The 72,089-nt window shown below is 39.1% G+C and overlaps 1 protein-coding gene and 1 long non-coding RNA gene across 2 annotated transcripts; one reads left to right on the top strand and one right to left on the bottom strand.

Annotated features, from left to right (window-relative positions):
* Positions 1-15,017: 15,017 nt before the first annotated feature.
* Positions 15,018-18,453, top strand: LOC130906614 (uncharacterized). The gene is made up of 3 exons (XR_009061348.1): positions 15,018-15,266; positions 18,017-18,093; positions 18,205-18,453. It is a non-coding gene; the product is annotated as an uncharacterized LOC130906614 (long non-coding RNA).
* A 19,390-nt stretch (positions 18,454-37,843) lies between these two features.
* Positions 37,844-64,683, bottom strand: LOC130906735 (myb/SANT-like DNA-binding domain-containing protein 2). Its single transcript, XM_057821318.1, has 4 exons — positions 64,134-64,683; positions 55,463-55,718; positions 55,318-55,378; positions 37,844-42,728 (listed from the first exon to the last, which is right to left on the bottom strand). Exons 1-4 carry the CDS (start codon positions 64,560-64,562, stop codon positions 41,822-41,824), a joined length of 1,653 nt encoding a protein of 550 aa, XP_057677301.1. The 5' UTR covers positions 64,563-64,683; the 3' UTR covers positions 37,844-41,821.
* Between the last annotated feature and the right edge of the window lie 7,406 nt (positions 64,684-72,089).

Raw genomic sequence — 72,089 nt, 5'->3', positions numbered from 1 at the left:
AAGTAACAGTCAATTGCCAATCTTTACAAGCGCTACAGTATTATTTAATTTGTAATTTTAGAACTGATATAATCTAGTTGATTCGACCAACAAATTGGTTTTCTGTACTATTTTGCAGCGTAACTCAAGGAACGACAGGTGTCTAGCCAATAATGCGATACAATTCACTTCACTTACGCTGCGCAGCCAATCATAGCATTACCAGTGTTGTGCATGTGTCCTGCCCGTATGCATCGTGCAAGTTAGCTAGCAAACAACAGTGCAGCAGAGGCAAGAGACGCAAATGCTAACCCCTTATCATGGCGAAAGGAACGGTTCTTTTAAGATGGAATGGCTGTCAGAGTATGTGCAAATAGAAGAACAAGCGGTGAAACAGTTTTTTTTTTCCTTATCAAATTTATAACGTCTTAACTTTTCTTAAATCTAGTAAAATACTTTTCTCAATCGAGTGTGAAAGACTAGTTAACAGATGAATGTGTCAGATTATTCCAATTCAAGTTAATATGACTTTTTATTAAGCCCATACATCTAAAAGTTGGTCATTTTTCACCTAAATCCAGAAAAAAATGCTTTGAAACAATGTTTTGAAAAATATCTATTCTTGATTTAATTACATTTCTGACAAGCAAGCTTTTTTTAAGTCCTTAAACTTATTTTCAGCAAGCTATTTTTCCTATTTAAAGAAATCTTAAGTGAAATTTACTTGAAGCACTGGCAGATAATTTCACATATTTCTAGTAGATTTAGACTGAAAACAAGGGAATTTAGCTTGTTTCAAGGAGATGTGTTTTTGCAGTGCAGCTGCTCAGACACAGAGAATAGGAATCTCGAGTGTCCTTATTGTCTGAACAGTTTTAATGTGGTAAACTGCACTCCCATAGTGGTTGTTCATTATGTCAACTCAAGCTTACTACAACTGGACCTTAACCAGGCCAAAGCAGGACTTTTCCTCTGGTTAAAGCGGGACTTTCACATAGAATATCTCATGAACAAGATTTTTGTCTTTTTTATTTTAAGTTGGCCAAGTCAATTATATTAAAAGTAAACTAATGAAAATTGTTACTGTAATTTCATTCTTTTAATAGGCCATGTAACTTGCTATGATCCAAGGTTTTGAACAGGCATAATACTGGTGTGTGGCCACAGTGTACACATCTGATGTTGCTCACCGTGTTCCGCAGTATGCTCAAGGAGCTTGTGTGTCTTCTTAAAAGTTAAGAGGGAACATTGATGGTGAACCACTATTCCATACTTGATGTGAAAGGCCATACTATCATTTTACTATAATTTCAGAGGAACATTACAGTCCATCAAAAAATTTCACTCACACAAAAGAGCATGGCACGTTGTCGCAGCTGCATGAATTCAGGGTCGTCGGGATCAGTCGGAAAATCATTGGGAGATGCCATTTCTGAAACACACAAAAGTACACGTTACTGCATAGTCCCGTCCTGTAGTTTCCATATACCTTGTTGTGCTTGAACAGTTAAGTCACGGTTCGGTACGATTTTCGATACGGAAGACACTGTTTTCGATTCGATTCAACACATTTAATTCTCTGAAACAGTAACAAAAATTGTGTGTTTTTTTATTTTGCCAACAAGCAAAAATAACAATGCCATCATATAAACATGCATTATTAGGGGTGTAAGGGTACACAAAAATCTCGGTTCGGTACGTACCTCAGTTTTGAGGTCACGGTTCGGTTCATTTTCGGTACAGTTAGAAAACAAAATGCAAAATATAAATGTGCGAGTTGTTTATTACACACTTTTGTGCTTTCAACAATAGGAACATTAGCCTATACAAAGCTAGAATTCTGCTCAAAAGGTAGTGGCTATTTAAAGATAATCCAACAACAATTTGCCTTTCAGACACCGCGTATTGGTCAGCTTTCTTTCTGAAAGAAAGAAAAAAAGAAGTCCTGTGCTAAAGAGAAAAGCAATCCCAATGACAAAGATTTTAACATGTATTTTACAAATGAAATGCGTCAATGAGTCATTTTTTTCCTTATGAACAGTTTTCAAAAGCTTTATTGGTGGATTTTCTCAAGTTAAAGCGCCACACAGAAATTAACCCTTGAGAGTCGAAGGACGCGCCGGCGCGTCCTCAGCGCACGTCGTCTTTGAAGCACCCTCGCGTTTTAATTACGTCACCCACATGCCGTTGGTTGGTCTCGTTTTAAAGTGCGGAAGTTGCGGTTTACTCTCGTTGTTATTTGAAGTCAATCGACCAACTAAAACGTGAGATATTGTCATTTAAGTTTTATAGTTTTATTGTCCTCTCAAAAAAACATTAAAACGCTGCATGGATCATTTGTTTATGTCTATATTTCCATCATTTCTTGTCCTTTTTCAAAACGGAAGCTCCATGAAAAAAACACAAATCAAACGAACCCTTTCGAAGTCACAGTGGAAGCACAAAATGCGTTTGTTTTTTTTTATAAATATAACTGCCGTGCGAGGTTCCACCGAACGAGAGGCAGGAGTGTTCTGAAGCAGCAAGGGGGTGAGCGACGGCCGTTTGAATCAAGCAAGCGAGCGAGCGACTTTGTGTGACTTTGAGGATGAACGGAAAACTAAATTTAGCGCAAGCAATTGTGCTTTTTGATCAACTTGAGGAAGAGGGTGGTCCAAATTCGTCATCATCGTCTTCTTCGGAAGAGTCCTCGAGTGAAGATAGTGACGGATTTGAACACGTGGGTGACGCCATCGACGAGCAGAGGTAAGCCAACTCACTTTTTTTTTTTTTTTTTATGCTGTAAAAGTTTCTTTTGATATTACAAGACAAAGTTAATTTTGATGCATTATAAGTGCGTGTTTGTGTATGTAATAATAAAATGTGCATATCAGATCAAAGTATAATTTGTGGTCTTCTTTCTATATGAAGATTAGGGATGTAGCACATATTCAGCTACGGTATTCTTTCTATTGTCATACATATAGATTTCCATTATTATTTATTGCTGTATATATTTTTATTTTATACTTTATTCTTTTCATAAATACTGACTTTTGTTTCATGTACATTTATAGTGACAATGAAAGTAAAGTGAAATGAAAATGGAAGGGTGGAAAGAGGACTGACACCCCATGGAAGTGTGGGCTGTGATGTAGCCCTGTGTCTAATTCCAGGACGAAACTGCTTGTCGGAGTGGCATGCCTGAAAAAAATTTAACTTGTTTATTGTAAATATTTTTGAAAATACTTTTTTCCCCAATGTTATATATATATTTTTTTTTCCCACAATCAGTCTTCTCAATTTGTGTATATAAATGTGTGTTCAAGAAGCTTGCTTGTGTGTACATAGTTTTCATCAGGTGATGGGCCGCAATACCTAAACTCATAAAGAGATGGCCTCTAAACACTTTTTGTGTTAGATGGTATATTTTTTCACTGTTCTTCACTGTTTGGTCTGCTGTATATAACCTGTTTTGACTAGAGCATGTATAAATGCAAAAAACGCCTATGGCTATACCTGTTGTTTATGTTGAATTGTCAAATAAAAGACTATTTATTCTAAATTTTTTTGGTTGAATGTTCATCCTAACATGTTGAATAAATATTACAAAGTTTCAAAACGGTTCGTTACGCATGTTTGGTTGTCAATTGGACATCAATATTAAAAATTTTGACAAAACGATTTTGGAATTTTTGGTCTTTTTGGGCCCAAAATTATGATTTATAATTGGTCAGTGAAGGAAACAACAGTTTGGACATGAAGTTCAAGGTGTCACAAAAAAAGGGACCAAACCAGGCCATCGTAAACAATTCTGTCTTTGAAATATAAAGGCAACTTCAAAGGCATGCAAAATCAGACAAAATAGGCCCAGACCTTAAGGGTTAATAAATGTAATTGTGTAAGCAGGAAGTGTGTATTGTTCTTATTTAATTACAGGTGTTTTAGCTCATTTCATTTCATTTAAATGGGCTATTATTTATTTTATTATTTGTTTATGTTAGGGCTGTCAAAATTATCGGGCGTTAAAAATTAAACTTAACGGGCGTTAATTAATTTTTTTGATAATAATCACGTTAAAACATTTGATGCAATTAACGCACATGCCCCGCTCTAACAGATTAAAATGACGGCACAGTGCAATGCCAACTCGTTACTTGTGTTTTTTTGGAGTTTTGTCGCCCTCTGCTGGCGCTTGGGTGCAACTGATTTTATGGGCTTAAGCACCCATGAGCATTGTGTATTTATACTATACTATACTACTATTTTATTTTTTGATTGAAAATTTTACAAATTTTATTAAAACGAAAACATTAAGAGGGGTTTTAATACAAAATTTCTATAACTTGCACTAACATTTATCTTTTAAGGACTACAAGTCTTTCTATCCATGGATCGCTTTAACAGAATGTTAATTATGTTAATGCCATCTTGTTGATTTATTGTTATAATAAAAAAATACAGTACTCATGTACTGTATGTTGAATGTATATATCCATCTTGTGTCTTATCTTTCCATTCCAACAATAATTTACAGAAAAATATGGCATATTTTATAGATGGTTTGAATTGCAATTAATTAATTTTTAAGCTGTAATTAACTCGATTAAAAATTTTAATCGTTTGACAGCCCAAGTTTATATTTTACAAATGTGATGTAGTATCCATTTATGTTGTATGACTTTAGTTCCTATGTGAATATTAGTTCCTACTTGTTTTGTTGTGGTAGGAGGGCTTTGTATTGAACACGGGGTCGTGTTGGTTATTATTATAGCAGAGAAGACAGCAGTAAATCAACAAAGACAACTCAACTGTGCCCCGATCTACCACTCAAGAGATCTGATGGACTCAAAAAGTAGGTTACGATTGCATATTAGTTTGAAAATCGACCGGATCCACCGTATTTTTACACGAGTGACTTCGGGTCTGCCCGATCCTAGCTACTGGTAGTAGTATTGACGCAGCAGGGCCGCGTCTCGCGTCAAAAAATAAACTCTGCCGTTCTTTTCGCGTGCGTCGCCTTGAGCTGCATCTTACACGCGGCCGCACTGCGACTGGTGTGCATTGGCTGATTGACTCCAACGCCTGCGTTTCACTGCGTTCTCGCGGCGACCACATTGTCGCGCCGCTGACGTTTATGGGTTATACTGTCCTACCGTGTTGGTCCTCATAGTAAAGACGGAGTAAATATAATCTACACATAGAAACTAACCCGATCGACTCACAGGCTCGAAAAGTAAGGGTTATATTACGTCAGAAACTCGTTCGGTACACGTCCGTTCCTAACCGAGCACCACGTACCGAAACGGTTCAATATGTACAGTTACACCTTTATGCATTATAGTACATAATATTACATCGTACATAATATTTATGCGCTTCTTACTAATATGAAGAAATTTTGTGTCAAAGTACTGAGAACAATCTTTACTGTTTGTAAAGTGAGGCGGGAACACTTGATTGCCATTACTCTCTTAGCCACATGAGAAAAACATCCTATTTGTGGTCCATCTGTGTTACGTACTGAATTAACAATATTTGCAGCATTATCTATAGTCACTGGTATGGATTGATTTGGCCTGCTTGACTTCCATTTATTCACGGCGGTTTTTAATTCATCAATGTTGTATATGGACTACGCGTCCCATGATCACTCTGGGCTCACGCAGCCAATGGCATGGAACTTGGGTGGTTGCTATTTGATAATATCTAGTGTGTGCGCGCGCGCGCGAGTGTTGTCGGGCATTAAAAAAAGCTAACAAATGCCACAGAAGTCACATCTGCTCATTACGGCACAACACCAGCATTTGACAATCGACTTTCATAAACAGGACGAGTTTGAAGTACAGCGTTCTAAATTTGCCACTCATTGTTCATCATGTAACCGTGAGTTAGCTCTGTGTGACCCACGGTCTTAATCAGTCTTTTGTCAAAGTGTGGTTCTTCATACCAGCCAAGTCGGCAACAATTGGTTGGCGGACTTTGTTGTACGTAACCATAAAGGCAGTCTTTGTTTAAAATGTATGATTGGGGAAAGCATATCAGCTAGAGCTGAAACGAATACTCGAGCAGCTCGATTAACTCGAGTTTAAAAACCGACCCGAGTAATTTTATTCACCTCAAGGAATCGTTTAATTTTGCCAGCTCTAAGCATCACATTTTGCCCGGACTACTTTTAATGCGGGACAACGCAATGACGTCACGTGCGTAGAGGAAGCAGCAATGAAATTTAAAAGAAAAAAAAAAAACTTGCTGCAGCCGACAGCCGCTACAAACTACACCGACGTTGCTAAAAACTACGCCCACGTGATGCTAGTATGGTAGCAGGTCGTGTCCGATGCGTCTCATAGATATCGCATTCATTTAGGACTAGATGCGAAATGACAGACTCGGCCACATCTGGGCAGCCTTAGTAAACAGCCGCCATCTTTAATCAGCAGACTTCTCATCGCTAATAAATATACCGTTACTGTCACTCGCTCACTTAGCGTTAGCCCTTCGGAGGGCTAGGTTTCGATTGATTCTGACCACTGTCGATGCGTGGCTAACATGTCTTACATACAGGCTTTATTTTATCTGTAAAAACACAGCACTGCAGAGTGATGAGGGTGTCAAATTAAAACATAATAAAGCTAACTGTCAGTTTTAGCTCAGTAGTCATTGCTGAATAAAACACTAAGTAGCACTGGTCCCTAATGTGTTCCAATACAGCAGGTATCATACATTTATTTTGAGCACTGCAAAAACTCAAAATCCTATCAGTACTTACAGTTTAGACTAACTTAAAACTTAACTAGAACTTAAAAATAGCTTGACACAAATGGAAATTAAATTGAGTTATCAAGCATAATTACATTTTTAGGTAAGATTTTTTTTTTTATAAGATCTAGAGGTTTTTTGGGTGAAAGCAGTGAAATTTTTTTCTAGCCACATCTGAGATGCAATTGTTGGCTGTTTTCAACAATGTACATCGAAAACAAAGACATTGATTGACTGAAAATGGTTCAATATTTTTTCTCATGTATATTTATAATTGCTCTTTACCTAAAATAAAAATGTTTTATCCGATTACTCGATAGAATTTTCAGTCGATTACTCGATTACTAAAATATTCGATAGCTGCAGCCCTAAAGCAGCTCACCCAAAATGCTGCCAAACAACGGATACGTATGTTTTGAAGCCGGCAAGCAGCCTCCTTAAGTTGCGCCACACCTCCCACCTTTCATGCAGTTAGGGGTAGGCGTGGAGGAGGGGGGCAGCTAACGGCAGAGTTTTGTTTTTTCAAGGCAAAGCTGCGCCAGACATTATAGCGAGAGAGACGACAAAAATAAATTCGGAAAATACATTTTTGGGATCTTTCCATTTGGATCAAATGTTTTTACGTATTGAATTGAAGAGGGCGTATCGAACAGTTCAATATAAAACCGAGTATTGGTGCATCCTTCACGCTAGTGTTGTATCGGTCGCGAACGATTCGTTCTTTTTGAACGAATTGTTTGGGTGAACGAGACCGAACTAATCACCATCTGCACTGATTCGTTCTATGAAGTTGGTGGCGCTTGTTCGCTGCGTGGGAGGGCGTTGAGCAAGCGGCAGCGTCTTCTGACATCGCACACGACCAATCAGACGCCAGCCTCATTGCGTGCAGGGGAGGGAGCGGAAACAGAATCAAGGCGTCTGTCACTCATTCCCACGTGTGGCCAAATAAGCAGCAAGCGTGCAGGCAGGGGGGAAAGACTGAGTTTTGTCACTTCCCGTTCAGTGATTCGGTCCTCCGGTTCCTGACCTAGCTTGCTGCTAACTTGACTTTCCAGTAATGACTATGCGGTGAACGAGTCATAAAATGAAAAGAAATGACTTTGTCACATATTTGTTAACGTGGAGCCTATCAAATGCTGCTCAAACAGACAAAAACACCGCACAAATCTAGCGAGCATGGTTTAGTGTTCTACTTTTCTCAACAGACTCGGGACTGTACCTATGACGATATACTATCAAATTTACAGTAATTTAAAACACGCGTAGCTACGAGGCAAGCAAAAGCTGAGCTGCGGTCGCGTGACGGCAGTGAAGCGGGCAGAGAACTGTCACTATATGGAGGCTTCATGGCAGCGATATTGACCTCATATGTGCACAGAAAAAAAAGAATATTTAGTATGATCACCATAATACTGATTTGCAATGAAACTGTATATACATGTCAATTTTTTCCGAGTGTTTTTTTTTTTTTTTTTTTCCGTGTCAGAGGGTGTCGGTTGGTTTGACAAATTATGTCAATCCGTCCATCATGTGCTACTCAAGCGCCCAACACAAAGCGCGCGGACACGGGAGATGTCGCAATATGTCTACATTTTTCTTAACAGACTAATGAGAGTAGAAAGGCGACATCATAAAGAGCAAACAATTATTTCTCGGATTATTTTATTTATTAATACCAGTGCAAAAATTCAATACGATCGTCTTAATAATAAAAAACAAAAATACAACAGAGCGAGAGGTAAATATGATGTGTTGGTCGTTCCATATTTAGGAATTAAACTTTTGATTTATTTTTATTTTCGTGACAGCAAGCATGCCGCGTTGGCTGGTAGAAGCAGCAGCATTGTATATGTGAGCAAGATCATGCTAAAGAAAGTCCGTGCGCCCCCAACCCCAAACCCCCACTTCCCCCTCAAAAGGAAAATGTTTAACCGTGTCCTAAATCGAAATGCAAGCACGAGCCATGACTTTGAGCCCATAGAACTAGGACAGACGACGCGGAAGTTCTCCCTCGCTTTTGGAGCAGCGGGAGGGAGACGAGGCTGTCTGTGAAAGCAGAATGATATCGCCTGTCACTCATTTCTGAAACTACGACGAGTGGTCAATGTGCAAGAGAGGGAGGGACCAAGCAATGTCACTTCCCGTTCAGTTATACTGCGAAGCGGTCTTTGGTGATTCGTTCGGCAACGTCACTTCCCGTTCACTAACCGAACGATTCATTTGGGCGGGGACGCCGGGGAGGGAGATGAGGGGGGCGAACGATTCGCTGAACGATTCGTTTGAACGAATCTTTTTACTGAACGAACCGGAATGGATTCGTTTACTCAAGTGAACGAGAGATCCCGTCACTACTTCACGCACCCTCGCGCTCTGCAGAGTTCCTTTCTTATGTAGAATTACCAGTCAACATTGTAATTTTAAACCTTATTTAAAGGATCTAAATAGTTTATATGGATTAAAGTTAAAACAATTAAAGTGGACTATTTTAGCTGTTTTTTCACCAATTAATGACATTCAATGTTAAAAATTAAAATAAAATACACATTTCCTGTAAATTCTATGTTGATACCTTTTCCCAAAAAGCTTTACTATAGCGTCATCTGACCAGAAAACATTCTTCCAAAATGTTTTTGGCTTTCTCATTTAAGTTTTGCTAAACTTCAGCCTGGCATTTTTATGTCTCTGGATAAGAAGTAGGGTCTTCCTGGGTATCCTACCATCGAGTCCCTTTTCATTCAGAAAATGAAATGTGCAAGGGCCGACTGAGCATGCGCCAGATTTAACTATGTGCACACAACATTTGCTGCCTAACTGTCTTGCGGTAACAGAAACGTGGTTACTGGACTTTCCAGCATCTGAGATCATAAAGATTGATGGCTATAGTTTTCCCAGCTGTCAACAAAGTTTATCATATTCTGGCAATAATTCTCTTTTAAAAAAATTGCAATCCAACAACATGGCATATTTAGTGCTAATAATGCCACCTTTGACATAATTCAAGTACCACATTTCAATTTGGAGTGTGCAGTTAGCAAATACGTTCATCATGATATATTAGTTGCTGTCATTTATCGACCTCCATCTTATCCCATGTCTTCAAATGTATTCAAATTTACGTGAAGCCGCGTGTATGTGAACATTTTGGTGAGTTTTCGAGCATGTTCAGGCCTCCAAAATGGCCACTTTCTATTGCCCTGAAAAAAAAGAAAAAGAAGAAAAAAAAAGAAGAAAAAAAAATCCTTTGCAATACAATAGGGCTCTAGCGCCAGGTGGTGCTCTGGCCGTAAAAATTGTGAAAAAAAACCCCCAATCCATTGCGCTTAAAGTCATTACAACAAAGAAATAAAACAGCCTCAAGTGCAAATATGAAATTGTATTCGGTCACAAGCAGTATTTTGAGAACACAAGTATATTTAACATTGAAGTAGTTTGACACAAATTGTCAGAAAATATTTTACTAGAAGTGGCAAAGTCACTGAACGTTTATTTAGTTAGAACACTTCCATTAAAAAAATATATATTCCTAAAATGTAATTCAAGGTACCACGGCAAAAGCACTACAACTTTGAAAACAGCCTGCCATCTATAATGTTGAGGTTTTATCGAAAGAGCCTACCCCAAAAAGTTTGTGTGCATATTTAAGGACTTGTTTTAGATACCAATATATCCATAAGTAATGTTTATCATCAATCAATTTTGCGACAAAATCAGACGGCATTGGCATAAAGTTTTGATTGGTTTGTGTCTTACAGTTAAAGTACATCTATAATGTCTTACCTTATCAGGGCAAGGATTTCAATCGTCCTTCTGGGGAGAGTGTACTTATCAAGCTTATGGAAGAACTGTAAAAATGGTTTGCTTGCTTGTGTGACTTTGATGGCTTTGAGTGATGTCAAGACTTTGATGGCTTTGATTTGAGTGATGCTCCATCCTTTCTTAGGAACTGATTTCTACAACAGATGATTCCCTCTAATGAGTCAGTCAGAACAGTATTTGCTAGAAACCGTGTTCACAGCTGAAGTGAGCTGTTAGCTAAAAACCCACTCAGGGTTGCCGGATGGGAAAGACAGTTCAATTTCAATAAAAGCAAGCTTAAATTACAACCTCCAATTCAGTGGCTTTCCTAGCATACATGGTGCCTTGGCGACAAGATGCTTTGACATGAAAACAAAAGTAACAACAGTTGACCCACAAAATACAGCGCGTGAAGTGTACTTAGCACAAGCCAACAACCAAAACCTAGTACAGTGGTACCTCGGCATACGATCGCATCGACACACGAACTTTTCAACATCCGACGTAAAATTTGGCACGCCGTTTGTTTCTACATCTAAAAACATGCTCGAACTACAACGATTTATGACAGCGCTGCAGTTTCTTTGTTTTGCCGCAAGACAGACGCATGGTGGATTTTCTTGTGAGAAAAATCAACATGGGTCCCAAGAAGGTGAAGGAATCTGACCTTTTAGCCAGATTGTCAGAATCACACCAGTCGAACCCGCGCTGGCCCAGCTCCAACAACCCAGGCCGGCAAGAACCCGACAACCCGGCCAAAAGGCCAAACTCTGCACGTTAACCTTTGTCTTAACCGCTTGTACTAACTCCATTTTGAAAACTGGAAAAAGGCTTCGAAACACAAGTTGACAATTTATTCATGTCGACAGTGATCAAACAGCAAGGTGAAACAGCAACAGACCCAGGCGAGGAGGAATACTGGTTACGGGGTTGCCATATTGCAAGTCAACAAAAGATTCCCGAGAAAAAATGACAATGATTACTTAAACATTCAGTCTTTTTGAAAGCTCACACGGGCCGGCCGTAGGCAGGAAGAGGGGTGTGTTTGGGTCTTCTTCTGTTGCAGATTTTGGCGGTTAAGTTTGTGTGTCACCGTTGCTGGGTCATGGTTAATGAGGCAACTGAGGTGGGAGGGTAGGCGCACCTCACCGTCTGAAAGGCGCTGAGCTGTCAAACTTAAAAGAGTTGTTTTTATTGTTGTCTTTTTGTTATCGGGTGTTGTGGTAGTACTGGTTGTTCTGGACTGTCCTGAAGAGTTGATTATGGGATTTGGTGTTGCAGACGTAGAAGCGCGCTCGCATAGAACCCATGCTAGTACTGCTTGTTTTCTGCTGGTAATCTTCAAAGAACATGCCGAGTAAACACTGCTGCTATGGAACTTGTAGAACCGACTCTAGACATTACAACCGTCCACATACACTGCTGGCCAAAAGTATTGGCCCGCCTGCAATTCTGTCAGATAATGCTCAATTTCTTCCAGAAAATGATTGCAATTACAAAAACAATTGATTTGGTAGTAATATTTTCATTTATTTTGTTTGCAATGAAAACACACAAAACAGAATGGGAAAAAAATTAAATCATCATTTTATACAAAACTCCAAAAACGGGCCGGATAAAAGTATTGGCACCCTTTTAAAAATCATGTGATGCTTCTCTAATTTGTGTAATTAACAGCACCTGTTACTTACCTGTGGCACATAAGAGGTGGTGGCAATAGCTAAATAACACTTGCAACCAGTAAGAATGGATTAAAGTTGACTCAACCTCTGTCGTGTGTCCTTGTGTGTACCACATTGAGCATGGAGAAAAGAAAGAACACCAAAGAACTGTCTGAAGACCTGAGAAGCAAAATTGTGAGGAAGCATGGGCAATCTCAAGGCTACAAAGTGTAAAGCCCACGGCACTGTGACTAACCTCCCTAGATGTGGACGGAAAAGAAAAACCGACGAGAGATTTCAACGAAAGATTGTGCGGATGGTGGATAAAGAACCTCGACTAACATGCAAACAATTTCAAGCTGTCCTGCAGTCCGAGGGTACAACAGTGTCAACCCGTACTATCCGTTGGCGTCTGAATGAAAAGGGACTCCATGATAGAATACCCAGGAAGATCCCACTTCTGACCCAGAGACCTAAATAAGCCAGGTTGGAGTTTGCCAAAACTTACCTGAGAAAGCCCAAAATGTGTTGGAAGAATGTGCTCTGGTCAGATGAGAAAAAAGTAGAGCTTTTTGGGAAAATTACCGTAATTTCCGGACTATTGAGCACCCCTGATTACAAGCCTCACCCAGTACATTTTTAAAGGAAAAACCATTTGTACATACAAAAGCCTCTCCTGTCTATAAGCCGCGTGTGCCCACATAATAAACTGAGATATTCATAAAGAAATACACAGTTTTCTAAAATTTAATACCATACTTTGACGAATCGAGTTATGATATAGCGCGTGACTTACGGGGGTAAGGGAGGTGCGGAAGAGCGAGAGACGTGCTGGAGTTGTTGCGGGTGTGTCTGTGTGTGTGCGTCGGCTGCTGCAGGCAGCAGTCGTGTGTTGTTCCACGAGTTTCCAAAATAAAGAATTGCAACCTAACTAAGCGGGTTACTCTTTGTCAACGTTACAATACCTTAACTTTTCTTTCCAAACAGCGCCAGCAACACGGCATTTAGCTGACTCCTCAAGCTCACTCCTGAGCGTGTGTCGTCCTCTTCGTTACGCAGCAGACCGGCTTTTCGAAACCCGTTGGTGATGGTGGATTTTTTTCAAGCTGCTCCATGCTGTCAGACTTTTGCGCATACGGCCACTTTTGTAAACGATCTGACGCCGCTGTTCATCCAAGCCTTCAATTCAACTCGGCACATCATATCCATTTCTTCTAGCATTTTCCAAGATAAGGGTATGCTAATTTTACTAATGCACAAAGATGAGGGTCTGCTACTTTTATTCATGCACAAAGCACAAAGTTAAAATACGGGTAAGAGTGCAAACTAGCGTCTCCCTCGACACACATATTCCACGTGTCTTACGCTTACGTTTTATGGTCGAGCGCTCCTGGCGGTCGATTGAAAAATTGATAAATTGGCCGCATCATTGCATACGCCGCAGGATTCAAAATGAGGGAAAAAAGTAGCGGCTTATAGTCTGGAAATTACGGTAGTTAACATAGAGTTTACAGGGGGGGGGGGGGGGGGGGAACAGGCATTCAAATAAAACACGCTCCCCACAGTCAAACATGGCGGAGGTTCCCTGATGTTTTGAGGTTGCTTTGATGCCTCTGGCACTGGACTGCTTGAGAGAAAGCTGGGTCGCCCTCAGAGGCCATGGGTCTTCCAGCAGGAAAATGACCCAAAACACACTTCAAAAAGCACTAGAAAATGGTTTGAGAGAAAGCACTTGAGACTTCTAAAGTGGTCAGCAATGAGTCTAGACCTGAATCCCATAGAACACTTGTACAGATGGCAGTTTGGAGAAGGCACGCTTCAAATCTCAGAGACCTGAAGCAGTTGGCCAAAGAAGAATAATCTAAAACTCCAGCAGAGCATTATAAGAAACTCATTGATGGTTACCCCAAGCGGTTGTTTGCAGTTATTTTGTCTAAAGGTTGTGCTACCAAGTATTAGGCTGAGGGTGCCAATACTTTTGTGGGGCCCATTTTGGAGCTTTGAGTAAAATGATGATTTTTTTTTCATTGCAATCAAAATAAATGAAGATATTACTACAAAAGCATTTGTAATTGCAATCAGTTTCTAGGTGAAATTGAGCATTATCTGACAGAATTGCTGGGGTGCCAATACTTTTGGGCAGCACTGTAGCTGAAGCAATGTTTCCTTCTGCGCCTTGTTTGCGCCCACATGAGAGTGAGCCAATTCTTTTGCAAGACCCACCAAGGAGTGGTCTATAGTTTGACAAAGCCAAGGTAGCCCTGGATTTGCAAATATTCAAGATGCTAATTGCAGCTATCCAGAGTGAAACCCCCACTCCACACCGAGGCAGCGACGACAGAGGTGTGTGTGTGTGTGTGGGGGGGGGGGGGGGGGGGTCTGCTTGATTGCTTGTTTGAGTGGTCTATTGTTTGACAAAGCTCAGTAGTCAGTTTGGTATCGGGATCATTTTGAAGCCTTTCTGGCATTTCTATTTAGCATTAAAAAAAAAAAAAAAACTGCAGTTCCTGTGTTAACAGAGTTTTTGTAAAGTTTTGTAAAGAAGCGCCACGGCTATTCGCAAGCACTTCAAAAAGACGTCAAAAAGAAGGAAAGTGGTGGACTCTGCAAATACTGTTCTCGACGCAGCAAACATCTTGTGAGATCTCTATATGATGTCACCTTTCGATTTTACTGACACAGAAGAAAATCAAAGTTCAAAGATATTGTTTGATCAAGTAGTGTAAATGTGATTGTCGTATATATTATAGCAAGTGACGTTACACTATTTTGATGTTTGAATATTTGTTCTATCAAAAAACAAATCAGGAGTATTAATTAATTGGCCCTTTTAATATACACTTTTACAACAACCTCATGTTAAATGACTTAAGAATAAGGTATCGTCATAGACTTCATAATGTATTGACATGACACATTCCCCATTCACTGCATCATGGATTCCAGAAGGGGGCCGTCCCACACTCTGTTCATTTATTAGAAATTAGCCACATGCAGCGATCCAACGCTAGGTTTAGGTTGAAAAAGTACCAAAGCTGTACCGCATACAAACAGGAAGGATTGTCTCAGGAGTGATTTGTTCCAGGATTCAAGGTAATTATTATATTTTTCGAACCATGCATGCATTTTTGAAGAATCGAGACTGATTTACATCCATTTCTATAAAGAATTCAGGGATATAAGCATTTATTCACAAGAATTTTCATCGGAAAAAGCTCTTTGTGATCTGGTGTCGGCTAATTTGCTTACTGACTAGCAGCATAGTTCGCAATATTTACGTAAAATAAATGCTAACTGCACAGGTTTTTTGCCTATAACCAAGAATCGAGACCGTTTTACGTCCATATCTATAGAGAATTCAGGAATATAAGCATTTATTCACGAGAACTTTCAACGGACAAAGCTCTTTGTGTTTCCACTCGGTCACTTGTGACGGAGATAAGCCCCGTCATTACGTTATGAAGTCTGTGGTATTGTGTAGCAGTGTACATTTCAGTAATCACGAATCTGATGGCCACTGAAGACATACATAAAACTTGAGTGAATAAAGCATATTTAATTCGCATTTAAGTGGACCAGATAAAGAATGTGCTTGAAATATGCTGTTGTAATAACATAGCATATTTCAAGCTCATTCCTTGTCTAGTCCACTTAATTTCAAATTTATCAAGTACAATACATTTGTAGGGTATATGGTCGTAAAGGAGGCCTTGGGAGGCTTTTTAAAATCTCGGCTAAAGACACACCTTTTTAGACTCTCCTTTTCCCCAGACTAGAGTAACCTGGTTTTATTTCTTAAGGGTTTTTAATGTTTTCGGATTTAATCTGTTTTCTTGTTTAATTTGCTGTTTTGACTTTTATCGTAATGCGTCGTGTTACATTTTGTATATCTTAATGTCATTGTATGATACTTTCCTGCCTTTTATTCATCATGAACCATGATTGACTTTGTTCTAAGGCTTTTTTGTAAAGGGCTATATCAAAAAAAATTTGATTGATTGAAGCTCATCAAGAGAATGGGAAGAGTGCGCAAAAAAGTAATCAGAGCAAAGGGTGGCTAATTTAACGATACTAGCGTATTAAGGTAGTAGGAGTAATATAAATTATATTTTGTAGTTATTTCACTGTTTTTTGCTATGTTTGTAATTCCACACATTCATTCAAAGTTTTATTACATTCAGTGAGAATTTACAATGGAAATAACCATGGAAATAAAGAAAACGCACGAATGAGAAGTTGTGTCCAAACTTTTGACCTGTATTGCGTACGTGTGTGTAGGGGTGTGTGTGTGTGTGTGTTTGGGCTATTATCTTCTTGGCTTTCTCCAATTTCTAATAATTACTCTCCTACTCACATTTCCAGTAGAGGTCTATGTAGCTGTCCCTTGGTCCAAGACGACGTAGTATCGACTGATGATTTTCTCTCCACGCTCTCGCGAAAGCACCGTGAAAACTAGACAAACATTTTTACATTGCATCAGCATTTTCTGTGATTACATTCACACAATATCATGGAGATTTTCATACAAAAATACTGTGAGCAAACAATATATGTAAACATATATTCAGAACAAAAACAACAACAATTATGAAGTATAATTCGCTATCTAGTCACCTTATTCCACCGACCAAGGGTGCTAAAAACAACGTTGAACTTAGTCGGCAGCCTTAAAGTACACTCTGAGAAAGTATAATGGGCGCCATTAGACACATAGAAAGTAGGCAAACTGTGCTTAAGCAAATGAATAGAGCACCTAACGTGGCACTATTCCAACAAAATATGTTATATTGATTAAATAAGGATACCTTGAACGTTTGTAGATTGAGTATTTATCTCTTCACTTTCCTATTTGCCGCCTTTAGACAAACGTACAACTGCAACGTGTTGTGTAGTGATGGGTCCAGTGATACTAATGCGCCGGTGTTCTGTCAAAATTTGCTCCCTTATAAAATTTTGCTCCCAAAGCTTTGGTGGCGCTGAAAAAGCCCTCTTTTACATTCAGTTGGACTCTTAATGTTATCCAAAGGTGCTAACTAAACTCGATACATCATAAACATACATGTGCAACACGAAAATGGCGTAAATTAATACTTAACGACACGGCAAAGTCGTTAACGGTGAGAGCACGGAGTGCAGTTGCTGTATGCAGCTAACATGGTAGGATGTGTCTGAGAACTTTTGTACATGTCTTCACATGATCAAACTTAAGTAAATATTCCTTTCTTTAAAGAAAGTTTGTAGTGTTTACTTTGGAATCGCTGCATTCGCGGCCATTTTTAACGTTACGCGCATGCGCAAAACCGCAAGGTAGCAATTTTTGATGGGTTGCAAGTTTTGTCAGAACACCGGCGCGCGCGCCGAGCTCATGGAGCAACCCCTGCGTCGGTGCGCGTATCGCTACAAGAAAATCACGTGACCGATGCATGAACTCATTGAACTGTGTCAACACAGTCATGACGCGGCAAACTGGTTCAAAAGGACGCGCGTCTGTCAATGCAATGGAGTTGCTGAAACAATCCACATCTCACGGTTACTTCCTCGTCGTCTACCTGCTGTGGAAATGGACGTAAGACAGGGAAAACGCACTTGTCATCATTCATTCAAAATACAATTAATTTTAAGGTAAAGCTTAGTTTATGAGTGTGACGGGTGCACGCGGGTCCGTCGATTGCCGTCCCTTGTCTTTACACTACGCAACAACGTTGATCCGCTAGTATAGTGGTCAGAGCAAACGCGGCTTGTCCCCGACACGTTGTGCGCGCGGGTTCGAATCCAGTTATTTTTTTGCAGGTGAAATGTCGCATTTGTACTTTGTATATGACTAACCTGTCATATAAAAACAGTTGCCACCTCCTCAATGCTGAAGCATTACTGGCCAAGCATGAGAATGAAGTTTCTGATCATCCCCAAATAAACACAGGTATAGAACCATTCCTTTACTTTCACACAGTCACTTTTTTTGGTAATTTATTAGAAATCTGTAATCAAGCTATAATTTATTTTTTTGTCCACTTCAATTTCTTTCTGATAGGCTATGGTAGCACTTACATGACAAAGTGGGGAGTCAAGGAGGCAATGCAACTGTAGATGAAATTGCAAAAGTGCAACGATGCATGGCTGAGCCGAACATGGCACGCAATGCCGATTTTCTTCGATACTGGAGGAGCCAATGGATATCTTATCCAAACCTCTTTCAACTGGAAATTCTTGTGCATGCTGGCATTGTTGGTTCCATGCGAGTGTGTTGTCCACAGCAGGCTTGTAAAAAAAACAAAAAAAACCCCAACAACAACTAAATAAAAAAAAAAAAAAAAAAAAAACTGTTTTTGAATAAAATTTTATCAGAACAAAAAGTCCACAGGCATTCCTTATTCACCCATTCATTATTACTTACATTTTCACATTATAATATATGTTCACATAATGTAAAGATATGGACTAATGCAATATGAATGCAAAGACTTAAATGATTTGATTTTACATGCTGTCATCAATTCAGTGTCAGTCTGTCAAGTGGGTTGCCTGTAGGGATTTTTTATGTCCAGCAGGTGTCAGTATTAAATGACACAGTATCCACACTGTGTCAACACAATGTGTCACTGTGTCGACACGCTTCATGAGGTTTCACGGACCCATCACTAGTGTTGTGTCTCCCCCTTCTCAAGCTCTGCCCTTCCTCCTTTCTTCTTCTACTACTACTACGTGCAGATAAACTAAGTAAGCTTGCGCAACATCGCTACCCTATGGCACTCTTGGGAACTGCACAAAATAGTGACGGAGAATGAACAAGCAGACATATATTTGAATAATTAAATACAAAACAAATGAAACATTTGTATGGAGTCACAGGAGTGCCAAAATTAAAAATAAATAAATAAATGAATCAATCAATAAATGAATGAATAAATAAATATAAAGAGAAATAAATATATATATGAAGCGGTATGCTTGTTAAGAGTAGTGGCGGGAAAAGTCGTTCACCTGAGGAAACGAATCAATTCCGGTTCGTTCAGTAAAAAGATTCGTTCAAACAAATCGTTCAACGAATCGTTCGCCCTCCTCATCCCCCCCACCCACAACCGCCCAAATGAATCGTTCGGTCAGTGAACGGGAAGTGACGTTGCCAAACGAATCACCAAAAGACTGCTTAGCATATATAACTGAACAGGAAGGCTTGGTCCCTCCCCCTCTTGCACAGTACACAGGCTTTTCATTGGCCGCTTCCTTCGTAGATTCAGAAGTGAGTGACAGACTGTGTTTTTCTGTCTTTTTTTTTTCACTGCCTCGTCTCTGCAGCCCAGCCGCTGCAGCAATGAGAATTTCCGCGTCTATCATATTTCTATTGGATCAAAGCCATGGCTTGTGCTTGCTTCACTTTGATATAGGAAACGGTTAAACGTTTCCCCTTTTTTTAAGCACAAACTTTTTCAATCACGCTAAATTACGTGTACGCTCCCTTCCGATTCGTAGTTTAAATGCGTGTTTACGTGAGCTGGCTGCTCGTGAAAGCCATTTGATATACCACCAAATCATTTCGGCTGAAGAACAAATAAATGTGGAATTTAATTAAACTGTCTTCGGCTATTTTTTCCGGTTGAGTGAGATTTATTGCACAAAAATAAGAAAATATAAAAAATATTAATAAATAATCAATTTATTATGTATATTAATAAATATTAAATCGGCGTTATAAATAAAATGTATTATTATTATTATTTGGCTTCTCTGACACGAAAATAAATAAATAAAACAACACTCGAAAAAATATTACCTAAAAATCGTGTTGAAATGTCATTTTTGCACTGGTATTAAGATATAAATAATCCCATCAACTCCACGCAGTCATCCCCTCCCGATCTCAGATCGCCAAATGCTGACGAAAAGAGAATCGTTTGCTCTTTACAATGTAACCATTCCACTCTCATTGGTATGTTAAGAAAATGGAGACATACATGTATATATACATCCTACGTCCCCGCGTTTAATTTTTGGACGCTTTAGTCGCACAGGATGGACTGATGGACTCAACGTTAATTTGCGCCCCAACCCGACAAGCTGTGACAAGGGAAAAAAAAAAAAAACTCGGAAAAATATGTCATGAAACTACCGTTTCATAGCAAATCAGTATTATGGTGATCATACTAAATAGTCATTTTCCATGGGCACAGATTAGATAAATTTCGCTGCCAATGAAGTCCAGCTAGTCTCTTGACAGCTTTCTCGCCCGCCCCCGCAACGTATCCATAGCTCAGCCTTATCGCCTTGTAGCTACTGGCGAATGTTTTAACGTACTGTAAAGTGGATACAATGACGTCATATGTAGTCTCGAGTCTGTTGAGAAAAGCACAGTAAACTTTGCTCACTGTGTTTATGTGGTGATTTTTGTGCATTTGAGTAGCATATGATAGGCTCAACATGAAAGAATATGTGATAAAGCCCTTTCCTTTCAGTCCTTAGCTCGTTCACTGCCGCAGCACTGCTGCGTGACTGCCGGTGTAGACTGACTATAAATTAGCGTAGCAGTCTAGCAGAACGAATCATCTAAGCATTCTCGGTAGGACGGAGAGTCAGTGAACGGGAAGTGACATAACTCAGTCTTGCCCCCTGCCTGCATGCTGGCTGCTTATTGGCCAAACGTGGAAGTGAGTGACAGACGCCCTGATTCTGTTTCCGCTCCCTCCCCTGCCCGCGATGAGGCTGGCGTCTGATTGGTCGTGTGCGATGTCAAAAGGCGCTGCCGCTTGCTCAACGCCCTCCCACGCAGCGAACAAGCAGCAACTTCATAGAACGAATCAGTGCAGAAGATGATTAGTTCGGTCTTGTTCACCCAAACAATTCGTTCAAAAAGAACGAATCGTTCACGACCGATACAACACTAGTTAAGAGTCTTTATTGCTCAATTGCTGTGTCCAGCTCTGTAACTCTCTGCACTCTGTGAAATCTCGTGCACTTTCTCTCTTGAACCGGAACGCGCGCGGCTCTTTATAGTGTCTAGTCACGTGACTGTGAAGCAGCCGGTAACGCGCTCGGCCAAATGGACACTCAAGTACGGTGGGTGAATTATAACAAACAAAGGGTCACCACACATGTATATATATAAATAAATGAATGAATAGGTAAATAAATGAACGAATAAATAAATATAAAGAGAAATAAATATATAAATAAATGAAAATATAACGGTATACTTTGTCATTGACATTTACTTTCTGTCATTGAACACCACAAACGGAAAAAACAATGGCAATTGTATTTTTTGCCTTTGCCTTTTCTGTTTGGCTTTCACATTGTCATTGTCATTTGTCGATCGCCTTTCCTCTTTTGGAATGTAAATGGCAAATGCGCAGAGAAACGGTCTGTCAATCAAATTACGTTGGGAGGGGCTTTCCAACCAGGAATAGTAGTCGATAACTGATTATTCCTGGTTTAACTTTCCGCACATGCGCCGTACGGCTACCCAAGCGCAACCGCGGCTGTTTTGTGTGACTGCACTACGCCACTTCCTCCATTGTCGTCATGATTATAAACGCGAAGATTCGGACATAGAAAATAATTATTTTTTGAATGGTCTGGAATGTGTGTCGAATAATATATTTTATAATATATTTTTTTACCGGTCTAGAAAAATGTATTTCTATCGTTGAATCTATCACGTAAAAAGTCTATCCATATCCATATCTATCCAGTTTATCCTATCCATAAAAACCGCACGTGCAACTCGATAACCGACGTCACTTTCCTTCAGATAAACTAGGAATAATCAGTTATCGACTACCATTCCTGGTTGGAAAGCCCCGCCCAACGTCATTTGATTGACAGACCGTTTCTCTGCGCATTTGCCATTTACATTCGATCGGCGAAAGGCGATCGACAAATGACAATGACAATGTAAAAGCCAAACAGAAAAGGCAAAGGCAAAAAATACAATTGTCATTGTTTTTTCCGTTTGTGGTGTTCAATGACAGAAAGTAAAAGTCAATGAAAAATATTGTCATTGTTTTTTTCGTTTGTGGTTGTTAATGACCAAAAGTAAATGTCAATGACAAAGTATACCGTTATATTTTTATTTATTTATATATGTATTTTTTATATTTATTTATTTGTTAATTTATTTACCTATTCATTTATTTATTTATATATATTTTATTTCTCTTTGTATTTATATTTATTTATTTATTTTTAATTTTGGCACTCCTGTGACTCCATAGATTTGAACTTTTAAACATTAAATGACACTACATTGGAAGGCAGATTAGCTGCATTTAGTCTCTACCCTGCCACCCTCGCTGCTCCTCTGCTCTGACTCCTAGAGCTACAGGTCAATAAAGTTGGTGGAGTGATTATTATTATTCGTGTATTATAATGACCATTTTTGTTATTCTTCCTTTAAAAAACGAATTAATTACAGTTAAAAATTACTTCTCCCAAAAATTAATTGAGTTTTGATTTTTTTTCATTCCAAAAAAAAAAAAAAAACAACAAAAAATAAACATAGGTCACACTGTGTGAAGTTCAAAGGGTTTTTGGGAAAATTGGCCGTAGCCCAATTCTTTACCCTAAACTTAACTAGACACAGGGATATTGCAGATATTGCGATAACTAGATAGTAACCTTTGCTATGTTTGGAAGTCATTTAGTGTTGTGAATCAACCATTAAAGTTGCTAAAATTGCTCCCGTCATTGCATTAGTTCCCTTCTGTCTACTTTCGACATGGGAAAGTTTTAAAACAGTTTCACAATTTCGAGATGGATTCAAGTCGAGATTTTGCCGATTTAGAAGTAGTTTGGATAAAAAGTTACTTAGGTTCGCTAGGAAGGTTCTCTACAACAGAGCCTTCCTGAGAAGTCTACTGCTTTAAAGGGTATTACAACACCTGGGGAAATGCGAATATTTCATCATTAATCCATAAACGCATGTCTTTTGGATTCATATCATGCCACTTCGTGAATTACACACATTGCAACACCAAGAAAATGATAGAAATTTGGATCAATTGTCAAGCTAAAACGACTGGCGCCCGAGATCCCGGAAATCTAGCATATTGTGTGCGTGGCGTCACAACAAGGAAACAACCGGCTCAGTGCTTAGTACTGAATGGCGGCAATGATGGCGGACAATTTTGTTTCTAGTTGCAGCGACGAATCTGACGTAACGAACGTTCTTCTAATGGTGACGAGGAGAGTTATGATCCTTTCTTTGGTGTTTTGTGTTATCAATTTGAGCCCAAACGACAGCCAATGCAGCCTAATGAAAGGATCATTGAGGGGAACAATCACACTGATGAAACACCGGCAACAGATCGTGTTGGAAACACCGAATGGTTTGTTTTGCATTTCTTTTTGTGAAGCTGATACACCGTGACCGCAAAATAAAGTAATGTATAGAATAATTATCATTTATTGTGCTATCATAGGTTTTCGCTCTGCCAACAGACACAAATATGAATGGGATTAGAGGATTTGTTCTATATATTTTACGAGCGATAATTTATACATGTGTCCAGTCCTATATCCAATGCGTGATATGTTTTTTATTATAAAAGAGTACTCACTCTGGCCATTTCGAGCTTGGCTGTTCCGCTCCTTTGGTTAGCCTGGGGTGGTGGGGTGGTCTCATCAGAGCCAGTCATCGTCCTCCTTCTTGATATCTCGGGACATTTAGGTGGCTGCGCGTGTATGGTGGGCAGCGCATCTGCTTTCAGCAGCAATTTCTTAGCAAAACCTGGTTTCATTTGTCCATAGTTCGAATAGCTTTCAGGTGTCAAATGCACACCCAGGGCCGGCCCAGGCCATTTGGGGGCCCTAAGCAAAATAATGCAAATGGGCCCATATTTTTGGCCCACCATTTCGTCACAGTGTACTGTGAAACCCATACATGCAATCCAACCCATATGTCCATATTTTGTATGTTAATCAGATTTTGTTGCACTGCATACTTCAAACTTCTCACCCCAAATGATTGTCAGTACTTACGGTAGATAGCGCCAAACCTTTTTCTAAAAGAGGAAAGAAAGAAGTTAAGGAAGAACTTTTATTTTTTTAAAGCTTGTAATCAAGTATCAAAACTCACAAAAGTCAAATAAAGCACACTGTAGTAAACAAAATAGAGGATAAATTAAACAATTGCCAGATTGGGGGCCCCCTAGTGGTCAGGGGCCCTAAGCAGCTGCATAGTCTGCGTATAGGCTGGGCCGGCCCTGTGTGCACCACACAAAACCGTGCCGGAGGCTGGGTCTGCAAAATTAGCCCTCTTAACACGGACGAACTTTACTCATTGTCTGCGTAGTCCAGCTCTTTTTCTTGCATTCGGGAACTCATGGGTACTACATTGCGACAAATGGTTATTTGTACACCACATAGCATGACAGGTTTGAACCATTTTAGCGATTTTTTGGTAAAACACGAACGCAACTCTCTCGTCGATAAACAACGATGGCACCTGCCTCGACCTTTTGTTTCCTTGTTGTGACGTCTCCGCCCAGGGGCGGACTGGTAATCTGTGGGTTCTGGAGGATCACAGAACGGCCGGTGCCCTGGACGGCCGGCGGCCGCCATTCATTATACATCACTGTTTTTATCCCCCCTGTCCTCTGATTATCTACAGTTCGCATCCAATCAGACAGGTGGCAGCAATGTGCCTGGCACTGACAATCTGATAGAAGAACGAAGAAAGCACAGAGAAGCCTTCATTGGTTCCTTGTGGAAGCAAAATAGCGACGAGCGTCAACATGGATGGTGGTGGCAAAAAAAGAAAAGAGAAGGGTGGCGCGGAGAAGGTTAGGGAGAAAAAAATTAAAGAAACTGGAGAGCGAAGCATTAAAATGTCATAAGTTGACAAATACTTTCGCAAGCTGCAACGGCCACGTCGGGTAACAAGTCAACTGCCCAGCCCCCGGCGATGGTGAGTGTGGGAGCGGCAGCCACTCTGACGTGTAGGGAGAGAGAAAAGAAGAGGGAGGGGTCTAATGATATGGAAGTTCCCCAGACAAGTGCAGGGAAAGTAAGTAGGGATGAAGAGGGTTACTTGCTCGGTATACTGGCAATTGTTATCCACCAGGTAGGTACATTTTAAATGAAATAAATGACAATTAAAGGGTTAGTGCCAGCTAGCCCATGTACCCGTTTGCAATCGTGTCAAGTTACAGTATGGTAGTCCTACTATCACTCTCCTAAGAAAAATATTTTAGCTGTAAAACAACCTATGCACACGCAGCAGCAATATTAATTCAGAAGAAATACAACAAAATATTAATAAAATGAATGGTTTTACTTTAAAATTTAGGTAGTTACATTGATGTTATATATATTATTAATCATTTATATATCGTTTTGTTTTCTGGTTAATACTTTCCAATGAAGGTTATGTATACAGGATTTGTCTTGAAATGTTTATTGTATTTTCATTGAAACGTATTATTTGTATGGCAAGATTAATTATGGCAGGGGTCTCTAAACCGGTCCTCAAGGGCCACTGTGGGGCCTGGTTTTTGTTTCAACCGATCGAGTACCGACAGTTTAACCAAAGAAGTTTCTGCTAAAACAAGCAGCACCTGACTGCAATCAAAAGATTACACTTGTAGGACACCAGATTGGTGGATAGGTGTTGTCTTGTTTTGTTGGAAAGAAATCCTTCGCCCGCTGCGGCCCTATGTGTAATAGTTTGGAGACCACTGAATTATGGCATAAACAATGAAGTCATTTTATAGACAGAAATATATAGAGATATATTATAATCAATTGGATACATAAAACCTGCTTTGAAAAATAATTTCTTTCATTAGTTTATTCAGGTTGATCGTAGAGCTAGTACAGAAAATGAATCCAACTCCAGTTCAGCCTTGCAGTACTTTGAGCGCCCCAAGTCAGACAGTCACAGTCTAGACACATTTTCTTCATTTTCTCTCAAAGTGCACGAAATTGATACATTTTACAATAAAATGTAAAAAAAAAAAAAAAATTATCCCCAGGGGGGCATGCTCCCAGACCCCCCTAGGGGGTCTGTGTTTCCCTTCGTATAGCAATTCTTGTGGGCTGGGCTGAGTCAAAGTCCAGGGCTGCTTTTTAGTCCCAGTCCGCCCCTGTCTCCGCCCCATTCGACTGTTTCCGGAATACTTTCGGAAATGTTCGTAATTTTCTATCTATTTTCGATAATTGCTCATGAATGTGATTTATTTTTTGTTAACTTTATTCATATTTGTTATCTTGCCACATAACGGTTCTATTGATATCTCACAGCCCCTTAGTATTATAATACCCTTTAAGATGGCGTCTGTTTACCAACGTAGGCGAGTCTATCATTTCGCATGTAGTTCTACACAGAGGCGTCGCGTCCCATTAGGCAAACCAGGCAATTGCCTAGGGCCCCCCTGGGGGCCCCCAGAGGGCCAACAGATTTAGCACACGCAGCTTTACTGCACTGTTGAAGCGACAAGTGTAGGGAGTTTTTCAATACCATGGAATCATTTGGCAGATTCTCTAATGATTCTGTTATCAATCCCTAACCATGTCACGTAGATTATATATGTTTAAGAAAGTCCAATCAGCTATTAATACCACATGATTGTTTAAAGAGTGACTCACCAAGTACTCTCTGGAAAGTCCTTGCCGATTTGTATTACATTGAGTTTCACAGGCCACCTCATTATTCATGTGACTACTAAAAAAAATGGCCATTTTTCCCAAAAAGTCTATTAATGGGTCTATCTTATTCCTCGTCGAATACTCTATAAGAAAAATATTACATATATGCATCTAAAATAATACTAAACAATTTTATTTGCAAATTTAATACTCATTTCGGTCCAACAATCAGTGGTTTTTACGGAATAATTTGAATTTGGTGGGTTGTAGGGCCAATCTGACTACTGATTTCACACAAAAGTATATACCTCCGCATCCAATGGCGGTATTTTTGTGTTGCTACTCTTTCTTCTATTGCTCCAAGTCCAACTGACCCTCTTACTTGCACACACTTGAAGGGCCCCATGTTGCCTGGGGCCCCTGGGGACCCTTGCTACGCCTCTGGTTCTACCTACACGGGGGCGTAGTTTATAGGCTATCGGCTCAGTCAGGTATTATTGGAGTCACCTAGCATCGCGTTTGCAACGGCGATACAACTCCCTTCCCTCCTCCCCACTCCCGCTCTGCTCTCAGTGAGTCCGTGTCTCTCAGACTTTTCTCGCGTCATTCAACCAACGTAGTAACACATAGTAACGCACGCCTTTACATCCTCAGTAAAGGTAACGGTGTTGCAAAGATGAGAAAAGTCATTAATTAGCATAGACTTCATAACCTATTGACATGACACAGGAAACGGGGCCGATACGTAGGGGGCCTATTTTCAAAAAGTTCAAATATTTTCAAAACCAAAGCTGCTACTGACCTAAAACCAAAACAGCCAAACATGAGTCTCTATGAGCAACGCTGCATAAAAAAAAATTCAGAGTCGTTCCCTTATAAAATCCCGATTATTTATTTTTTATTAGAGCTGTCAAACGATTAAAAATTTTAATCGAGTTAATCACAGCTTAAAAATTAATTAATCGTAATTAATCACAATGCAACCCATCTATAAAATATGCCATATTTTTCTGTAAATCATTGTTGGAATGGAAAGATAAGACACAAGACGGATATATACATTCAACATACTGTACATAAATACTGTATTTGTTTATTATAACAATAAATCAACAAGATGGCATTAACATTATTAACATTCTGTTAAAGCGATCCATGGATAGAAAGACTTGTCGTTCTTAAAAGATAAATGTTAGTACCAGTTATATAAATGTTATATTAAAACCTATTAATGTTTTCGTTTTAATAGAATTTGTAAAATTTTCAATAAAAAAATAAACTAGTAGCTCGCCATTGATGATGTCAATAATTACACAATGCTCATGGTGCTTAAACCCATAAAATCAGTCGCACCCAAGCGCCGGCAGAGGGAGAAAAAAAGCAAGTAAACAAGTGGACATTGAAGATGAGACGTGGCTGGGTCTTTCAGCATGACAATGATCCCAAACACACAGCCAGGGCAACAAAGGAGTGGCTTCGTAAGAAGCATTTCAAGGTCCTGGAGTGTCCTAGCCAGTCTCCAGATCTCAACCCCATAGAAAATCTGTGGAGGGAGTTGAAAGTCCGTGTTGCCCAACGACAGCTCCAAAACATCACTGCTCTAGAGGAGATCTGCATGGAGGAATGGGCCAAAATACCAGCAACAGTGTGTGAAAAGCTTGTGAAGAGTTACAGAAAATGTTTGGCCTCCGTTATTGCCAACAAAGGGTACATAACAAAGTATTGAGATGAACTTTTGGTATTGACCAAATACTTACTTTCCACCATGATTTGCGAATAAATTCTTTAAAAATCAAACAATGTAATTTTCTGGGTTTTTTTCTCCACATTCTGTCTCTCATGGTTGAGGTTTACCCATGTTGACAATTACAGGCCTCTCTAATATTTTCAAGTGGGAGAACTTGCACAATTAGTGGTTGACTAAATACTTATTTGCCCCACTGTATGTGTTCCTACCAGCAGTGATAAATACTCACTTTCTTGAAAAACCTCATCTCATGTCCATCTTTCATCCATCTAATCACGCTCTACTGTAGTTTGTGTGCAGCCGAGGTACACGCACAAACACACATGCCGTTATGAACTGCAAACGAGATCACGGACGGGAAAACGCGGACTGGATTTTCCGTGATGTGGGCGTTTTTATATATGAACAAGTGGAATGGATTGGATAATGACGCACTGAAGGGGCTCTCTACCTTACTCTATGAAGTGAGGAGAAACTGACAGATTTATGATCATAATTGAGTTAATCATGAACGGTTATATGATTATACAATAAAACAACACCGAATTCTTTAAGGGGGGCTGAAGCCTAACCAAGCCACTTAAAGAAATTGTGAGCTGTCCAATAATGGCTTTTTAACCGATATCCCGACATTGCCCAACTTCAAAACTCTGATACCAATATGCGGTGGTGGACTGAACATATTATGCCTAATTGTATTGTGATGCCCCACTGGATACATTCATAATGATAAATGAAACAACTTCACTGCTTTCCAATAAACATTCTATGAAAAATAAGAGAACAACTTCAACTGAATTAATGGGAATTATTTTACACCTCTATATTTATTGTTGAAATCAAAATAGTGCAAATATCAGTTTTTTGGATCAGGTGCATGTACAAAGTGCCAACAAGGCACTGCCATATCACATATTCTGTAGCTCACGCCATGCGTCTGGTTCAAAATAACAACAGCAGCCCACAGCTTCAGTACAGTGAATGACGCATGTAATGAGTTTATTATTTTTCAATCATTTATTGTTCATTTAATTTTTGCACAATGAACGCAAATGGTCTGCTCACATCACAAATCTCTAGCACCATAGTTTGGACATATCTAATGGTCAAATGGAAGAACTGCTGTGCTACGCTGTGATCAACCCTTATACAGTGGTATGAAAAAGTATCTGATCCTTTTGGAACTTCTCACATTTCTGCATAAAATCACCATCAAATGTGATGTGATCTGTGTCAAAATCACACAGATGAAAAAACTGTTTTAACTAAAACCACCCAAACATTTCATATTTGAATGAGGATATTAAGCAAACAATGACAGAACGGGGAAAAAGTAAGTAAACCATCACATTTAATATTCTGTGCCCCCCCCCCCCTCCCCCCACTGGCAGCAATAACTTCAACCAGACGCTTCCTGTAGCTGCAGATCAGTCTGGCACATCGATCAGGACTAATCTTGGCCCATTCCTCTCAACAAAACTGCTGTAGTTCAGTCAGATTCCCGGGATGTCTGGCATGAATCGCTGTCATTAGGTCATGCCACAGCATCTCATTGCGGTTCAAGTCTGGACTTTGACTTGGCCACTGCAGAACGTTTATTTTGTTCATCTGAAACCATTCTGAAGTTGATTTACTTCTGTGTTCTGGATCATTGCCTAATTGCAGCAGCCATCCTCTTTTTAGCTTCAACTGCCTGACAGATGACCTCAGGTTTTCCTGCAAAACATCCTGATAAACATTTGAATTCATTCTTCCATTAATGATTGCAAGTTGTCCAGGCCCTGAGGTGGCCAAACAGCCCCAAATCATGATGCTCCCTCTACCATGCTACCATGCTTCATGGTAGGGATGAGGTGTTGATGTTGTTGAACTGTTCCATTTTTCCTCCACACATGACGTTGTGCATTACTCCCCAACAATTCAACTTTGGTTTCATCAGTCCACAAAATATTTCGCCAAAATTTCTGTGGAGTGTCTTAGTGCCTTTTTGCGAATATTAAACGAGCACTACAATCGTTTTTTTAGACAGCAGTGGTTTCCTCTGTGGAGTCCTCCCATGAACACCATTCTCGACCATAGTTTTACATATGGTTGATGTGTGCACAGAGATATTGGACTGTGCCAGTGATTTCTGTAAGTCTTTAGCAGATACTCTAGGGTTCTTTTTTACCTCTCTGAGTATTCTGCGCTTAACTCTTGGCGTCATCTTTGGTGGACGGCCACTCCTTGGGAGAGAAGCAACAGTGCCAAACTCTCTGCATTTGTAGACAACTTCTCTGACTCTCGATTGATGAACGTCTAGACCAGGGGTCCCCAAACTACAGCCCGCGGGCCGGATACGGCCCGCAGCCACATTTGGTCCGGCCCCCTGAACAAAAAAAAAAAACAAAAAAAAAAAATTGTAAAAAAAAAAAAAAAAAAATTTGTAAAAAAAAAAATTTTTTTTTTTTTTTTTTTCCAATAGAGTTATTTATGTCCTGGCTTTTTTCTGTGAAGAACTGAGCAATGGTTATTTGGTTATTATCTATTTAATTAATACAGTATTATTACATTATATTACATTACATGATATTATATTATATTATATTATATTCAGGGGTGCACATAAGTGGTCCGCACATGCGTACTGGACGTAGACAAACGCGCTGGCCCTCAACGGCTTCCATACGCTTTTGCGTACCGATGGCTGACCACTATTTGCGGCGGACACGAGAAAATAACTTCTCAAAATGTCGATGAGGCAGGCCACACTGAGTAATTACTTCCGTGTTCCCCCACCCCCGTCAAAAGACAGACAGTCGACAGAGACGTCACCGGAGCTACCGAAAAAAAGGACTTTTGCTGAAAAGTGGCTACAGGAGGTACCATGGCTAGAAGTGAATGATGCTCGCACGGAAATGCGGTACAAAATGTGCCGTGAGAATCCCAATGTCGCCGATTAGAGCAACGCATTTTATGTAGGGTCAAAGAATTTCAGCCATCCAAACTTTGAAAAGCACGAAAAAAACAGAGAGCATGTGGCAATTAAGCAAACTATCGATGTCAAACAGGACCCCACTCGCCCTATGGACATGTGGCGGAATAGGGCGGAATAAAGGTAATGAACAGCGACATGCACTGACAAACGTGTTTTTGCTCGCATTTTACAAAGCTAAACATACACGTTCAATGAGGTCTTATGAGGAGGACATCCCACTTTTAAAAAGGCTTGGAGTTAATGTGGGAGCCGCATAATGCCCTTTATTTTGAATTGGTGCTTTTATGTTTATTTCTTTACATTTCACTTCAAAGTAATGGCAATTTTGTTGTGCCAGTTGATGTTAATCAAGCATTAACTGTTAATATAATTAATCAAAGTTAATTGGCTCTAAGTAAAGCTTGTCATAAATTTATCGCATCAGGTGGGTCGGCTCTCAAGCTCAATGAGGACCAAATCACATCTCCAGGTCCTCCTCTGAGAACCTGGGCAAAAAAATTATGTGCACCCCTGATTATATTATATTATATTATATCATATTATATTATATTATATTAAGGGCTGTCAAAGTTATCGCGTTAACGGGCGGTAATTAATTTTTTTCATTAATCACGTTAAAATATTTGACGCAATTAACGCATATGCCCCGCTCAAACAGATTAAAATGACAGCAGTGTCATGTCCACTTGTTACTTGTGTTTTTTGTCTCCCTCTGCTGGCGCTTGGGTGCGACTGATTTTATGCACCATGAGCATTGTGTAATTCTTGACATCAACAATGGTGAGCTACTAGTTAATTTTTTTGATTGAAAATTTTACCAATTTTATTAAAACGAAAACATTAAGAGGGGTTTTAACATAAAATTTCTATAATTTGTACTAAAATCTATCTTTTAAGAACTACAAGTCGTTCTATCCAGGGATTGCTTTGACAGAATATTAATGTTAATGCCATCTTGTTGATTTATTGTTATAATAAACAAATACAGCACTTATGTACAGTATGTTGAATGTATATATCCGTCTTGTGTCTTATCTTTCCATTCCAACAATAATTTACAGAAAAATAAGGCATATTTTAGAGATGTTTGAATTGCGATTAATTACGATTAATTTTTAAGCTGTGATTAACTCGCTTAAAAATTTTAATCGTTTGACAGCCCTAATTATATTATATTATACTATATTATATTATATCATTTTTATTTTATTTACTTTGGTTCCATGAAGAATCCAGAAAGGGTTATTTGATTGTGGCTTTCTGAAAAACAATACATTTTTACATTTAGGCACTCCTGCAATCGTCACACTTTTTCTGTTACAAACTGACCCCGGCCCCTCATCAGAGAAGAGAAGGGTTATGTGGCCCTCACAGGAAAAAGTTTGGGGACCCCTGGTCTAGACTTTTAGAGATGGTTTTGTATCCTTTCCCAACTTTATACAAATCAACAATCCTCGATCGCAGGTCTTCAGACAGCTCTTTTGACCGAGCCATGATGCACATCAGACAATGCTTCTCATTAAGACATTTCTTACCAGGTGTGAGTTTTAGAATGGGCAGGGCAGCTTTAAACCACTCATCAGTGATTGGGCACACACACCTGACTTAAAATGTTTGGTAAAACTTGGTTCATTCATTCATTGGTTGATTCATTTGCTCTTTAAGTCTCCTTAGGCAGAGGGTTCACTTACTTATTTTCCCCCTTCTGTCATTATTTGCATGCTGTCCTCATTACAATATGAAAACCTGTAAATGTTTGGGTGGTTTAAGTTAAAGCAGACACTGTATTTTCATCAGGGTGATTTTGTCAAAGATCAGATCACATTTGATAGTGATTTTATGCAGAAATGTGAGAAAATCCTACTGTACAATGGCAAAAGCTTCTACATGCACTTTGAAGGCGTTTATCGGCATATATTATCGGGTAGCTGATAGTTTTGGATCTTTTATCCTACAATGATCTTATCCCGGCTAGTGCTACCCAATAATACTAGACAACTTAAAAAAAATAATGTAAAAAAAGTTTTTTAAACCGTCAATTTTACATCATTTTAATGCCTCAAAAATTGACTGTATTTTCATGACCATATGGCGCACCTGAAAAGAAAAAAAAAATCTCCTAAATGGACGGTGCGCCTAATAGCTGGGTCCGCCTATTGTGTGGACTGAGTACCAAAATGTGTCTGTCAGACTGAGAAATTTTTGAAAAGGGGGACGCAACTGAGAGTTGCATGAGAACCTTAAAGGGGGAAGCTTGCCTGTGATATGTGGCATAGCCCCAGTCGATGTAATGTTGGAGTATGTGCATTAGGCTAAACAACATTGGTTTGACAAAGGACCCTCGAAAATGGCATCGACTGCGAAGAGACAAGCTTACGAACCTGCCATGTTTGATAGAGACATGGCCCAGCTGTTCAATTCAGATGCAGAAGATGAGGACATTGATGGATTTGTGGATTGATGTGATTAAATTGTTAAATTCTTTAATAAAGTACAGTTGAACTTATTAAAAAATAAATAAATAAAAACATTTTTTAAAAAACATGCTAGCGCACACGCTAGCGTGCATGCTGGTTTTTCATGCGCCCAATAATGCGGGGTGCCTTGTGTGTTAAATACAAAAATATCCCCTGAGAATGAGCCTGCGCCTTTTAATACGGTGCGTCCTATGGTCGTTAAAATATGGTAGTTTAATGCTTTTTATGGTTTGAATTTTGACAAAATCCATTTAATGACCATTAATGCTTTTTAATGATCCGTATAAACCCTGTGTTGCAAACCCTACACTGAGCCCAAGACCCAAACAAGGCTGATGATTTTATGTTAAAATGAATTTGAATGTAATCCTACTTTATTATTCTATTTACTGTCTCTAAATCACCAGTTCCATTGTTAGCACAGCCACCACCGTGCTTGACAGCAGACATGGTGTTCTTGGTGTTGAAGGCCTCACCTTTTTAGTGCTGCTGTATACAATTTTGCCATGCCCGTGGACTTCATAATGATTTTGACGGGTGGCGGGGCTGATGAATAGAGTGGAATCACAGACAAAGAGCTTTTTTTGTTGAAAATAGTTTTGAATAAATGCTTAAATCCCTGAATTCTTTAAAGATATGGACACTAAACAGTCTCGATTCTTGGTTAAAGGCAAAAAACAACGTGCAGAAGTACAATGCTAGTCTGTTAGTGAATGCAGCTAGCGGCCGCCATATGTAAACAGAGCTTTTCTGGTGAAAATTCTTGCGAATAAATGCTTTAGTCCCTGAATTCTTTATATATATGGACGTAAAACAGTCTCGATTCTTGGTTAAAAGCAAAAAAAAAAAAAAACAAAACGTGCAGTTAGCATTTATTTTACGTAAATATGTCGAAGAATGATGTCTGTAAGACAATGAGGCGGCAGCCTTACAACAAAGAGCTTTTTACGTTGAAAATTCTTGTAAAAAAAAAAAAAACGAAAAATATAATAATTATGTCGAAGTAAGATGCTAGTCAGTCTGCAACAAAGAGCTTTTTAGGTTGAAAATTGTTGTGAATAAATGCTTGAATCCCTGAATTCTTAATAGATATGAACGTAAAAGCAAAAAACTGGGCAGTTAGCATTTATTTGACAAAAATACACTACTGTTCAAAACGTTGGGGTCTAATAGACCCCAACATTTTGAACCGTAGTGTATGTCGAAGAATGATGCTAGTCTGTCAGACAATGTGGCGGCTGCCTTACAACAAAGAGCTTTTTACATTAAAAATTCTTGTGAAAAAAAAAAAACGAAAAATATAATAATTGCCTTGAATCTTCGAAAAAAATCACTTCTGAGACAATCCTTACTGCTTGTATGCGGTACAGCTTTCGTACTTTTTTAATATAAATCCGGCCTTGGATCGCTGCATGGGTTGCTGCGACTGACTGCGAATAACTGAAGCCGATTATGGGATGGCCCCCTTCTTGAAGGCGTGGCAAAGTGCAGGTCGAATCTGACCTGTCAATATCATTATGAAGTCTATGCCGTGCCTTTACAAGTTATTGGCAAACTTGACCACAACTGTATCTTTTACCCATATACTTCTCAAATGTTAAAAAATGCAACCCTTTTTCCATTTGGAATTGAGGTGCTTTGAGGAAGAAATGAACACATTTCGTAACAAAGCTGCAAAAAAAGGTGAAAAACTAGCAAGGCAATCAATTTAGCAATATATTGTATTCATAGTCACTGTAAATAGAGTAGCTAAGCATTTATACTGTATATACTCACAATTACAAAAGAAGCTCAAAATCACTGGTAAATAAAAAACAGAGCTCCATTTATTTTTCTTTTTACAAAGAAAGTGACTTACACGCAACAATGAATAACAATGACCAACATTAGCCAATAAAATAGAAAACACTGTTGATTGGTACCATTTACCAAAACAGAGACAGTTAATTTATATAAGTTAATTTAAATATAAGATATATCTATACTGTATATACAGTAAATTTATTTGTATGCAGATAAAGAGTTGAGAATATATTTGTATTTTGCACAATCCTTTTCTGGCACATTGCACATAAATTAAGTAATGATTTTCATAATGGCTATGGCCTATGGTTGACTTTTTAGCTGCTGTAGCTACAAAGTAAGAAAATAGATAAGAGCATTTATATTAAACCACAACAATGGGTTTCCTCGTGGTTGCACTAACAGTGACGTTGACCTGCATTGCATTACAGTCATCTATTTTCCACTGCTTATTTGGGTCCAAGTAATTGGTGAGCTGAGCAAGCATTTGTCAACTCACTCACAGGTAACAAACTAAACAAAGCAAGTCCTGGAGAAATGCAAATACAGGTAGTCCCCGGGTTACGGACGAGTTCCATTCCTTTGCATGCGACGTAACTCAAATTTCCGCATAAATCGGAATTAACCCTTTACGTACCCCTAGATCTCAAAATTACTATCCAAAAACATGTATTACTCGTCATTTTAACTGTCCTTGCCAACACGTTGGAGCTAAGTTCTAGCTAGACAGCGAGCTAAACTGTAATCTTTCCCCCCTTTCACTCAGCTGCGCAACTTCTTCGTGGGAGCAAATACGCTCTTCCTGGTGTGTGCGCGCCAATACGTTTTTCTTCGTGTGTACACGCACTCTTAAGGCTGATTTATGCTCTTGCATTGTGGTGACGGCGAACCTACGCCGTTGACGTAGATCTGATTTATGACCTTACGTCGTAGCCTGACGTGCACCTCCCAAAAATCCTGACAAATCCTCAACACATCGTGACATGAATGTCAAACGACTATGACTGGTTTGCTCAGAACGTTGTTTCCGGTTAACCACAACAACACCGTTTTGAAGCATCTGCAAACGTCTTCTGTGTCGCCTACGCTTCAACATTTGTGTTAACATAATTTGTTGTACAATATTGATTAGCTGCTGCTGCTAATACACAAGTTCCATCTCCGTTGCCATTGCTGTCTATGAAAGGAGGAAAACTAAAGGAATTCGACAAGTCCCCCAAAACTGTAAAGACAAAGCCACACCCCCTTTAGTGGCTTGGCGGTGAATGACAAGGCAATGAGTTATCTTGACGCAGAACTTTGGATGCGCCAATGACAATGTAGGGTCTACGCCGTCCACGGAGAAGCATAATTCAGCCCTTAATGGCGTGTGGTAGTACCACCTGGTCTTGGCTTCCTGCGCCAAAATAAAAGCATGCATCACAAAAGTGATAATCAAAGTCGGAATCAACCCCGGGGACTACCTGTATATATGGAATGATGTGGAAAAATTTTTGAATGATGTGCAAAAATGTTTTATGATATAAAATTAGTTTTAATAAATGAGGTAATGAAGTGGAATATTGATGAATGATTTTGAATAAGTTGGAATGATGTTGAATGGTGTGAAGTAATTTGAAATTATTTAGAATAAAGTGACATGGTCAAACTATAAAACATGCTTCCAATGAAACTGACTGCTCCAAATGAAGCCTGTCTCCTGACCTTTAAGCGTACCACAGATGGTCATCTGAAAACATATATGTATATGGTTCTCAGAGTTGTACAGTTTGATAAATATCTGGTGTTTTAATATTTGTGTGTAGTCTTATATTTGACAAAATATTCCCTCTGGTCAATGCTCATGCGCTTCACCAAATTAGGAATGTGATGCCAAGCCATTGCCTGGGCTTTCCTCGCAGACACCATTTGCTATTGACTAATTTAACGGATCGTTGTTAATGCCTGAACGTTCTGGATCTACTGGTTTGGGCACGCAATAGCGCTTATTGAGAGTGGTGTGAAAAAGTATCTGAACCTTTTGGAATTTCTCACATTTCTGCATAAAATCACCATCAAATGTGATCTGATCTTTGTCAAAATCACATAGATGGAAAAAGCAGTGTCTGCTTGAACTAAAACCACCCAAACAATTATTGGTTTTCATATTTTAATGAGAATAGCATGCAAACAATGACAGAAGGGGGAAAAATAAGTAAGTGAACTCTCACATTTAATATTTTGTGCCCCCCGCCTTTGGCAGTAATAACAAGACGCTTCCTGTAGCACCAAATCAGTCTGGCACATCGATCAGGACTAATCTTGGCCCATTGTTCTCTACAAAACTGCTGTAGTTAAGTCAGATTCCTGGGATGTCTGGCATGAATCGCTGTCTTTAGGTCACAGCATCTCAATGGGGTTCAAGTCTGGACTTTGACTTGGCCACTCCAGAATGTGTATTTTGTTCTTCTGAAACCATTCTGAACTTGAGTTACTTCTGTGTTTTGGATCATTGTCTGGTTGCAGCATCCATCTTCTTTTTAGCTTCAACTGTTTGACTGACGACCTCAGGTTTTCCTGCAAAAGATCCTGATAAACCTTTGAACTCATTCTTCCATTAATGATTGCAAGTTGTGCAGGCCCTGAGGCAGCCAAACAGCCCCAAATCATGATGCTCCCTCCACCATGCTTCACGGTGGGGATGAGGTCTCAATGTTGGTGAGCTATCCCATTTTTCCTCCACACATGACGTTGTGTGTCACTCCCAAACAATTCAACTTTGGTTTCATCAGTCACCAAAAAACACATTTCTTGGCCATAGTTTCACATATAGTTCATGCGTGCACAGTGATTTCCCCAGTGATTTCTGTAAGTCTTTAGCAGACACTCTAGGGTTCTTTTTTACTCTGAGTATTCTGCGCTGAACCTTTGGCATCATCTTTTGTGGACGGCCACTTTTAGAGATGGTTTTTTATCCTTTCCCAGCTTTATACAAATCAACAACCCTTGGTCGCAGGTCCTCTGAGAGCTGTATGTTTTATAATGGGCAGGGCAGCTTTAAACCACTCATCAGTGATTGGGCACACACCTGACTTAAAATGTTTGGTAAAAATTGGTTTCAATTGCTCTTTAAGTCTCCTTAGGCAAAGGGTTCACTTACTCATTTTCCCCCTTCTGTCATTGTTTGCTTACTATCCTCATTAAAATATGGAAACCTGTAAATGTTTGGGTGGTAGTTGTTAAAGCAGAAAAAGTTTGGTAAAAGTTGGTTTCAATTGCTCTTTAAGTCTCCTTAGGCAAAGGGTTCACTTACTAATTTTCCCTCTTCTGTCATTGTTTGCTTACTATCCTCATTAAAATATGAAAACCTATAAATGTTTGGGTGGTAGTTGTTAAAGCAGAAAAAGTTTGGTAAAAATTGGTTTCAATTGCTCTTTAAGTCTCCTTAGGCAAAGGGTTCACTTACTAATTTTCCCTCTTCTGTCATTGTTTGCTTACTATCGTCATTAAAATATGAAAACCTGTAAATGTTTGGGTGGTAGTTGTTAAAGCAGAAAAAGTTAGGTAAAAATGGGTTTCAATTGCTCTTTAAGTCTCCTTAGGCAAAGGGTTCACTTACTAATTTCCCTCTTCTGTCATTGTTTGCTGACTATCCTCATTGCAATATGAAAACCTATAAATGTTTGGGTGGTAGTTGTTAAAGCAGACACTGTATTTTAATCTGTGATATTGACAAAGATCAGATCACATTTGATGGTGATTTTATGCAGAAATGTGAGAAATTCCAAAAGGTTCAGATACTTTTTCGTACCACTGTATTTCGTATGGAGAGGTTTTATAAGACTTTAATCCGATGAGTGTAGTACAAACTTGTTTGGAGGAAAAACAAAATTTGATACCCAGTATATATATTTTTTAAGCTGACCACCAGAGATCCGTGTTCATCTTATAGAAAATCCATGGAGAGAGCCTAAGCCTGGAGTTTCTAGACACAGCTTCAAAACCTCAAGGATTTGAAAATGATCTGGAGAGAGGAGTGGACTAAAGGAGTGGACTTTTTGATGCATGTGCTAACCTAATAAGCGATTACAAAGTACAGGAAACATCTAGCCAACAAGTGCTTTGAATTAATCATGTTTTGCTATGGAATCAAATATTTATGTCTCTCAATGAAATGCAAATTATTTTTTACTTTTCATTAAAAAAAATTAATCTGTCACTGGCAAAATGAAGCTGCAATAAATGTAATAAACTGTAAGTCCCTACTTCCTCCCATACACTTTGAACTTTGCGGTTTATAGTGCAGTGCGGCTTATTTACTGATGTTCACAGGCTAGTGAGCTGTATATATACATATACAACGTATATCGTGAGGACAAGCGGTTCGGAAGATTAATGAATATTGTGTATTTTCCGCACTATAAGGAGCATAGGAGTATAAGGCGCACTGTCACGGTCAATGAATGGCCTACTTCAAAACTGTTTTCATACATAGAGCGCACTGCATTATAAGGCGCAGCAGTACTAGTAGTAGTAGTACAGTGATCCCTCGCTACTTCGCGCTTCAAACTTCGGGCCTTCAGTACATTGCAGATTTTCTTTTCAAATAAAAAATAAATCAATAAATACAGATGAGCTTTTTCGGTCCGATCACCTAGTCTCCCTCTCCCTCCAGCTGCTTTTCTTGGTCTGGCAGTGCACTGGAGTTGCTTATTAAAATTGATGATGATTGACAGATGTTAAGGTTTGATCTTGCCAGAGATGCTAGGAAGCCGAAACTCCAGAGGGCCGCATGCGTCAATCATCGTTTAGCTTTTTAAACAGTAAATTTGAGTGGACTCACTCAATAAAGCATTTAATAAAGACAAGCATTTTTCTACTTTATTCTTGTTTAAAAATAATTCGGTGGGACAGTAACATTTTTAAAACCTATAATTATTACACTTGAAGTGCTTTAAAACATTAAAATATATATACATAAGTTATTTTTTTAATTATACTTTGGGAAAAAAGTGAAAAAACATGTCATATGTATTACTACTTACTTTTTTGCCGTTTTTCACTTATCGCGGCGGGTTCTGGTCCCCATTAACCGCGAAAAACAAGGGATCACTGTAGTAGTTGGGATTGTGTTATGCATCCATTAGATGAATATGCGCTAAAGGGAATGTCATGCCATGATCAATGTTGATTCATATATAAGGCGCATCGGATTATAAAGCGCACTGTCGTATTTGAGGAAATTGAAGGCTTTTAGGTGTGCCTTATAGTATGAAAGTATGGCGTATTGTATAAATTTGTCAATGTTTAGGAAGCTTTAGTAATGCATCTGATATTCCTAATCCTACTGAGGTAGACTGATACATAGCCACCTTAGCAAAATTCCAACATTCTTTCGGAAAAAACAAGTAGCACACGCTTTGTGACTGTTTGAAATAAGCGAAAAACAGCTTTTTAACTTTTCCAATTTTCATTGACAAAGCCTTATCATAGACTTGATTTTAGTCTTAAAGGTTCTATAAAATGCTACAAGTCACTGAAATGATAGCAGACGATATTTTTTGACACAAGTCCATCCCAAAAAGTGACAGAAAAGGCTTAATAATGAAAGATCCTAAATTATTCTTCCTTTCTCAGCTCCTTTGGCCCCGCCTACAAAAGAAAATCTCCAAACAGAAGATATCACACCAAGATTGAGCTGCAGATGTTTGCCGTCTACTAGCATGCAATCCATAGGCTTTCTATTCTGTTGTTGCCATATGACTGTTCTGTCAACATGTACTAGTTAGCGCAGCACTAAAAAGCTCGAAAATTAATTCTGGTTGTGATGTCAAACCATTGCTGAAGAAGAAAAAAATGGGCGTTGACATTGATGCATTTTTTTGGGATGGAATAACTATGAAATGGTAAAAGAGAGCGAGATTTGAGTGGCAATTCATTTTCTACACATAAAATTACATTAGTGCATTACTTTTTGACATGGTTGCCATTTCATAGGACCTTTAAGAACCAATCACGACGTAATTTGTCCCCTTTGCGCCATACTGCTCCGACCCGATTTGAAATACACATTTAAACATGGCAGTTAAAATGGTCCATTAATATTGTACTTCAAAGAATAACCAATAGCAGTTTCCAGGCACTCCACTAAGGAACCTGCAGACAAGAAGTCCAGATCCACCTCTATGAATTTGATGTAAATAGGTAAACACCTCGCTAAGGCTCCGCCTCCCACTGGATCATTTAAGACACCGCTGCGACAGTTTTCTTGCAGAAAATGAGTCACCGAAGAGGGCACACTTTCGAAATAGTGTTTGGCAGAAATCTGAAAATTCTGCAAGAGACACTGTTGAATGTTCCTATCTTCAGCAATACCAAGGTAGCAGTAAGTGACTTTTGTTCCAGTGTTGCTACTATTCCCTGCTCCTTCTCCATCAGCCTGATTTGATGACAAATTCTCTGACTCAAATTGAGGTAAGCTACAGTTCTGGATATCACTTTGGGGAGAGTTCCGACCCGACGACGACATCTCATAACCGATAGCATAGAGTCCGTATGTTTTCGGGATATCCCCAGGTAGAAGGTAACGGGATGTCGACATGCTACACCCAGCGTCCCTGGATAAGGAAACAGGTATCCAGTCTACGTCCATGTGCAGCTCCAGGCAGCGCGCTTCACTGATGGTAATGTCCAGGAACTTGTAGTAGACGTTCTTCCAATTCATCTTTTGAACTTTAGTCATAACAATTTTGCCCTCAGGTTTCTCTGGATTGAAATATTCACGAAGCCTCTTTCCCAGTGGAACCTGTGAACTTATCTCAGCATGATGGTAACGCACTTCTTCTCGCCAACGGGTGTCGTAGCCAATGCCGAAGATGGCTAGCTTGTTGGAGAGGTGAAGGCGTGAAAACTCGGTCCAAGTCTGAAAGTGCTCCCATTTGAGCTGCACAGACTCCAGGATACGTATCAGTGTCTGCATAGTCTCCTTTTTTCTGCAAAATTAAAAATTAAAAAAGTGGTCAAGGGGTGTGTAAGTGTAAATAGTACATGTATTTTTAATTTCCTACAAACCACAGGCTCAATTGACCTTTCGCAAAAGCGCCACCCCATTAGTAATGGTTGCTAAGCTTTGTGACCCCAACGGCACAAGCCATTGCAGGCAGACGTACAAAGGTGTGTTTTAAGTGATTTATTTTGGAGCAATACAAGTGAAACATTTTTCAGATTGTGGCAAAAAGGTTTACATTATGCAGCGGAGGGTTATATTGAAAATTGTAGCAAGCTATTGTCAGGCCCCGAGCCAGAGTATGTGGGTGTGTCTGTCATCCTATTACAGGACCACGTGACGGGTGGAGCAACGGCAGGTGTCAGCAATCATCAACTGCTTACATAACCCAGCCAGATCTCCACGCTAAGGACCCCACGGCTCTCAATTAAATAAACTGTCTGATCTGCTATTCCTGCCATCGCACGTGCCTGTTTTGGGGAGGTTCAAAACTTACAGTAAAAGCAAAGGGTTGGATACTAATATGTCCATTCACAAAATGTTATATAAGGTCAAGCGGCTTATTAGGACGGTTTACTTAAAAAAAGGAAGCATCACTATAATGTTGGCGTACACACAGAATCGACTGCGGACAAAGAAATGAAGTTAGTAGGGATGTACCGAAAGCAAAATTCTTGGCCGAAAACCTAATTTTGGAAACACATGGCCGAAAAATACACACACATATATATATTAGTGGTGTCAACAATAATCGATGCGGCGATGCATCCCGATGCGGGGCATGGACGATTTGAATCGATGCGGGCAACAAGCCGAATCGATTCAGCGCATTTTAAAATACAGTGGTACCTCTACATACGAAGTTAATCCGTTCCAGGAGCTTGTTTGTAAGTCGAAATGGTCGTATGTCGAGCAGGATTTTCCCATAGGAATACATTATAATTCCATTAATTCGTTCCACAGCCCAAAAACCTGCACTAAATCCTTAAAAAATACTGCTGGTACTATTACAAATGGCAATTACATATAGCAAAACAAATAAATAATAAATAAAAATCGGATTAATAATATAATAATAATAATAATAATTCCTGTAATAGTGTAACGAAACGGGTTCTAATAAGGCGGACGTTTTTTTCTGTACCTGAAGGCACCGCGGCGCTGACGTGACAAAGAGGGAGGGGAGCGGGTGAAAGTTTACTTTCGCTTTCAATGCTTTCTTGAGAACATCGTCAATTGCGGCAGACAGCAGGCGTTTTGTGTTGAATAAGTTGTGAAAGAAATGATGAAAATGTGGCGCAGCTGGCGATTTCTCTGGAGATGTTACCACAATAAGAATTGTCAGCTTAACTTATAAAGACTGGCGAACGATGGTCGGAGGAGGACCGTGGAGATGTATTGTTGAGCCATTTCACGGATGTCCACCCTACGCTCATATTTTTCTGTCATTTGCATCTTAATTTAGAAGGTAAGCGTCAACTTTTTCCTTGTTTCACCACCTGTACCAACCTTTTCTGAAACCTGTGTTGATTTGTCACACAAGAAAATCCGCCGTGCATTCGTCTGCAGTGCTGCCATTGTCGTCGTATTTCGAGCATGTCGTCGGATGTAGAAACAAATGGCGAGTAAAATTTTACGTCGGATGTCGAAAAGTTCGTGTGTCGAAGCGATCGTATGTAGAGGTACCACTGTATATAAGTACGTTCAAAAATCTTCCCTGCGCAATTCCGGTGATGCAATGGATTTGGTTTCCCCATTTGTATTATTATTGTCATGTTTCATTTTTTACACACTGCATAACTCTGGTGAAGTTTCCCACCAACCTCATAGAAGCCAAAATGTCTCCAGATGTCAGCTTTCAATGTCTTAGGTGCATCAAGAATCTTTCTTGCTCCCTCTTTCTCCGCTTCAGCCATTGTTATGTTATGTCCTATCTCTTAGAGGTTAGATCTTGTGCCCGAACCCGAACGGGTCGGGCCCAAAATGTTAAGCATTCACGTTCGGGTCGGGTCGGGTCGGTCGGGTCGGGTCGGGCCGCCCCGCGCCGGACTAATAAATTATAAAAAAAAAAAAAAATGGGATGAAACCGAGAGCAGGCTCTCTGTATTGTGCATTTGCTTGTGCACTCACATGAAGCAGTGGCGCCACCCGGTTTTTCTTCTTCTCCTCCGCTGTGGCACTTGCGATTCGTTACGAAAGTCACTTTTATTTATGCACACAAAGGCAACACAAATGTGATCCTTTTGAATCCTCTCCTCTGTGTGTCTGCAAACTCGTTTTTTTTTTTTTTTTTTAAATATTAAACTTTCCCAGCGTTATTTCGTTGTGTAAATGATTTTATAATGATCACAAAAATATGTAGACTATTTAAACATTAAGAAAACTTGCGTTTTTTTTTTTCTGCCAACTGAGAATTCGTTACGAAAGACACTTTTTTATGCACACAAAGGCAACACAAATGTGATCCTTTTGAATCCTCTCCTCTGTGGGTCTGCAAACTCTTTTTTTTTTTTTAATTAAACTTTCCCAGCGTTATTTCGTTGTGTAAATGATTTTATAATGATCACAAAAATATGTAGACTATTTAAACATTAAGAAAACGCGTTTTTTTTCTGCCAACTGAGAATTTGTTACGAAAGACACTTTTTTATGCACACAAAGGCAACACAAATGTGATCCTTTTGAATCTTCTCCTCTGTGTGTCTGCAAAATTGTATGTTTTTTTTTAATATTAAACTTTCCCAGCGTTATTTCGTTGTGTAAATGCTTCTATAATGATCCCAAAAATATGTAGACTATTTAAACATTAAGAAACATGCGTTTTTTCTGCCATCTCGAAGAAATGAAAATACATTGCTGCTGCTGTTTTTTTTTTTCCGCGTCACTCCAAGCCGGGTCGGGCTTCAATACCAGCGGGCCGTGTCGGGTCGGGCTGGATTTTTTTAGGCCCCATCTAACCTCTACTATCTCTCTGCTCTCTCAATTGCAAAAAATGATGTTTCCTCATGTTGAAACAGATTGTTATAGCTGCTAGAATGCTGCTGCACTTCATTTTAATTCATTATTTTTTTATTATTATGTGGTAGTTACTGATTGCATTTCTAAGTTGATTGCACATATATAGTGGGCTAGGCCTACATTTTACTTTTGTTCTACATTGCAATTTAGTTGGATGTTTTGTTTGCAACTGAACTGATCCCTGGATTGATATTGCGATAAAGATGCTGCTGCACTACAATATTTTCCTTGTCGCTTTCTTAAATATTTACTTGAATATTTTTATCGATGGGTTGTTGTGACTAAAATACAGTGACTGTTATTACTGATTTTGCACAGGAGTTCAGATGTTGCACTGTGTGAAAGGCTGCTACTGTGTGTAAAAAAAAAGAGAAAGCCCTGGTCTCATTCAAAGCACCAATTAAATGCTGTGATCTGTTTTTTGTTTTTGTTTTAAATATATATCTAAAAGTATTTTCATTTGACTTCAACCAGGAGTGACACAAGAGCCAATAAAAAGTTGTTTAATGTCTGACCGCTTGTGTTGCCTCATGATTCACGAAAAATATGCTTTGCTTTAGAATTTTAATGCATCCCAGGCTTTAAGGCATCGCGATGCATTGCCGAATCGAACCGAATTGAATCGTGACCGTCTGAATCGAATCGAATCGTGACCCTCCGAATCGTAATCGAATCGAATCGTGAGGGCAGTACCGATGCACACCTCTAATATATATATATATATATATATATATATATATATATATATATATATATTAGGGCTGTCAAAATTAACGTGTTAACGAGCGGTAATTAATTTTTAAAATTAATTCCGTTAAAATATTTGACGCAATTAACGCACAAATGCCCCGCTCAAACATATTAAAAGGACAGCAAAGTGAAAGGTGTACTTGAGTTTTGCCGCCGCCCTCTGCTGGCACTTGGGTGCGACTGATTTTAAAGTAATTATTGACATCAACAATGGCGGACTACTAGTTTATTTTTTGATTGAAAATTTTACAAATTTTATTAAAACGAAAACATGAAGAGGGGTTTTAATATAAAATTTCTTTAACTTGTACTAGTTATCAGTGTTTCCCCTAGGATTTTTTGAAGCTGTGGTGGTGGGCTGCATCGGAGTCGGACAGCCTCACCATGTCGTGCCACAGCGAATTTTTTTTCCTTCATTTTTTCCCCCAAGAAGAACCATAACAAAGATATATTTGAAATATTTCATTAGCCAGGCTAATGTTGTACCTCTCAGCTACAGTACATGTATGTAAAATGCGTAGCTGATTACAGCTACGTTACCCGATGTACTAATGCGACTTTTTTTCTCGTGGCAATAGTACGACTTACATCTCGTAGTGACTCAGGGTTGGCAACCCAAACTGTTGAAAGAGCCATATTTGACCCCCCAAAAAACACAAAAAAAAACTGATACAGTATGTCTGGAGCCACAAAAAATTAAAAGCCTTTTACAAGCCTTATAATTATCGATACTAGCTATATTAGCCTACTATAGAAATACGTAATTAGCCTTCATGATTAAATGTTTGTTTTCCCTGCAGTGGATCCTATAGAGCAGGGGTTCCCAACCTATTCCACTAAGGCACACTGTGGGTGCAGGATTTCATTCTTACCAAACAAGATGACAACACTTTTTCCCCAATCTGGTGTTTTACAAGTGCAATCAGTTGATTGCAGTCAGGTGTGGCTTGTTTTAGCAGAAGCCTCATTGGTTCAACTGTCTCTGCTGGATCGGCTGGAACAAAAACCAGGACCCACAGTGTGCCTTGAGGACTGGGTTGAAAACCCCTGCTATAGAGAATGACGCACCACGTGACTACTCTGTTGTACTATGCCACCACAAGTTTAACTTCATTACAGTATTAATGAATTGAAAGAATGTTTGTGTCATGTTTGTCCTCCTAGAAATCCTATTAAAACAAAAAAATATATTTCCCTCCCCCATCTTTTTCCATTTAAAAAAAAAAAAAAGCTCCGAAGCATCGCTAAAGAGCCGCATGCGGCCCGAGAGCCGCGGGTTGCAGACCACCGTCGTAGTCCTCCTTTTTCCTTTTATTTGACCCTCATAAGTACTACATTACCACAACAATAACAGTCCTTCTGTCAACTGACCCATTTAGAGCACTGGGGGAATTCTAATAGCCGTGTAAAGAGTTTTACTTGATTCGGTGAGAAGGTGAATAGTTTTTTCCCCGTTGTTCGTAAACTAAATTTACACACAAAGGCACGTCGAGGTACCATTAACTTAGCAAGGAGAGGTATGAGAGTCATTTTTCGAGTGTCCCAGAGCTCGCGAAATTTGGGTGGGGGGGGGGCGCATTTATCAAAGTTTCGTCAGCCGTAATTGTCTGAAGTTGGCGCGCCGGTGTTGTGCCGAAAAATAGCCACTCCACGTGAAATGTCCCCCCTGACGGGAGCGCCCACACGTCACTCGTACAAACAGCCTTTTCTTACCAATCGATGGACACAGAAACGACGTTCTTGTACCGTGAATATGTATCATTTTACTCTGCTTGAACTGATAAATCGTTTACTGTGACCAACGCTCTGAAAATAGAGCAAGGCTTTATTTTGGGCCCCGCCTCTCCGCAGTCTCTCAGCGCAAGTTAGTCAAAGTTTGCTTTTAGACGGCCGTCCACCGCTCACTTTCGCCGAAAAGTCCGATCCAAATTATTGTAATGCCCCGGATATGGGCAAGAAGGAGAGAAGTCTGTATTTGCTTACCCACTTTATTGTGGTAACAATAATAAAGAAAAACAATAACAAAATAACAGCGGGCTGCTACAACATGCGACCGCTATCTCTCGCTATCTCGCTCGTTCTCCCATTCTTCCTACTCGTTCCCCTTGCGTCTCTTAAGGGGGGGCCTGCATAGTTACGAACATTAGGCTACAATACACAATGAATAGGTGTCCGCTGAACTCCTCCCACTCGGCTGCCGCTAGTTTGAAGCGGCCTTAAAAAATTTTTTTTTATTTAAATAAATAAATAAAATACATCTCATTTGCCAGGCGTGGCGGCTTTCATTTTAGTGTGGCGGTGCGCCACAATCTGTTGAATATAGGGGAATCCCTGAGTTATCTTTTAATTATTTTCTATAAGTTTTTATAAATATTTATATATTTTACTTATTTATATATTTTATTTATTATTTTTATTTATCTTTTAAGAACTACAAGTCTTTCTATCCATGGATCGCTTTAACAGAATGTTAATAATGGTAATGCCATCTTGTTGATTTATTGTTATAATGAAGAAATACAGTACTTATGTACCGTATGTTGAATGTATATATCCATCTCGGTCTTATCTTTCCATTCCAACAATAATTTACAGAAAAATATGGTATATTTAATAGATGGTTTGAATTGCGATTAATTGCGATTAATTAATTTTTGAGCTGTAATTAACTCGATTAAAAATTTTAATCGTTTGACACCCCTAATAAATATGTACATATACATATACATACAGTGCCCTCCATAATTATTGGCACCCCTGAAAAAGATGTGTTTTTTAGCTTCTAATATATTTTTTTTTATACAAACAATATGGGACCTTAATGGTAAAAAAGAAAAATCCAACCTTTAATACAAGTGCATTCATTCGGTGGTGACAAAAACCCATATACAGAAATTATTATTTGACATCAAATAATGTGTGTCACAATTATTAGCACCCCTGGTGTTAATACTTTGTAGAACCCCCTTTTGCCAACAAAACAAGGTCTGGGGACTGAGATGGCAATTGGAGGAGCTTGATTTTGTGTCTGGTGAACCATTTCTGTGTAGATTTGGCCATATGTTTAGGGTCATTGTCTTGCTGAAAGACCTAGGGACGACCCATCTTCGGCTTTCGGGCAGAGGGCAACAGATTTTGATTTAAAATGTCCTGGCATTTCAAAGCATTCATGATGCCATGCACCCTAATAAGGTTCCAAGGGCCTTTGGACGCGAAACAGCCCCACAGCATCACTGCCACCCCCATACTTTAAAGTGGGTATGAGGTGCTTTTCAGCATGCGCATCTTTCGTGGCACGCCAGACCCACTTAGAGTATCAGTTGCCAAAAAGCTCAATCTTGGTCTCATCTGACCAAAGCCTGTTGCCAGTTGAAGCCTGGGACCGTGTGTATTTTTGTGTGACACACAACGCACAACATACTGCATACCGTTTGCAGCCACCACTGACATTCATGGTTGCCCAACTTCCCATCATGCATTTGGGCGGAGCAGGAAAGGTTCTTTTTTCTTAACACGCCTAATTGAACACAACGCAGAACATACTGTATACCATTTGCAGTCACCACTGACAGTAAAGGTTGTCCAACATCCCATCATGCATTTGGGCGGAACAGTTAAGTCGCTACAGTATCATTTAATGAAAGCACAACAAAAATAATATTACTATCTCTCAAAAAAAAAATAATGTTCACAAAAAGAAAAGCGCTCCATGCAAAGAGAACTGGCATTCCCAATCAAAATAGCTATGCAAAATACACGTAAAACCTACTCAGACTTTGCCTTGGCTAGATCTCTAATTAATTTAAACTCGCCATTGACACCTTGTAGTGTATTTCACCTTACGTAGTTAAGGACACTGCGGAAGAACGGCAGGGAGCCCGATGTGACGTGACCGCTCGGCGACGTCAACAACGGCAAGCTATTAGTTTATTTTTTGATTGAAAATTTTACAAATTTTATTAAAACCAAAACATTAAGAGGGGTTTTAATTAATATAACTTGTGCTCAAATTTATCTTTTAAGAACTCCAAGTCTTTCAATCCATGGATCCCTCTAACAGAAAGAATGTTAATAATGTTAATGCCATCTTGTGGATTTATTGTTATAATAAACAAATACAGTACTTATGTACAGTATGTTGAATGTTTATGTCCGTCTTGTGTCTTATCTTTCCATTCCAACAGTAATTTACAGAAAAATATGGCATATGGTAGAGATGGTTTGAATTGCGATTAATTACGATTAATTTTTAAGCTGCGATTAACTCGATTAAAAATTTTAATCGTTTGACAGCCCTAATATATTGATTATTATTTTAATTCATTATTTTTCAAATAATGTTATGAAATGTTAATTAATAAATATTCGAAAGGTGACAATTCTGAAACCCAATGGGAGGGTGCGTTCCAGGTGTTCTGTCAGATTTTGTACCCCATCAGAAATTGCAGCTCACGGCAAGTTTGGGACACTCGAAAAATGGGTGTCGCGCCTCCAATTGCTTAGCTAAAATAGATCTTGACAAACGTTTGTGTGGAACTGTTGTTCACAACGACAACAAAAAGTTATTCCATTTTCGCAAAAACTAGTAGAGCTCTTTAGAAGGCGGTTACACTCTCTCCTACTCCTTAAAATAATAAATAATAAAATAACAAATGTGTTTTCTTATGCAACAAGTGGACTCTATCAAGAGCCAGGCGAGCAGGCCGAGTTCTAGTGGCGACGAAGCTGAGCGAAGTCGCTCCCGGACGGATTAAACGGCGACTTGCAGAGGGGTGTGGAGAGTCCCCCTTAGCCAATTGGATGCCAAGAGGATGCTAGGCAATAGCCTGCGGCAGAGCAGCTATAGGTATGTTATGTTCAATAAACTATGGGAGCTGAGGTTAGCAGCCCATACTGTATTTTTTTCCTTTTGTATCCTGAAATGTCTTTCGTAACACGGTGCAATATTTTCCCATTGAGGTGTGTCTTAACCTGAAAATTCCTTATGTAGAGACATTCCTCAGTAGAGGTAGCAATGTATCTAAAAAAAACCGATAGCAGCACAAACAAAACGTTTTACAGCACAAAGGTGGCACAAAAGATTGAAATCATTTTTAGATGAATTTGCGTCTGATGGGGGGCCAACTTCACAGAGGTGAACCTGAGTGTTCTTATGGTCTGAATTGTATTAATATGCAGTGGGGCAAATAAGTATTTAGTCAACCACCAATTGCGCAAGTTCTCCTACTTGAAAAGATTAGAGGCCTGTAATTGTCAACATTGGTAAACTTCAACTATGAGAGACAGAATGTGGAAAAAAAAAACAGAAATTAAAAAATCACATTGTTTGATTTTTAAAGAATTTATTTCCAAATTAGAGTGGAAAATAAGTATTTGGTCACCTACAAACAAGCAAGATTTCTGGCTGTCAAAGAGATCCAACTTCTTCTAACGAGGTATAACGAGGCTCCACTCGTTACCTGTATTAATGGCACCTGTTTTAACTCATTATCGGTATAAAAGACACCTGTCCACAATCTCAGTCAGTCACACTCCAAACTCCACTATGGCCAAGACCAAAGAGCTGTCGAAGGACACCAGAGACAAAATTGTAGACCAGCACCAGGCTGGGAAGACTGGATCTGCAATAGGTAAAACGCTTGGTGTAAAGAAATCAACTGTGAGAGCAATTATTAGAAAATGGAAGACATACAAACCACTGATAATCTCCCTCGATCTGCGGCTCCATGCAAGATCTCACCCCATAGCGTCAAAATGATATCAAGAACTGTGAGAAAAAATCCCAGAATCACATGGGGGGACCTAGTGAATGACCTACAGAGAGCTGGGACAACAGTAACAAAGGCTACTATCACTAACACAATGCGCCGCCAGGGACTCAAATCCTGCACTGCCAGACGTGTCCCCATGTTGAAGAAAGTACACGTCCAGGCCTGTCTGCGGTTCACTAGAGAGCATTTGGATGATCCAGAAGAGGACTGGGAGAATGTGTTATGGTCAGATGGAACCAAAATTGAACTTTTTGGTAGAAACACAGGTTCTCGTGTTTGGAGGAGAAAGAATACTGAATTGCATCCGAAGAACACCATACCCACTTTTGAAGCATGGGGGTGGAAACATCATGCTTTGGGGCTATTTTTCTGCAAAGGGACCAAGACGACTGATCTGTGTAAAGGAAAGAATGAATGGTGCCATGTATCGAGAGATTTTTAGTGAAAATCTCCTTCCATCAGCAAGGGCATTGAAGATGAGACGTGGCTGGGTCTTTCAGCATGACAATGATCCCAAACTCACAGCCAGGGCAACAAAGGAGTTGCCTGGTAGACCAGACTCACCGCTGTTCCAGCTACGGAGTCTGGCCACCATTCAGCGGATACAATTTCCAGGGCGGAGCAAGCCACAGCAAACAGACAGCGGAGTGGACCAATCAGCGACGGGCAGACATGACGTTAGTAAAACAACGAGGGCAGGATGAGGGACTTGCGCGCGGAAGTAAACATACGAGGAGAGTTTATTCAACATGGCTAGCACGAAACAGACTGTTGTCAATGACTCGTGTCGATGTGTTTTTGGTAATTTAAAACTGATTTTACCGTGGATTGAAACATATTCTCGGCTCTCCTGTTCACCATCTGTGTTGTTGTGGAGACGACTTCCGACGCGCAAGAGTGACATTGCTCGTAAAGAACACGTCACGCAAATAAACGAATCTGATTTGTCAATTGATTTTGTACCTGCTCGAGAGGCCGTTAATGGGCTGGTTCCCAGACTTTTCTGTTTGAAAAATACAGGGAGAACAGTCTGGCCGTGCCAGGCAAACAAAGGAGTGGCTTTGTAAGAAGCATTTCAAGGTCCTGGAGTGGCCTAGCCAGTCTCCAGATCTCAATCCCATAGAAAATCTGTGGAGGGAGTTGAAAGTCCGTGTTGCCCAACGACAGCCCCAAAACATCATTGCTCTAGAGGAGATCTGCATGGAGGAATGGGCCAAAATACCAGCATCAGTGTGTGAAAAGCTTGTGGGAAGTTACAGAAAACGTTTGGTCTCTGTTATTGCCAACAAAGGGTACATTACAAAATATTGAGATGAACCATGATTTGCAAATAAATTATTTAAAAATCAAACAATGTGATTTTCTGTTTTTTTTTTTCCACATTCTTTCTCTCATGGTTGAGGTTTACCCATGTTGACAATTACAGGCCTCTCTAATATTTTCAAGTGGGAGAACTTGCACAATTAGTGGTTGACTAAATACTTATTTGCCCCACTGTATCACATGGAGTTTGATATACTCCCATTGTGGTTGTTCCTTATGTTTTATTTATTGTTAGAAAGCAGCGAACAGAAAGGAAGGACAGAGACAGAAGAGAAGAACAACCAACAAGAAATACATTAATACACGCCTATGCTACCTATCAAAATAGTGGTGCTATCTAGGGCTGTCCCAAACGACTAATTTTCTCCCGATTAGTCAGCCGACTATTTTTACGATTAGTCGACTAATCTAATAATTTAAAAAAAAAAAAATTTTTTTTTTTTTTTTTTCTAATTTAGCAATGACATTTTTGTTGACACTTATCAATTCACAAAAAACATATTGGAACACTTAAATTATTTATTAAAGTACAAATAAACACGTAAATAACAATAATAAATCACAAATAAACAATGAGTTCAAATGCTGATAGAATTAACTAGTGTAGCATCCCGATTGAAAAGATGGTCTCTTAAACTGATGGTTTACAACTTTTATTCCATCCTTGATGTAATCACACTGTAAAAGCTACGGTGCACACAAATAAAACAACACAATTAGAACGAAATTAACGAAAACTTTTCACCTTTTTCCTTTGAAACCTTATTTATATATCACTGAATTGCCTTTACCTTAATTTATTACCTTATCATTGACAGTCTCTCCCTTAAGTGCAATCACTGTATATACTGTATATATTTATGACCTTTTAACCTTATATAAATTTCTATACCATAAAATAAACCATAACATGAAATAAACCTTTCAGTTAGCATTAAGAACAATACTAATAGCACTTATAGGCCCATTGTCAATGAAACATTATTATTTAGTAAGGCGACAGCACCCTCTGGTGTACCAAAAAAAAAAAAAAAAAAAAAAAAAATTTAAAAACTGGGTTACGGCGCTTGAGGTGTTTATTCACGGCCGACGTGCAGCCAAGCTTGGCATTGAAGAGACAGGACGGAAGAGTGCACGCTCCTTTGTTTCTTTGAAATAAGTCAATGTTTTGGACACTCTGGTGTGCTTTTTTGGCTTTGTGCCGCTTTCCCCGCTTGCATACAGAGCATCCGACATTCTGAACTTTCCGCGCATATATTTTTTTAACCCTTCATTAACCGTCGACGGGATGTTGTGCTCGTCGACGGATTTACGTCATCGATGACGTCGACTATGTCGACTAGTCGGGACAGCTCTAGTGCTATCGTTAGCGAATTATATTTATCCGTGGATACCATGTGGAGGGCCTGATTACTAAGGAGAAAGATGGAGGAAGGTGAGTCAAAAGGAGACGGCAGTTGCACTCTCAAAACCACCAAATCAATCAATTACGAAATGGGTTATCTGAGAGTTTGTCAGATCATGCTCCTTTAAACAACGGTCTCTTGGACGTATGATTGGTCAATGGCCATTTAGGAAGCGCTGTTAGCAAAAAGTCAATTAACAGATAATTTATTAAAAGACACCAGTTGAATGTCAAATGAATTACAACGTCAATTATTAATTTAGTCCTTCACAACTTTCAAAAACATTGCAATAATCAATTTGCCTTACTGGATGTGCTCTTGGTGCTCTACTTGAATATGAAGAGCTCTGCTTTTCGGCATCTGTATTTCTTCCGCAGAGAAAAACAAAAAGCAAAGAAGTTGAAATTCACTATTGCTCCGTTTTTATGTCCCCATCCTGTCCTAATACATACCGGGGTCCATGTCTCCCTCCTGGAAAGCTGAGTCAAGCACCTGATTGCACCAGTCCTCCTGGGAGAAATCTTCCAAGGTACTGCCATCAGACTCCATCTCCTGGTAAAGTCCGCTACTGTTGATGAGCACAGGAGCACAGGTCTGGGAGTCCCAGCCTCCCTGACCAAACACCTTTTCCAATTGTTCTATAGTGTAACTGCTCTTCCTCTTGCCAATGCCATGCTCCTTCACACGACTGTAACAACGCCGAAGTGTCTGTGTGAAATGGTAAGATAAATGTTAAAGTTAGAACAGTAATATATGGAGGACCATGATTGGAAGAATTAAATAAATACACAATTAAATAAATTATTCAACGTGTCATTAAAATGCTTCAATTTCAATGTTTTTTATTTATTTCAATTTATATTTAATTATTTGAATTTTTTTTTATTTCAATATTTATTTATTTTAATTTATATTTATTTCAATTTATATTTATAAATTTCAAGTTTCATTAATTTAAATTATTTTTATTTCAATTTATATTTATTTTTTTCAATTTATATTAATTTATTCCATTTTATTTATTTCAATTTTTATTTAACTATTTCAACATTATTTCCACTTTATTTATTTAAACATTTATTTATTCCAATATGCATTCATTTATTTATTTCAATTTATATTTATATAATTAAATTTTTATTTCACCTTTTATATATTTCAATTGATATTCATTTATTTCAACATTTAATTCCATTTTTAAATTTATTTTAACATTTATTTAAATTTTTATTTATTAATTAAATATAAATTGGAAAAAAGTGAAATATATAAATATAAATTCTAATAAATATAAATTGAAATAAATAAAAATTCAAATAAATATTGAAATGAATATTGAAATTAAAGCATTTTAATGACATATTTAATAATATATTTAATTGTGTATTTATTTGTTTAATTTTTGCACTCCTGGTCCTCCATAGTAATACTCCCTCATGAATACCTCCTAATTGGGACAAAAACATTGAAGGTAAAGAATTCCGATCACATATTTTTGCAACAGAGTCCGGGTCACCTGATTTAGAGGATCTGCCTGATACAGGGTTGCCATTCGATAACTCGCCAATGTAATAAAGCCGCTATGAAATACTACAGTGATGTGGTCAACTATTGTGGCATCAGAAGATTTTCTATAGGGTGAACACAATGTGGCACTGAACAGTAATGGCAGCATATTCAAAGCAGTGGGTCACATAAAGCCCGCCCCACCCAATATTTGTGTCAAATTCGCAATCGCAAAAGCGCAGGGAGAACGAAAAAGAATTGAAAACATTATAAGTGTTGAGTTTTATTTTTCAGGTGAATTATTTTGCTTAAAGTCTTGCTTGGAATTTAGGAAGTTATGTTTGAAGCCAGAAGTTTTGTTTAATTCTTATTTTGACACAAATTCCATTATAATTTGTCACACACTTTGAAGCGGCGTTAAAAAAACCCCCAAACTATTTCACATAGCGTGCTGACGTCAACATTATTCGCAGGCGAGGATTTCAACCGTCCTCAGTTTTGATTTGGCACTGATAAGACCAAGGAAAAGCAGATATATGACTGTTTTAATTTCAAGGTAGGAAATGTTCTCCACTAGGGGGCACTCCTGCTCTGTGGATTGATGATTTCTGTTAATTTGTGTTAGTCAGAACTCAATGATTTTTGTGTATTTTTCGGTTCTGATATGGTAATGTAATTGATGACAGTACTAATTAGGGCTGCCCCAGACGACTAATTTTCTCCCGATTAGTTAGCTGACTATTTGTACAATTAGTCGACTAATCTATTTTTATTAAAAAAAAAAAAAAAAAAAAGTTTTTTTTTAAACTAATATAGCAATGAAATTTTTGTTGACACTTAATAATTCACAAAACATTTTGGAACACTTAAACTCTTTGTTCAAGTACAAATAAACATGCAAATAACTAGGGCTGCAGCTATCGATTATTTTAGTAGTCGATTAATCGATGAACTAGTTTGTTCGAATAATCGAGTAATCGGATAAGGAATATGAAAAATTATAATACCTGAGCCTCAAACGGTATAAAAAAATTAATAAATAAGGATCAATGTACAACAAAAGAATAATTGGCTAACTTACATAGCAAAAGTCCGCTATCTTAAATGCTACAAAATACTAACTTTTTTTTTTTTAAACGCTCTTAACAAATGGTTCAAACACGTATTCCCACAAAAATTGGCTAAATATACCTTTAAACTAAATTACGAATGCATTAAAAAAAAAAACAGCTCAAACAAAAACCTAGCATATGTTGGTCTTAACAGGGAGCGGCTGTATTTGGCCATGTGAATGAGACAGACTAGAAGGCAGTATATCCACCCAAATCAATAAAACCAAATGCAAACACTTTCAAAACAAACCATTACAATGCCATTTCATATAAACGAATACTCGAAGCAGCAAAATTTGAATCTTTTTTTCTAATCGAATATTCACGTTAATCGATTAATCGTTGCAGCACTATAAATAACAATAATAAAATCACAAATAAACAATAAGGTCAAATGTTGATAGCATTAACTAGCGCAAAAGAAAGGAATGTTAACAGACTCAGAATATTGACTTCGCCTTTCCAAGATGATTCAAAACATTCTTTAAAAAAATATATCTAGCATTAATATTATAGTATACTACTATATATGATAGTATTACAATAATTATAATAATTATTCATTGCCAACCAGATTTTTCATAAACTGTGTCATTTTAAAGCTATCCTTAGTGTAGAATCTGAATTCTGAAGTATGTGGGATTAACTCCAGAAATTGTTATTTATATAAAGAACATGACGTGCTTTTATTTTGAAATGTTCATCGGAAGTACGTTCGCTAAATCGCTAACTGCAAGCTTTACACTCTGCAAAAAAAACACAACCTTTTAACTGCAAGTTTGCGTTTTGGAGAAGACTGCCAATGTTTTATAGCAGGCTAAAGTATGAGGTCTTTTTTCCCAATTAGCCTCAATGTAGCAATGCTAACATTTACAGTGTTTAACATAGATGTGTTTCCTTATTTTGTATGTCTGAACTTTAATTCTACGGTGTGTCGATGATCAATAAACATCTGTGAAAGGAACTGGAGTCTCATATGCCATCAACACACACGTGTACATGCACTCACACATGCGACGATATAACGCAGCCAGGAAAATTACCGTCCTCATTTTTATTTACCGTGTTATAAATGGACATGTTGCATATCGCGACAAGGCTTAGCAACTTCAATAAAAAATGTCGTTAGTTAGTTAGATGGACTTATGATCTGCCAGCTTGTTGTCTCCTGTCGTTTTCCAAAATTACAACTGGATGATGGCGCTTTAGGTGTTCATTCACGGCCGACGTGCAGCCAAGGTTGGCATTGAAGAGACAGGACACAACAGTGTACCTTCCTTTGTTCATTGAAATAAGTCAATGTTTTGGCCACTCTGGTGCGCTTTTTTGGGTTTGTGCCGCTTTCCCTGCTTTCATACAGAGCGTCCGACATTCTCAACTTTCCACACTTATATTTTTTTCCCCTTCATTAACCCTCGACGGGATGTTGTGCTCGTCGACGCATTTACGTCATCGATGACGTCGACTAGTAGGGACAGCTCTAGTACAATGACCGCGCATGGGCACATGAAGAATAACGTATTTGCGCACACGAGGAAGAGCGCACGCACACACATGAGGAAGAGCTCATTTGCAGGCATGAAAATGGGTCAGGGGTTAAAAAGGTGAGAAGGGTGTGGAGGAAATATGTTCCAGTACACTGTACACCCCAACAAAATATTGAGCTCTGTCGACCCACACTGTGTTTCAGCAGGGCCGTGCAGAGACCGGTGGAGGGGCGGGTGCTCGTAGATCAAAAGGGGCACATGAACAAGTATTTAATACACCTTAAAACAACATAACTTCAATTTTAACCAGCTTTAGATAATAACTGGCTGCGACTGTGACATACTTTAATTGGGAGGGGGCAACAGTGAATAGAAATCAAAACTGTCATACACACTTTCTGGCTGTGACTCAGTCAGTCTAGCTCTTTTCTTCCTTCAACCTCTGCATCAAAACTTCCTTCCTCAACTTGTTCATCTGAGAACAAACCACATCAGATGGTCACTGAGCCACCAACAGCACAGTTTTCTCAAAACTATTATTTCATTATTATCCATACTTAACAACTCTAGCACCTAATGATTAATAAAGCAATGACATAAAATCTTATAGAAAAATAAAATTGTAACGTGTTTATAATTGTATTTAATACCCGACTATCCTTGCAAACCTGTTCTTACCAGGTCTGCTATTCACCCAGCTGATGAGGTATCCGCTGCCTTTAGCAGCCTCATCCAACTCCTTTTTTTATCCCTCAATCTCCTTTCCCTACGAGGCATGTCTATGTAATGAAATATAAATATTAAAAAAAAAAAACAAAAAAAAAAACAGACTCCCCGGTGGCTTTTAGTTTTAAAGCTTTCTTAATTTCTTTCTCTCTCAATAACGATGGAGGTAGATTTGTGTTTTTATTATTCAATCAAAAAACAAAGTTACTTCTATCAAAAACAAAGTTGCTTCAATCAAAATACAGTTATACTTTTAATCCCAAAAGTCATTTCAATTAAAAAAAATGTTTTTGATTGCAAAATAAATTTGAGACAAAAAAAGCATTTGAAAACTATTTTTCTTGATTGAAACAAATTTTTCCATTGAAGTAATGTTGTTTTGCGTTTGGGCCACATTTTGGCTAGGACATTTGTGTTTTTATTATTCAATCAAATAAGTTGCTTCAAACAAAAAATATATATAAAAAGAAAAACTCTGCACATGTGTCAATCACCGTTTAACAAAGCCTGAGAGGGTTTGAGTAGACTCAGTATGAAGCATTTAATAAAGCCAAGCATTTTCTTACTACTTTATTCTTGTTTGAAAATAATTCGGTGGGGCAGTAACATGTTTAAAACTTATCATAATTCTTACATTTTGAAGTGCTTGAAAACCATTTATAATGCATTCACACGCATGCGCACATCGGTTAGAGGCGGCGATTACTCACTATTGTTTTTATTTAGTTATTTAGAACCTTTTCACAGCCTCAAAGATACTTTTTGCATGTATTACCCTCTAATACTTTTAACCATTGTGTTTTTTTGTGTTAGCTTTGAAGCAGTTGACCACATTAGTCACGTAGCGTGTTTAAACCGTCCTTATTTGATATAACTACATTTAAGTATTTTCTGCAGGCATTTTTCTAGTACCTTATTCCTGTATGCATCTAAACAAAACAAGTTTAGAGCGCACGGTAGTACTTTAGGTGTCAAATTCGACTAATGTAGGACGTTTCGCCGATGTACCATATTTTGGCAGAACACCGGTGTTGTGCCGACACCGGCCGTCAGCTCAAGTCCCAGCCGAAAATAACGCGTCTAAGGCGGACGACGGGAGCGATGCGATGCGACCCCTCAATCCGAGAGCATGCCGCTTAATTTGACTCAACAGTGTGTTTCTTCGTTTATATTACCGCTAAATATACAAGCTTGACGCCAATTTAACGGGAGCTATTTTTTTTCATGGGAGATTTGGCTAGCTCTGGCAGTGTTCAACGCAAGCTGCAACGAATGGCATTAACTTTTTTATATCGCAAAATGTGAAAACGATTGAAACCATTACTCACCAAATTCAATCTGCTGGCAAATACAGGCAAGTGTGTATGCTGCGCTCTGGTCTGCCCCGGTGTGGATAAGGCCTGTTTTTTGTTTTCGCAGCTTTGCAATGCAACCAAAGGCTCGCCGAGCACTCCTTGTTTCACGTAAGGAGTGCGCGCGTTTGGAATAATGGCCCGCAGCTTGGGCCGATGATTGGTTCTCGTCAGCTAAGCATCTAGAAGGATTTGCTGACTGTCCGTGTCACTTTTTTAAAGAACCGATCAGTTTACGTACTAAGTTAATCACATGATGACAATAATAATAATAATTTAACAAAACCACCCGACTCCCCCCCCTCCTCCCAAAAAGAATTTCTCCTCGAATCTACGCAATTCACGTAGGTCGCCCTTTTTGACTTCAAAACGGCGAATTTCGCCGAAAGGTGAGAGATTTTCATGCCTGCATTTGCTCCCGCGAAGAAGTCACGCAGCCAAGTGAGATAGAGCGTGGACTGATTACAGCTGCAAGCCTCTGCCAACATATGTTGCTTTTGAAGCATCCACAGAGGCGTACTGTTCATTGGGTGTTTTCAATTGTGGTCAAATACTTTGGGTGAGTTTATCTGATTATTTTTGATGATGTGCGGACGCCAACATACTAATCAATTGTGTGGATTTTCATTGCTGTATCAGCAGCTAGTTATAAATGCTAGACGATGAAACTGATTTAAATTCATGTTTATTTTAGTTTCATTCTGCAAGTGTTGATGTCATGAGCAGCTGAATAAAGTCAACATACCACACGGACATCTGACATCTTCATGTAGCAGCTTAGTTCACTGTCTAGCTAGAACAGTCTGGGCGAGGACAGTACAATGACATAAAATACATGTTTTGGGATAGTTATTTTGAGATTTAGGGGTTATTTAGGGGTACTTAAAGTGCATGTGACACGAAAAAGCATGTTTATTTCATAATACACGCGGTATTTTATGCCCCTGAATGATATGGACTGCTTGGATGTGTGTGGAAGCGATCGCTATTTTTATTTAGTTTTTTGAATCCCGCGCCATGAAAATGAGTGATTTCCGGCTTCGGTCTTGCATTGAGGAGGAGGGCGCTGTGACGTGTACGGTAGAAGACGTCCTCTTCACGCTACAGTGTACTGTTGTGTATGAGGACGAAGGATTCAGCTGATTTTGCGGATTAATACGTTTATTTTTCGCATCACGCCAGCCAAACGGCTGCAGAAAAATCATTCTGTATGAGGGAGAGGCGTATGCACCTTTTTGGAGTTTCAAAAGGTTCCCATTCACCGTGGATATTTACTGTGGGACCATTGGACTTACAAGGAAGTGAGTAAACATCTTGTTTTGTATTATGTCAAATACAAATACAGCGATTACAAAGTAAACACTACAAACTTCTTTTAAATAAAGGACTACTTACGTTTGATCATTGATAAGCATGTAAAAAGCTCTCCTAATGCTCATTAGCAGCAGCACGTTAGCTGCACAACAACTCCAGCCACCCTCCTCCGGGGAACGAACTGTAAATTGCTCTCCGCCGGGCGGTTTGCCGATCCGCGAAGACAATCGACAACCGGGTCGTCATGTCAAATAATCCAGGCTGGTTATGTGTGATTTTCCGCTTCGAAGAATTTGAAACATCACTCGGTTCGGGTTAGCATGTCGTCTAGCTGGCACGCCTTCTGGTTTGTTTACATTCTCCGAAGCCGGGGAAGGGAAATGACATATGTCCGATTTAGGTGTCATAAAATATCGTTCGGGAGGTGCGACAGTAAGGGTGAAGTCGACAGTTTTGACCATTATGGAGTAATTTTGCCATGTCGTCCTGAATAAATGCATTTTTATTATTTCATATTCCATTCAGCACAAGACTGTTATTTGTCATGACCATGCCAATTATTTAGCAATTGGGGAAAATACTTGGATAAAAAGAATATCCTGTAAAAATATTGAAGTAAAGAGACAGAAACAATGACATTTTGCTGCTCTCTTCGTCGCGTTTTCCTCGTTGTGAATAGTTCCCCCTCGACCGGCTGACTGGTCCTTCTCAAGCCATTTATATAGCTATTGGGGAAAAGATATATGGATAAAAAGAATATCCTGTAAAAATATTGGAGTAGAGAGACTGAAACAATGACATTTTGCGGCTCTCTTCGTCGCGTTTTCCTCGCTCTGAATAATTCCCCTTCAATGGGCTGAATAGTAAAACCGATGAGCGCAGTCTACCGCTGACGTCATCCACCTGTTGGGGACGCTAAAGCCCTATAATGGTAGGCGTGGCTAACCGGCAGATTAAAAGACTAATTTCTCGTCATCTGTGCTTTGCTAAATTGTTGTATGTAGTCGAATCGTCTCAAAATATGATTCGAATTCACATAATAATGCCATTTAAGACTTTTTTTCTCGTGTCGTATGCTCTTTAAAGGGTTAATTTTGACTTGTACTGAAACTCCGGTTACGACACCAGGAACGGAACTTGTTCATAACCCAGGGGCTACCTGTAATATAAACAGTTCATATAGATACATTTGTGCTGAGAAAAAAAAAACTGACACTAAAAAGAGTAATTCACAATGTTACTCATGACTTGAGTATTCTTTTCACCAACTACTTTTTTACTTGTACTTGAGTACTTTTTTTGGAGGATTACTTTTACTAGAGTGATATTATTTTGAAGTAAGGCTACTCGAGTAAAATTTTTGGCTACTCAACTCACCTCTGTGGTGTAGTGGAGGTAGCAACCCGGAAGTACGTATGACGTCACAACTAAAGCTGCAGTTAATTAACAGTTAATCAAAATTGACGGTAAAACTGCGGCAGTCAAAATGATAACGGTCAGTCCCAGCGCACCTACCCCAATTTCACGTGCACTGTACAACAAACATTCATCACTATTATCCTAATGCACAGTAAGTGGGACGCTACAGGTGTTATGACGGATGTGTCTGTCCATAGTTCCGTGTACCTTCATCCTCTCCCGGCATTGAGACGGGGTCCTCTCGTAGCCCAACTCCGACAAGGCTCTGGACACTCGCTCATACATGGCGGGGCCTGGGGCCTTACCGGTGAACATGGTCCCCGCGACTTCCAGCTGCTGCATCTTGGCCTCTGTTAGCCTTTCGTTTCCCCACACCGCAATGAGTGCGTTTGTTTCGGAAGGGGTCCACGACATCCCCCGACACGCAGTGTAGTTGTTGGAGGATGAGGCCGCCGTCCGAGCAGCGTTTCCGGAGCTCACGTTCAACGGCGAAAAGCGGTTGGGTGTTGAGGGACCTGAGTGGTATTGGTTACTGTCACTCAAATCCTCGGACTCTGGGGATGGCACCTCCGTTTTCGGTATCTTTAGAGGCCTGGATAGTTCTGGTGATTGTTCTGCGTTGCTGGACGCCGCCATGTTCACTCTGTTGCTAAGGTTGGTGGGAGGGAAGGCAACACTTAGGCATGAACAAAAGTGCGGCGTGGACTTCGTGGATGAAACTCAGGTGCTTGATGCGCCTAAAATATCTTATCAAAATTGTCCAAAAATGGTTCCATGAGGTTCATCCTGTAAAATAGATAGTTGATCTTTCATTCATTTCGATTAAGCGCAACATTAATGTTTAAAATGCTAAACAGATCGTGTGGAGTTTAGGAGGCGGTGCAGGAAAAATAAGATATAATAAGCAGTGGCGCCACCAGGGAGTCTACAAATTTGTTGGCCACCCCGCTTGCCACTATATCGTTAGATTGTTGTAGCATCAGTTACGCATTTCATCCCAAATGAATGCATTTATTTTGTTTTGTTAAATGTACACCTTATGCCTAATATATACATAACACAATAAAACAGAATTGTTGTGGAACTCAAATGTTGACTGGACAGTTATGGACTATGCACATTAAATCATTAGTAACATCAAATATTACACAATACACCAAAGTATATTAGTAAGCGTGTCTTTAAGTCTTTCTGATAGTTCTCCCCTGACCTATTTACTGCAATAATATAATGAAAACCTGAAATTATGGCTTTTAGTTTTGGTGTGCCACCCCAAGAGGTGGCCCCATCTGGCCACCCCTATGAAAAATTTCTGGAGGCGCCACTGATAATAAGCTACAAAGTCTAACCTTAGGTCACAAATAAATATTTTTGGAAGTTATTTTCTCAATAAAACAAAAAGGTTACAGTCTAATTCAGGGCTGTCCAAACCTTTTGCAAAGAGGGCCAGATTTGGTGTGGTAAAAATGTTGGGGGGCCGACCTTGGCTGATGTCCTTTACGTGGAACAATATATTTAAGCAAATTTTAGCAAGCCATTCCGTGTGTCACATTTGCTTTATTATTTTTTTTATTTTTTATTAATAATTTCAACAATCTCGCAACTAGCCTTTGTTGTGTTCTCTTTGGACTCTCGGGCTCTTGTGAAATACTGCTGCTGTGAAATTAAACTAGCTTCAAGTTGCTTGAATTTCTCGCTAAGTATTTTCTCTTTAATCTTGTCGTACATGTCAGCGTGTCTTCTTTGGTAATATCGCATCACACTGAACTCTTGAAAAACAGCGATTGTCTCTTTGCAAATGAGGCAGACACAGTTGTTGCGTATTTTAGTGAAGAAACAGTCCAATTTCCACCTATCCTCGAAGCGTTGGCCGTCGCAGTTAACTTTCTTTTTTCGTTGATTGTCGCCATTTAAGAAAATTAGGAATAAAGGGTCACACGGGGTAATGTTGCTTAGAGTGCTGCTGCCTTTTAGTGGGTAAATGAGGAGCAGCATTTAGTGTGTAAGCTACTTCATTTGCTGGTAGCAGTACTGCTGACCAATTTATTAAGTCTATGTGTGGGCCAGACATTATTGATTTTATGACAGAGGCTGGGGGCCGGATGAAATTTGGCCAAGGGCCGTATTCCGGGCTGGACTTTAGACATGCCTCGTCTAATTAAACAATACAATTTATTTTTAATAAATAGCAACATTTAATTGATGACATGTGAAGTATACCAATATGAAGTGGTACTTCTTATTTTTACTTCACTACATTCTGTACTGTTTGTATCTGTACTTTTTACTCCACTACTTTTCAAATCGTTGCCTGCGTTACTTTTGTTTGTTTTCGTCTTTTCTCAATCTGAATTGATAAGCCCTGTGCAACTATACCGTAACTTAGTACTAGAGGCAGCAACACGAGTACAAGGAAGATTATGCAGGTGAACTAGATAATAAAAACCACCACACTCTTGTACAGTAAGTGGCGGTATGCACCTGATAGAGGCTTGCAATCCGCCATTAAGCTAAGAGTTTTTGATCTTGTTAAGCATCTGTTTTCAGTGCAGTCAATTTTTTTTTTCTAAATACAAGTGAGCAGTCAATGAATTTTCTGGTTCTTTGTTTGAATATTAGCTCATATCTCTATGTATGTATGTATGCATGTATGTGTATATATATTTTTTTAAAAATGTATATATACAGTATATATAATATAAATATGTATGTATACACACACCGGCCACTTTATTAGGTACACCTGTCCAACTGCTTGTGAACACTTAATTTCTAATCAGCCAATCACATGGCGGCAACTCAGTATATTTAGGCATGTAGACATGGTTTAAGACAATCTCCTGCAGTTCAAACAGAGCATCAGTATGGGGAAGAAAGGTGATTTGAGTGACTTTGAACGTGGCATGGTTGTTGGGCAATAGAAGATTGGAAAAACATTGCCTGGTCTGATGAGTCTCGATTTCTGCTGCGACATTCGGATGGTAGGGTCAGAATTTGGCGTCAACAACATGAAAGCATGGATCCATCCTGCCTTGTATCAATGGTTCAGGCTGGTGGTGTAATGGTGTGGGGAATATTTTCTTGGCACTCTTTGGGCCCCTTGGTACCAAATGAGCATTGTTGGAACGCCACAGCCTACCTGAGTATTGTTCCTGACCATGTCCATCCCTTTATGGGTTAGGGTTAGGCCTTTCAGCAGAATAATGGGCCATGTCATAAAGCTGGAATCATCTCAGACTGTTTTCTTGAACATGAGAATGAGTTCACTGTACTCAAATGGCCTCCACAGTTACCAGATCCCAATCCAATAGAGCAGGGGTGTCCAAACTTTTTGCAAAGGGGGCCAGATTTGGTGTGGTAAAAATGTCAGGGGCCGACCTTGGCTGATGTTCTTTACGTACAACAACAATGTATTTAAACAAATTTTAGCAGGCCATTCTGTTTCACATTTGCTTTTATACTATAATTTCAAGTATCTTAAGCATGTGTTTTGGTTCGTTTGAAACATGCATTTCACATGCAGTTGAATATTCACTTAACTTTTTTTTCTTAAACAAACTAGCTTTAAGTTGCTTCAATTTCTTGTAGCATTCCTTCCCAGCAATCTAGTTGTACATGTCAGTGTGACTCGTTTGGTAATGTCGCTTGACATTGAACTCTTTAAAAACAGCCACTGTCTCCTGGCAAATTAGGCAGACACAGTTGTTGCGTATTTCAGTCAAGAAATAACGTATTGGCTTGAATATAAGATGGCCCTGATTATAAGACGGCCCCCTCTTTTTCAAGACTCAAGTTTGAAAAAAGACTTTTTGAACACCAAATTAATTTTTATACAGAAAATAATTACAGTAAATCCGAAACAAAGAGAGAAAAAGCATGTTATTTTGCCTCATTCAAATCTTAATATCTGAACATTTAAATATGTCAACTAAAGTGCCATCACATTCGTAAACGAATGGCTTCTGGTTTTTGAAATGTAAATAAACCAATCTACTGTGATAAAACAACAAAAATGCAATAACTGCATTAACCATCAAAGTGAAGTCTAACTGTAGTCTTGAAACAAATCTGAATAAGGAAAAACATTGCAATAAAATAATGTAAACTGGTTAAACTTGAGAGTAGCTGAGATCTGTCATGACAGAACATCGCTTCAATGATATCTGGCGCCATCTAACGTCATGAATGGGTATAAAGTCTAGACCGCGAATATAAGACAACCTCCACTTTTTCAGTCTTATTTCAATGCAAAAAACAGAGTCTTATATTCAGGCCAATACGATAGTCCAATTTCCACCTACCCTTGAAGTGCCGGCCCTCACAGTCAACTTTCCTTTTTTTGTTTATTGTCGCCATTTTAGAAAATTTGGGGTAAAGCGTCACACGGATTGATGTCACTCAGAGTGCTGCTTCCCTCTAGTACAGTGGTCTCAAACCGGTCCTCAAAGGGCCGCAGGGGGTACTGGATTTCATTCCAACCAAACGAGACAAATACCTTTTCACCAATCTGGTTTCTTACAAGTGTAATCAGTTGATTGCAATCAGGTGCTGCTTATGTTAGTAGAAACCTCATTGGTTGAACTGTTTGTGCTGGATCTGTTGGAACAAAAACCAGGACCCACTGCGGCCCTTTGTGGAGTCGGTTTGAGACCGCTGCTCTAGTAGGTAAATGAGGAACAGCGTTTAGTGTAAGCTACTTCATATGCTGCTCAATTTATTAAGTCTATGTGCGGGCCAGATGTCATTGATTTTATGACAGAGGCTGGGGGCCGGAAGAAATTTGACCACGGGCTGCATTTGGCCCCCGGGCTGGACTTTGGACATTCTGCAATAGAGCATCTTTGGGATGTGGTGGAACGGGAGATTCGCATCATGGATGTGCACCCGACAAATCTGCACCAACTGTTTGATGCCATCATGTAAATATGGACCAAACTCTCTGAGGAATGCTTCCAGCACCTTGTTGAATCTATGCCACGAAGAATTGAGGCAGTTCTGAAGGCAAAAGGGGGTACAACCCGTTACTAGAATGGTGTGCCTAATAAAGTGGCCGGTGAGTGTATATTTTTTAATTAAATAAAAAAAAAATATATAATTTTTATATGCATATGTATTTCGGCCAAGTGTTTCCAATATTCAGATTTCGGTTTCAGCCAAGAATTTTGCTTTCGGTACATGTACGGTACGGTAAAATGTATTTATTTCCTCCTGTCTTTATGCCAATAATTTAAGGTCGCATTGTCACTATTTCAATTGATTTAATGTACATATAGTATTTTATGTCATGTAAACTGGTTGAGTTGTAGTTTTTGTATTTTGTATTGGTCAGTAAATAATAATAATAATAATTAAAATAAAATAGTGCAGAGGTAGTAGGGATCGGGAGATACATCCTCAAAATGAGTCTTAAGCGTTGCCAGATTGAGGGGGTTCCCACCCAATTGGGCTATTTTCAAAGCCTCGGGGCAGGAGGAAAAAAGGCACTGGGCAGGTTGATAATATTTTGGCTACTTTTAGCAAAAATTGGCAGTTTGTATGTTAACGTTTTGATTATTTTTAACGGCTAAACTTGTATGTACACCTTAAGGTTCAGCGATATTGCTTTGTTATAGCAGCATTTTCCTTGCTCTACTAGTAATTGTATCTGGCATTTAAACATTTCACAGTACGTGGAGCTACAAGTGTAAATTCAACAAAATACAGGACACAATGTCATCTATATGAACTGTTTATATTATAGGTAGTACCCAGGTTACGAATGGGTTCCATTCCTACGCTGGCGACATAACCGGAATTTCCGCATAATTCGGAATAAACCCATTAAACACATCAGTTAGCGTCCGCGCATCATCAAAAGTAATCACATAACCTCGCCCCAAGTATTTTACCACAATTGAAAACGCATGATAAATAGTACACAAGGTGTTATATACAGGTCTTGCCTCTGTCGATATTCACAAGCAACATAACTTCACAAAGGCTTGCAGCTGTAATCTATCCACTTTCTCTCTCATATGGCTGCGTGACTTCTTCATGGGAACAAATGTGCTATTCCTAGTGTGTGTGCGTGCGTTCTTCTTGTGAGCAAATATGTTCTTTTTGATGCGTACATGCGCTTCTACTCGCGTGTGGAAGTACTACCTGCTCTATGCTTCCTGCGCCAAAATAAAAACATGCATGACAAAACAAAAGTCAACATTATTTAAAAATAAATAAATAAATAAATAAATTAAATACAAAACAACTGGAGACAAAATGGCGGATGAGAATCCGGCGTTGTCAAGTCGAAATCACGTAAGTAGGATACGTCGTAACCAGAGGTGAGTAGTAACAAGTTACATGTACTCCGTTACATTTACTTGAGTAACTTTTTGAGAAAAATACACAACAGTATTTACATTTTTCGTCTTTATTCTACATATTAGATTTATTTTTTTTATTTTTTTTAGCCAGAGATGCACAGAGTAGCTCTACCGATTTCACCAATGAGACGTAGCAACAATAATTACACGACTCCATTCTACCAATCAGACGCGAGCTTGCCCTTCTATCTTCACACCAGCCTGTTCAATCATGTGGTGTCTTTAAAGCACAGTAAAAAATGAAGTATTCGATATAGAGCGCTGCCCTCAACATTACTCAAAAGCTTGGATTTTAACCTCTGTCCAAAGTTTTATTTGGCAACAGTTTACCCATGGAAAACCTGAGATATGATCCAATTAATTTCAAAATCGTAATTATGGAGGAACTCTTCACTATTCAAACAAGGAACTATTTCCTCCACCAGAGGGGCACTCAAGCTCTTTGGACAAATAATGGTTCATTTATGTAATTTATTTTTCTCTCGTGGGAATTCAATGATTTTTATTTATTTTTCTTTGGCTTAATGTGGTTACAGTGGGGAGAACAAGTATTTGATACACTGCCGATTTTGCTGGTTTTCCCACTTGCAAGCCATGCAGAGGTCTGTAATTTGTATCATAAGTTCTCTTCAACTGTGAGGGACGGAATCTAATACAAAAATCCAGAAAATCACATTGTATACTTTTTAAATAATAAATTTGTATTTAACTGCATGAAATAAGTATTTGATACATTACTAGTAAATATTTCGGCTCTTAGTTCTTTTTTAAGAGCCCCTCCTGTTCTCCACTCATTACGGGAAGTAACTGCACCTGTTTGAACTTGTTACCTATATAAAGGACACCTGTTCACATTCTCAAAAAAAAACAAACTCCAACCTCTCCACAATGGCCAAGACCAAAGAGCTGTGTAAGGACATCAGGGATAAAATAATAGACCTGCACAAGGCTGGGATGGGCTACAGGGAAATAAGCAAGCAGCTTGGTGAGAAGGTAACAACTGTTGGAGCGATTATTAGAAAATGGAAGAAGTTCAAGTTGACGGTCAATCTGCCTAGTTCTGGGGCTCCATGCAAGATATCACCTCGCAGGACATCACTGATCATGAGGAAGGTGAGGAATCAGCACAGAACTACACGGCAGGACCTGGTCAATGACCTGAAGAGTGCTGGAACCACAGTCTCGAAGAAAACCGTCGGAAACACACTACGCCGTCATGGATTAAAATCCTACAGCGCACGCAAGGTCCCGCTGCTGAAGCCAGTGCATGTCCAGACACGTCTCAAGTTTGCCACTGACCATCTGGATGATCCAGAGGAGCAATGGGGGAAGGTCATGTGGTCAGATGAGACCAAAATTGAACTTTTTGGTCTAAACTCGGCTCGTCGTGTTTGGAGGAAAAAGAAGGATGAGTACAACCCCAAGAACACCATCCCAACCGTGAAACATGGAGGAGGAAACATCATTTTTTGGGGCTGCTTCTCTGCCAAGGGTACAGGATGACTGCACCGTATTGAGGGGAGGATGAATGGGGCTATGTATCACCAGATCTTGGCTGACAACCTCCTTCCTTCAGTGAGAGCCCTGAAGATGGGTCGTGGCTGGGTCTTCCAGCATGACAACGACCCAAAGCACACAGCCAAGGCAACTAAAGAGTGGTTCCGTAAGAAGCATCTTAAGGTCCTGGAGTGGCCTAGCCAGTCACCAGATCTGAACCCGATAGAAAATCTATGGAGGGAGCTGAAAGTCCGTGTTGCCCAGCAGCAGCCCAGAAACCTGAAGGCTCTGGAGAAGATCTGCA

Source organism: Corythoichthys intestinalis, chromosome 18 (assembly GCF_030265065.1).
Source record: "Corythoichthys intestinalis isolate RoL2023-P3 chromosome 18, ASM3026506v1, whole genome shotgun sequence".
Lineage (NCBI taxonomy): Eukaryota > Metazoa > Chordata > Actinopteri > Syngnathiformes > Syngnathidae > Corythoichthys > Corythoichthys intestinalis.
Note: the sequence above shows the minus strand (reverse complement) of the source record. Positions and strands in the feature narration are given on the sequence as shown.

Excerpts from the sequence above, each read along its gene's own strand:
- LOC130906735 (XM_057821318.1), bottom strand. The coding sequence starts at position 64,562 with ATGGCGGCGTCCAGCAACGCAGAACAATCACCAGAACTATCCAGGCCT. Across the intron at positions 55,719-64,133 it reads AATGCCGGGAGAGGATGAAG|ACACTTCGGCGTTGTTACAG; the intron begins GTACACGGAACT and ends CATTTCACACAG. Across the intron at positions 55,379-55,462 it reads GGAGGGAGACATGGACCCCG|AAATACAGATGCCGAAAAGC; the intron begins GTATGTATTAGG and ends TCTCTGCGGAAG.